General features: G+C 31.6%; 1 protein-coding gene across 1 annotated transcript; it reads right to left on the bottom strand.

The window, feature by feature from the left end:
* Window positions 1–12926: 12926 nt before the first annotated feature.
* Window positions 12927–51719, bottom strand: LOC124371676 (cytochrome P450 4c3-like). The gene is made up of 12 exons (XM_046830014.1): window positions 51600–51719; window positions 37571–37770; window positions 36011–36117; window positions 35113–35200; window positions 32423–32614; window positions 31127–31196; window positions 30027–30153; window positions 20971–21028; window positions 17579–17676; window positions 15920–16151; window positions 14328–14513; window positions 12927–13302 (listed from the first exon to the last, which is right to left on the bottom strand). Exons 2-12 carry the CDS (start codon window positions 37758–37760, stop codon window positions 13133–13135), a joined length of 1518 nt encoding a protein of 505 aa, XP_046685970.1. The 5' UTR covers window positions 37761–37770; window positions 51600–51719; the 3' UTR covers window positions 12927–13132.
* Window positions 51720–72089: the final 20370 nt, after the last annotated feature.

Here is a 72089-nt window from a genome sequence, read left to right as displayed (position 1 = left end):
TGAAAGTCTATTAAAAAAATGTACCAGTTCCAGAAATTAGAAATTATTAAATCACGTCTCAAAGAACAAACATTAAGGGAAATAACTTCCTGTGACATTAATTATGGAACTGTTAGAACTATGCAATCAATGCAATTATTTTCGACGATCAAATTTACCATCAAGATGAGGGGATGGCAATCGGTTCTCCACTGTCTCCTATTTTCAGCAATATACAGAGTCTCACATAGAGGTTTAAACGTTTGATTTTAATTACTTGCCCATTTATGCATCGAACATTTTCAAACTCTACACAAGTAATAAAGTAGGTTTTATAAATATTCTGTGCAAATTAAAGCTCCCTAACAATTGTAAAAACAAAATTGTGACATATTGAAAATTTGACCATTTTGCTTCCTATAAAAATTAATTTCTTGACTTACCTGATATGATTTTTGCGTTGCAGTTTTAAAGAACAGCTGTTTAACAATGCTCATTGTCGTTTTACGGTTCCAGAAATGGTTGAAGCAATCTTCCAACAAGATGTTTCTCCTCCTCATTTCGCAAATCCTGTCGATTACTAAATAACAACCTAAATGGCCATTGGATTTGTCGTGGAAGTGAATTTTTAGATTGGCCACCCCGATCCCCAGATTTAACTGTGTGTGATATTTTTCTATAGGATTACTTAAAGGAACAAGTTTATACTTGTAGCTTCAATAATGATGAGGAATTAAAACAATTGAAGAGGAACTTCTCCGGAAACCACAGAATTTCTTTGTAAGAGCTAACGATTCATTTGTTAAGCACTGTTATTAGTGTATCACTGTGGTTGGATAACAATTAGAATAATTGTTGACTGTGATTCTAGGTTTTTTAATAGGCTATGTTCTAATTTTTTGATTAGAATATGACAATAAATAATTTTACAAAACAAAAATACAGTTTTTTTCTACTGTTTTTAAAGTATAGTTTTTCAAAATATTAGCATTTCGTTTAAACAATTGCTAGAGAGCTAAAATTTTCACAGAATTTTTTTAATACCTATTTAATGAATTGTGTAGAGTTTGAATATGTTCAGTGCATAAATGGGCAAGTAATATAAAATCAAATGTTTAAACCTCTTCGAGGTACACCTGGTATTTATGGAGGTATTTGAGTAAAAAGCCTTGTCTTTATCTCAGTTCAACCAAGGATTTAGTGGATGTTTTTAAAAAACATTTTACAACATTTCAACAATATTTTAGAAAAATATTTAGCTGATATGAAGGTTTATAAGCCATCATCAGATTCAGTGCGTAGCCTTTTAAAAGTCAAACATTAAAACAACTAACAATATTTTTAAAATACCCATAACCAATAAATAAGTTGTTAACAGCAACATTTATCACAGTAGATTGTTTCAAAATTAGCCACTATACTGTGTGAGAATGTAGACTTTAAGGTGTTTCTCATTTATTGAACTATATAACTCACTTATATAATGAAATCTAAAACATAAATGTAGTGATTTGTTTGTATTATAAAACAATTACTAATAAATGTATGTGGATATACTTGGTATACAACGTTCCCTAAATGCAACTTAACATGAACGTAAAATTATAGTACAGTATACCAAAAGCTTGTAGTAGCCTCCACACTTGTAACTTTTATACTATACACCAAGAGGATATTATTTTCATCCCAATAGCTTTGTATAATGTTACACGGGTAAAAAATAAATACTCTTAACTACACTGTAAATATGACTAATTGTTATTTTCAAAACATGTATAATATGTAATAGCATAATATTCAATTGTTGTTTCTATAATCAAATCACTAAAGGATGTTTGTTACACATGGATCAAAATGAACATAAAAATGTACCAAATTGAGGATTTCGAGACTGAAAGTTGAGCAAGAAACCAGAAGTTGGTTTGTACATGAATAACAAATCAAGAGGTAAGTTGTTGAAATCTTGTTCAGCTGTAAACCTATACTTTGAAGTAAATTTGCCACAACGAACTTAACCACTACCCTGCCATACGCATAAGTTGAAAAAATACCTATTTTAATTAACTTTTAAAATAAGACATGGATGATGAAGAAGAATTTTTAAGGGTCTGTGTTAAATTGACTAGAAGAGAGAGAACAAGGAACGAAGCCATCAGAAAAAGAGTCGGAATGAATCAATATTAGAAAGGATCAGAAAGAGTAGCTGATATGGTCTGGAGAGGGTGGAGGACCTATACAGTAGGGTGATGCTCTACAACCAAACTCAAACCAACTCTCAAATATCACTTTATAAGGAATAAGCACCCTCTCATTTCGTTCTGTGACATAAATTACATTCCACAAAGATTTCAGATTTTTAAAACAACTTGTATGGGTCGCTCTCTTAGGTCAAACTTTAAAAAATACCTAATTATATTACCAAAAATCGAATTTGTATAATTTTTTCAAACGCATATTTTTAATGTTTATTATTCTTAAGTATACAAATATTCATTAAAAAAGAAATAAGAGCACCAAAGTTTCCAAACTGAAAACAATAGTTTTGTTCTGTATGTATGTATGTATGTGTGTGTTTGAGTGTATGACTGAGAGAAGCTTGTCACTGCTTGCTCTGTTCATGTTGGGACTTGCTGCCCCTCACTCCACACATTTACTGCACTGTCACTGCTAGTCTGCCAGTTAGAGATGGGAATTACTGTTATTTGTCAATAACCTATTACCAAAATAATGTGGTTAGTTGATATTATGTGCCAGTGACCTGTTACAGCTGTAACATGTTACCAGCCGACCCATGCTCGGTAATTAGCATCATGCTGTTACAGAACTGACTTTAATTAAGTTGCAAGTAAACTGAGTCAGACTAAATCTACATATGTGGGGCTATTTAGACGTAGTATACGAAAATTTAATTTAATCAGTACAATGCAATTTTAAACTGGTAGACTACTTTGAAATATATTAATTATAAACTGGTTATTTAAAAAATTTTCTGTACAATACAATTATTGTTTATTATACAAAACAACTAACTTACTACAATGTAATATTTAAATTAGTAGACTACTTTTTAATAGATTACGTATAATTAATGGTAACTGAGAACGAACAATTAAATAATGAATTAGTTGGATTTGTTTTAATTTTTTTCAGAAATAAGTCTGCATTTCTATTTGATAAATATTTATTTATAATTTATTTATTATTAATTATTTCAATCTGATATTTTATTCCCTATCCCTCCCGCACCATCCAATCCAGCTCACTCCACTATGTTATTGGTTTCTCAGTAACGTAATACCAGAAAAGCATCACCAGAACAGGTCTGTTCCTAGCCTCATTGCTTGCACGATAATAGTCTTGGCTGGTAATAGGTTACCACTGAATAACAATTTTACCGACACTATTACGTTATATATACTACCAGTTGAGTACAAATAGTGAAGCTGAGTGGTTTGGTTGTGTTTATCGTGTGAGCATTACTGTAAATTGTGTTTCATTGTTAGTAGTAACTTCCAACAAAAAAGAGGGGTATAAAGAAAATAATTGACGACAACCTTGCTGTTTGCCCTGATGGCTCAAAACTAAGTGACAGAAATTCTGACCTGCTGTTAACATCTACCCTCAAACAAGCAGGGTGTGATCAATCTCTTTATAACGTGGGTTATTCATCAATTGTCAAAACAGGATTGAAAAACAAGAGGCCTTAGCACAAAATTTGGAAATGGACTTTTCTCCTAATGGTCCTTTCTTTCACTGTGGACTGAGATGGAAAAATGCTTGAAGACATTAGTGGACAAGAGGTTGTGGATTGACTTCCAATACTTGTGTCTGGACAAAGTGTTGATCAACTCTGGGGGTTCCAAAGATTACGTCAGAATTGAAGAATTAATAGCTAGTGCTGTTTATGAAACAGTTTCCTCGTGGGGAGTAGTTGATCAAATTAAGTGTATGAGTTTTGACACAACTGCTGTAAACACAAGACCATCACAATGGTGCATGTGTTTTATAGAACAGAATATATATGTTTTGGTTGCCATATCGCCATCACATTTTAGAAATTATGTTAGAAGCAGTTGTCTTACAAGGAGTTGGAAAATCAACAGGGCTAGACATCTTATTGTTCAAGAGATTAAAAAACTTCTGGTCACAAATTAATTCCCAGCAATATGAACCTGTCATTACGGACCCTTTGGCTAATGATGTTGTAAAAGGGTTTGCTGAACGAATTATTCAATTTAGTAAAGATTAGCTGCAATAATTCCAATCTAGGGATGATTACAAGGAATTCCTGGAGCTGACTATCATTTTGCTAGGAGGAATGTTTGAAAAACAACTGTCATTCAAGTACCTGCTGGTGTTCATAGATCTAGGCCATTAATGCATTGAAATTTTACCTCTTTTACAGTCAATTTCAACTGACTAAAAGAGAGGCTGATATTCAAGACATTTTTATTTTTATGCAGTTATTTACATTAAGAACTGGTTCCAAGCGCCTTCACCTGCTTATGCTCCATTGAATGATCTGCAACTCTTAAAAGATTTGGTAGCTTTCAAAGCTGTTAAACCTCAAAGAGGTAGTAGAGAAAGCTTTAAACAAAAAAAAGATCACCTGTGGTATCTCTCTGAAACACTTGCGGCTCTATCACTGTTTGATGTTTAAGTAACAAACTAAACTAAAAAGAAAATCATAACAGCTCTACAAAATAACGGTTCTAATACTCCACCAGTGAAGGCATAAGTTAATAAAAAAGACGTTCAAATAAGAAACCTTAAAAATTTCATCTCCAACAATACAAAGAACTTCTTTAGAACGCTTGGTCTAGAGATGAAGTTCATGGACACTAATGTAAACAACTGGAATTGGGTAGAAAGTTTTGAAGTTCCTTAGAGTTGTGAATGATATAGCAGAACAAGGAGTAGCCCTTATAGAAGAATATAACAGACTCATAGTGAAGGTAAGGATGATGATGAACAAAATACTAATTATGGAGACCAGAAGTTTAAGGGGTTTTCTACAAAGTAAACATGACTTTTTAATTTTTAATTTGCTTCAAAGAAATAGGTTATCATTTTAGATGAATATTTTTTCTTTGTACTATCTCTTACTTAATACACTAATTAATTAAGTTACTAATGTTGATTAACTGCTGATTAATACTCGTATTCAGCTAGCTGTTTGCTGCAAGTGTGGGATTACAATGTTATTATTTTGTACACTTGTTATAAAATTTGTTTGGATGCAGTTCATGTTCTTTTGCCGAACGTAAGTGTATGAATCAGTAAGTTTACTTTTGAGTAGTCTAAAGTATTTGTTTAAGTAAGTTATCTATTTTTAATAGTGCCATGTTTTCTGTATCTTCTACATTTTCAAATCTAAAGACCTGAAACATTTCTGATTTAAATCTTAATAATAGATTTAATAGCAACAGGTTCACCGAAGTAAGACATGTAAGAAATAGCTCTCTAGGATGATGAGGGATATTGACAGTTACCTTTCTTCCTGGAAATTTATCCATTCTTAATCGTCTTCTAGTATTCCATGGGCAATTACTGATTCTTTATACAGGGTGAATATAAAGTCAGGGACCCCCCCCCCTCTACTTTTTTTCTCTAGGTAATATAAGGAGATATCCTTTGGGTAGTGGTGCAATATGGAAAGGAAGTTTCATTTTATGATATTGAAAATTTTTTTTTGTCCCCCAAAAGTGAAATTTTGGGGGGCAACCCAAAAATTTCAAATGTAAACCCCTATCAAGTGACCCCTCATTTTAAAGAGCATGAAAAAACTTAAATAGTAGTGAAAACCAGAGATTGCTATCTCTTTCCTAATCCGAAATAATAGCCAGTATTACCAAAACAATTTTAATAATCACCACGTCACGAAGTCAAATCAAATGTTCAAACTGAAGCCCTCCTACTATTTGGCAGTGAGACAAGCGTAGGGTGAACGCCTCTCTGACGTTTTGGAAAGTCTGAGGTTGTATTTGGTTGCAAGAATCAATAATCCTGTTTCTTAAATCTTCAATGTTTGCTAATGGTGTTTTGTAAATTGCGGATTTTATGTGACCCCTAAGAAAAAAGTCCATGGGTGTAAGGTCCGGAGACCGTGCAGGCCATTCTATTATTACAATACGCCTACCAATCCACTGACCACGTAGCTGAGTTCCCAGGAAATGTCGTACAGCACGATGATAATGTGATGGGGCACCATCTTGCTGGAAATGAACGAGTTCTTCTTCAAATTCATGTTGATTCTCCCTCATAACAGTATTTATTGCAGAAAAAATTGATTCTTGTAACATTTCCAAATACAGTTGACCATTGAGATTTTCCATTAATAAAAAATGGTCCTATAATGTGATTCCCAAATATCCCGGCCCAAACATTAACTTTTTCTGGGTACTGGGTGCGAGATTCACGGAAAAACATGGGGATTTTCTGTGTCGCAGTACCTGCAGTTTGTGTTTGTTCACATCTCCAATGACGAAAAAACTGCATTCATCACTAAACACAACGTTTCTAACAACCAATGGATGAGAAGAAATTAGTGCTTCCATTTCTTCACAAAATTGTAGACGACGGTCTGGATCGTCTTTCGTTTAACTCATGGAGAAGCTTAATTTTATAGGCGTGAAATTTATTTTTTTCAGTAACTTTATCACATCATAACATTTGGGAAACATCACAAAGATTTTGCTACTAATCTGGTGGACTGCTGCGGATCTTCAACAAATTGTGCAACAATTTCGAACTGTTTGTCACCACCTAAAGGAGGCCGACCTGAGCGTGGGGCATCTTTGATGGAACCAAATTCTCGGAACTTATTTACTAAAGTTCTTAAGTATTTCCTTGTCACAGGTCTATCAGGATGTGCCAAATTAAACCGCCTTTCTGGCTCATGATAATTTTTCATTCGAAGCCCCGAAAGTAAATATCATTTCTACTTTATCTTCGTGACTACGTGCCATTTTTACTCGAAATCAGTATTAATTAGATAATATTATTTAAAACTCAACAATGCGAAAGTGCATCTAAATAAATTATTGTAATAACACTAAAACACATACAACCTTCTCAAAATACTTCACGGGAAGAGTAACCACACAATACCACTGGATAATAATGATCTACTGAGATAATAACTACTCGCTACCTTGGCTTGACAAGGTTCCAACTAATATTTTTATGAAAATTGAGTTTATTTTGCAATTATTCTATTTAAAACACTCTCTATTTAATGCACTAACTCTCATTGTCGTATGTTTCATAATAATAAAGATAGGAGAGTGACAATGTTCCAACCGCATGATCAGCTGTTGGTGTCAGCTCTACTGTCTATTATAAATAATAATGCATCAGCTGACTCATACTGCTTATTGTGTTCTGACGATTTATTTACATTGAGGTTATGTATACTGATGATAGTCCAGTTGATTTTGATGTGAATATTTCTTAATTTTTGAAATTACAAAATGGCACAGAGTGACTTAGAAAGTAATTCATCCAGTGAATTATTTGGAGAAATAAAAAATTATTATAAAGAAAGTATTACTTTCTGACTTAGAGAATGTCATTACATGTCCCAGAGCATCTATAAGTGTTCATTTTTCTATACAAGAAAGTTGAATGTGTACAATATGACAGCTTACGGTGTAACCAAGCAAGTATATTGTGCTATATGGAATGAGACAATGGCTGGAAGAAGTGGGAAAAACATGCAAGCGCAAAAATATTCTTCTGGGAAAAAGTTTTTGTGCACAATATTTAAAATAAATAAAACATAGTCTTACATGGTTTCTGTTTACTTTACATCCTTCTGGAAATTCCTATCCCAAAAAGTTGAGAAATTATGGTTTGACAAGGTTCCAACTGCAAAATTGCATATCCAGAAATCATGAAATTACTTAAATAATTTTATTTTACTAGTGGACAGGTGTAGCTATTGACCTCAAGAACAAACCTACTCAAAAATACGCAATAATTACAATTAATGTAAGTTTTGTACAATATCAAAACTTTGAACGCGATTTTCTCAAAATAAGCAAAATGGACTAGTTTTTTCTAACTGTACTTCGAACCGGGGAAAGCCCAGTCACTCATTGACAATAAACTCCTTATCATGTGTTGACTTTCTAATATTGGATTCTTCATCCATTGCATGCCTCACTCATTGAGAACACAGACAACCAATAAACTTGTTTCGACGCAGACGGAAACTGTACCCAAACAAAATAAATTTAGGTGTAAAGACTTAATTACAATTTTTATTGGCTATGTTGTTGGAAAGAGATAGCGATCTCTGGTTTTCACCACTATTTAAGTTTTTTCATGCTCTTTAAAATGAGGGGTCACTTTATAGGGGTTTACATTTGAAATTTTTGGGTTGCCCCCAAAATTTCGCATTTTTGGGGGACAAAAAAAATTTTCAATATCATAAAATGAAACTTCCTTTCCATATTGCACCACTACCCAAAGGATATCTCCTTATATTACCTATAGAAGAAAATAGAGGGGGGGGTCCTGACTTTATATTCACCCTGTATATTACATTGTAATGTTGTAAGTTTCTGAAAGATTTTGCTTCTTTGACATGAAGAAGTAAAATTCTAATGTAGAACCGATGTACATCATTTGGAGCAATAGCAAACATACACCCTATAATTTTGTTTTCACCTCTTTGTTTATTCATTTGTTTCTTTTGAATGTATAATGATTAGAAATTTCTGAATTAATGAGCTTCTTTATATTATTGTTCAATTCAAACCATGCTATTAAAGTTATGTGTATTTGTTAGTGATGGAAATTTCAATAGCCCCATCCTCTTCTCCAGGTTTGAAATAAAACGTTATGCAATTGCTTTTCATGGGTGCAAAGTGGCGGGGTCTTCATACCCCCAACACATGAGCCAAGCCTCTACGTCCTCGTAGCACAATCACAGTTACATTCTTTCTTCATCTAGTGCTGTACTTTCTGTGCACCTGGGAAATGCCTGGTCCAATTCTTGTCTTCTAATCAAATCCGATCAGGCTTCTTTTTGCTACTTTGTATCACGCTCGCACTTCATTTCAGTCTATCCTCAGCTTTCGGGAGAATCTTTCCCAAATTCTAACTTCAATTATACTTTATACTTTCCTATAACTATATTTAGTTTTCTCTATCGTTCCAAGCCAAAGAGGAACAGCATATGCTGAGGGCTTCATGGTCAAGGGAGAGCTTGATCTTTAATAAGGTATGTGAACTCTGGATACTTGGCGACCCCCAGTTTAAACATAGCCTTCCCCAAGGAGAGCGAGCCACTGCTTGAGGTGACCTTTAGATCTCCCTAAAGGTAGGTAATCTCTATATCCTCACAACAAGGGGATAAAGAGGTGATTATTGCCTCAGCATACTTCCCACACCCTTCAATACACTTCCCTTCAGTAAAATACAAATGCTACTGCAGTACTGCGGAGAAAGAGGTGTAGCCCTTATTCTCGGGTGTGACTGCAACACGCACCTCACCTACTGGGGCAGCACCAATATTTACCTAAGAGGTGAGGAACTTCTGCAATTTTTATTTAGTAACAAACTTCTAGAAAATAGAGGATCTAGTTCCACTTTTATAACTAGAGTAACGCAAGAGTTCCGGATATGCACTGTCATTGAACTCAAGTTTCATACAAAATTTCAAGTCTTTAGGACAGTTCGTCTTTGAGATATCGTGCGATCAAACAGACAGAAATGAAATCCAGTCCCATGAGTTGAAGGCTTCGCTAACGCTCAGCTAAATGTGTACATAAATACTATTTTTATAGAACTAATACAACTGTGTGGGTAATGATTGCTTTCTATTGTGTTTTAAGTTTTTGTGAAGTAGAACAGATAACGGTGGTCAACTCAAGTCTGGACCTAATGGAAGTAAATACAGTCTATATGAATATTTCTTTACAAATTGACAGAAGTCTTAAAAGTTGCTATTTTGTTTTGTTTAGTATATATAAAATTATTAAATATTAATCTGGAATAAAATGTAATTCTAATATCAATGAGACGAAACTATGTAACCTAACTAATATCAATTTATCAGATTTATTACTGAGTAATGTACAATACATAATGTGATTATATTTATAAACAATACGCTAAACAGACCGGTACCGGTAGTTAATTCATTACGATTGTGGGGTCTTCCAAGGACCAATTCTCACGTGTAGGCTATCACCAAGTCTCCTTGAAAGCTAGAGCTTCTTCATATGAATGGCCAATGATGACTTTGCGCCATCAATGCAGGTTATAACATAAACGGAACTGTATCAAAAACTAAAGATACACCAGTGTGAACGGTGATGTTTTATACAACCATCTCCATGACATGGCCAGAATTTAGATTAGAGTAGATTTATAGCTGTCCCGACCGAAACACCAAACTGTGCCAAGGTCAGGTCTGTTATTGTCATGGTAGACCAAGCTGTAACTCTCACAAAGTGTGTAGCTACCTACTTCTTTATCAGATCCATATATGAGTAGTCTATTCACAGATAGAATATAATAAAGTAACTAATTCGCATCCAATCTAATACAGTCTATCAACTGAATATTTAAAACACCACTACTTTTAAGTACCATTAAATAACGTATACAGTCATTAGAATTAAAATAAAAACAAAAACACGTAATATGCACATCTACAAAAAGTAATTGAATCATATTTAGTAAAGACACTGTGGTATAGTTATTACGTATTTGCCTGGCAAGAGAATAATTCGGTTGGATTCCCGTCGGAGCAAGTAAGTACCATTTGTAAATTATCTTTATAGACATTACATTAGGCTGTTTCCATGTATAAAAACTTAGTTAAATATCTGTATGAGAAATTGTATAAACATGTGGTTTGTACCATACTTATACCTCCATTATGTTGTAATTAGTTAAAGTCTACATAAAATAAAGTAACATTGAAATCAACAAGAAGAAGTTGCAGCTAGTAGAAGTGATGCTATTAATTAGTGAATAATCTTATGTACAGGAGCGGCGTTAGGGTAGGGCGCGGTTGGGCGACCGCCCAGGGGCGCCGGACGAAAAGGGGCGCCGGACGAAAAGGGGCGCCGGACGAAAAGGGGCGCCGGTAGCCTTTTTTCGTATGTAATTGAATTGCAGTTAGGGGATGATGAAGAAATCTCACCCAGGGCGCTAGTAGTGCTAAAACTGGCACTGCTTATGTAAGGGTATACGAATACGCAGGCAGTGGCACGATGCGAAGCGAAACCATCAAACACAATGTTAACATGGAATAAAGCACACAGAGTGCGACACAATCTGTGTACGGTACTTTATTCCATACATACTATATTTGATAGTTTTACGTCTCATCTCGTCGCTATCTGTGTATTCGAACGCTAAGCCTGTGATACCATTAGATTTGCTTGTTGATATTATAATTGAAGTGGATTATTAAACAGTTCTTATGAAAAATTTGCAAACAATCTTTTTTATCTCAAATGAACAATTTTAAAGATCTTATTTATTATTTTATTTTATATAATCGTAGGCTAATCGTACATTTCCTGAGAAAAACAATGTATAACAATGTACAACTAGAAAAAATATTGATGCGTCTATCTCTTCTCATAGTCTAATCTTTTACACGAAGCCAGGGCCTAATTGAAGTACTGGCGAAATACATGTCAGAGCTGTGAGGGCATGGAAGGGTATAAGAGTATTACCCTACAAGTGGGATGTAGCACTGTCTCTTTGTACATGATCTTTCTCAAATTTTCAATAGCCTAGTCACATAAATTAATGTCTAATAACTTATTGTTTAAACACTTACTGTGAGCATTATATTCATAATTTCATGGATTCTACAAAAAGCAGTTCGAACAATTGCAAAACTGCAGCACATGGTAAAGTGGAAACTGTTGACACTAACCTGTCTCTATATTTTAGAGACATGTCTATTTTTTAAGGCAAAAGGCGTTATTTTTTAGGAAAACTACAAACATTCCTATGAAACGAGGGGCAGGGAGAACTATCGAACTGAAAGACACAGGACGGTAGTACATACACTTTGTCTTCACAGGCAGGAGTTCAGTTTGACAATAGATTCCTAAATACGATTAAAAGTATCCCAATGCTAGAGGCATTTAAAAATCACCTGAAAAACTCTAATTGCAAATGTATTTTACAGTACAGACGAGTTCATGGCACACCATTGGGAGACCGCTGAGTTGAGAGATTGGTCGGGTACAAGATTGGAAAAATTCAAATAGCTAATATGAATGCATATAGAAACTGTGTGTTTGAGAGTGATTTAGATGGACGGATGAATGGAAAATGTTATACTTAACAACAGTTGCAAATTTCTAACGCAATGAAACATTTATTATTATTACTAGTAGATTAGTGTTGAAACTTTAAATATTAAAAGAAAAAATATAGTCTTGCTGCTGAAAATACAAATTTTAATATGAGTAGTCTGTATAAAATAATATAAAAGTCTTGATGACCACTTTGCTAGTTTTCATATGTTAAAATGGAAATTAAAACACGTGGTCAATATTACTTATTAATAGTTGGAATCAAATTGTTCATTACACTTTTAGATGCGATTTAAATTGAGAGAATACCCATAAAATAACGACTTAAATAAAATATCCGCTAAATTAATAATTACTTGAGATTAAAAACACAATTTGTGATAAATAAAGATTGAGTTATTATTGAAGTTAGGTGAAATTTGAAGTAATATTGTCAGGATTGTCAGTGACTAAGTAAATAAAACATATGAAATATTGATTCGTGTAATATTGATATATTTAAATATAAAAAAACTTTTGAATGATAGCCTACACTATCGAGTAACAAATTGAGAAATGGGGAAATATTAAAACATTTTAACTGGTCACTGTGTTCTCTATTTATAGCTTAACGAGTGAAGGAAATAATAACTCTCGTTTATTTTCATAAACTATTTAATTTTTTTCTAAAAAGTGAACATAACATGTTTTCAGTAAATTTTGTCATTGTTTGATTAAGTAAAAATATTTGCAGTGACAATAAAGGCATTTATTTTTAATTTCTACTTAACTTCATATTGGAACGTCGTTACGTTTATGCCAATATATTGTATATAATTTTGAAAGAAAACGTATTAAAAGTAAATATGAAACATTAATCAAATTAAAAACTCTCTAGGTTGAAAGTTGAGCAGAAAACCATCAGTAGGCTTGTACATGAAGAACAAATCGAGAGGTAAATTGTTGAAGTCTTGTTTAGTTGTGAATGTGTACTTTCGTAGTAAAGTTGCCACAATGAACTTGACCACCACCAGACCGTATGCATAAGCTGAAACAAAAACCATTGTAATGTCAATAAAGTTGGATGATAAGACAAAAGGACGAGATTAGGTAAGATAAGATAAGAGACGAGTTTATGATAGGCAACGCTGGATTGACTAGACGAGGGGGAATGAGAATGGAGTCACTAGAAGGAGAGTCAGGAAAGAAAGACTGTTAGAAAGTCGAGAAAGGACAGCTGAGACGGTTTGGGAATAAGAAGAAAATATAAGAGAACATATGCTGACAAAATTATGAATACAAATTATAGAAGGAAGAGTGTTAATAAAAATATATAGAGTCGGTTGATTATACAAATAGAATCCAAAGGTAGAGAGAGAAGAGGAAATGAATGGAAGAGATGAGATTTGAAGATAAAAGGTGTTTGCAGAAGACTTTGTGCCAAATAAACCAAGCAATGCTAATAATAGTGAAAATGAACAAGGAAGTTTGAAAAAACTGTGTGAATTAAAACTTTGATTTATTTCCTGCAAAATACGTATGTAATTTTCCATTTGTGACAACTTATTTGAAAAATAGGTAGAAAATAAAAATTAATCAGTACATCCGAATATTTTGTATGCTATTTTTGTGATCTCCACAATGTATAACCTACTTTAATTACTAATTAATTTCGTTGCGCACATTATACTACCTATAGAATAGAAGAAAATTCACGTGTTTAAGAAAAACTATATTTTCAAACTGTGCTATGTAATTGTTGTACAAGATTTAGGTTTATAAATAACATTCACCTCCAGCACTGTAAAATTAAATATTAATACATATAATTTTTGTAGTGCAATTGTTATTAGGCAAAGGAATTGGATTGAAAAATAAAAGGAAGATAATAATATATGTGTAAAATTAGTATATTGGAAAAAAAATTCAAACAGTGTTTTAATTCGTACTTGTATGATTTATATTTGTAAATTTAGATTATTTACTGATGACAAGAATTTTTATGATAATATTTTAATAGTATTGTGTTCTATAATATTATATTTTATTATTACAACCTTATTATATCCATACCTGGGCACTTCCTAGGACCTCCACCAAATGGAAGGAAAGCATACTTCGGCCTGCCAGCAACCTTCTCTGGGAGGAAGTGGTCTGGATAGAACTGGTCCGGGTGGTCCCAGTAGCGGGCGTCTCGGTGTACCAAGCACATCGCTATAATGATCTCTGCCTCGGCTGGGAGTGTGTAATTTTTTATTTCTGCAATACAAACATATCCTATGATGTGAAAATAATTTGGAAAGAAATGTCGACGTGGTAAAACTTTTTAAACATTTTCCGTTATTTTTTTATGAGATGAATGGCAGTAGAATTAATAGACACAATATCTTTGTGTTATCATAAATTTAAAGTTCCATCCTCTCTGAAAATGTAAACAGTGTTGTTAAACAAACTAAAGGAAACTTAGTTCTTGTATGAAACAAAGATTTTTGTATGATGCAGACACGTGATACAGTCTCGAACATACTACGGCTGTCTGCAATAGATACAGACGTTACACATATGTAGCAGTAGACTCTGTTCACAGGAAAATTGTTATGTTTTCCAAAATGGTGGAATGCTTCCATAACTGGTTAGAATAGGCGCGCAAGTACAGGAGATTGACTTTATATAAAAACGACAAAATTTGCATAACAGAATGTACAGTAGGAATGTAGATGACAGAGGAAAAAGCTATAACTTTTAAAGGACAATATATTTAATATTCATCAAAAATCACAATCTAACTTACCGTTTAAATCTATAAAAATATTATCTTTGGAATAGGAATAAAAATTACATCAAATCAAATTTTATTTTAGAAATTAAATTTCTTCAATTTTGATCAAAAAACGTCTTTAATATTTCTTACCCTTAAAACAGCATCCTTTAATTCTATCGTTCTAAAGATATACGCATGCGTTTTACATCGTAACTGTAAGTTACCGAGTAATAAAGTCATAATCATCAAAGAATATTGCGAATACTCAATATGGACATGCAAAATAGACTTGAATTGCGAAGTAGGAAGAAGTCGTGCATTAGGTCCATAAACTCCATGAAATTTCGGCGTCTGCCAGAAGCACTAAATACCCGAAATCAATTCCTCTGAAGGCGGAAGCATATTGAACTAAGTAACAATTACCTAACCGGCACTGCTAACTCCATTCACCACCACATTGTGACACCGATAAGAACATTAGCCTTTTACAATTTTTCAATAAAACTTATACTACACATATGCTTTAACCTCGCGCTCTCTTATCTCACCATAACCCAAATTTTCTATGATTCGTTAGTCACAAAATGAAATCAAGATGGTGTCGCTACTTGTTAGACTTAATTCAGATGCCAAAAGTATTTGGCATGAATGTAGATGTCAGTAATGATTTCAGATGCCAATCAACCGAAATCGTTACTGAGGCATCTATAAAACTCAAAGTGTTGCAACTAGTTAAACAATGCTGTGGAAATGTCCTTGGGATTCCTTTACTAAGGGATATACAATGAAATTCATATACTCCTCAAGAGTATAATGTCTCTAAAAATAAACCTTTTTCCTAAAAAAGTTACTGAATATGTACTTTTCAATTATAAATATGTATGACCAAATATAATATTCTTACCAAGAGAAACATCACTTCCTAACCGCCTAATGACAACAGGTAAACCGAACAATCTTAGAGCTTCCTTGGTGACCATGTCCAGATATTGGCAACGTTGCAGGTCTGCCAGGCTGATATCTTCAGAGTCACCTAACACCTGATCTAGTTCATTGCGGACCTTTTCTTGATGTATAGGGAACATTGACAGCAGCAGCAGTACCCAACTCTGCGTCAGTGACATTGTCTCGAATCCCTACAAGAACAGTGCCAAACTAATTTAGAGTTTCCGTGGTAAGGTACATTAGTTGCTACTGCTATATTTTATCAGATCTTTCTGATGTAACCTATAATATTTTAACGTAGGTATCACTTTTGATATAAACACACAAGTATTTGCTACTTAAGTAAATCAAAATTAAGATCATTAAATGTATTACAATTATCTAAATTTTGATCTACATGAAAATTAAAGAAAACACGAAAAAGGTAGAACTATAGGGAATAAAGGATTAAACAATTAAAATTTTAATTGCTGGAATTTTATAGTAAAACTATCAAAAACTTATTAAAAATTACAAGACGATTTTTAACGTATGAAATTTTCTAAAAGTGTTCCATTAAATAACACATTTCAAAATTAGTAACATAATTAGATGAGGTTAAACGGATCTTGTCACTCATGGGGCTGATAAAGCCTGATTTCATCTGTCTATATGTTTTTATGTCCGCATAATATCTCGAAAATGAAATTTCCTGTACATTTGAAACTGCAGGAAGCTTCATTTCTATATGAGGAACACTGATTTATATGGTGGTGCATGTCAGTCGCTCAATGGGATTTGGCTGAGCGTTAGCAAATACTTTTACATTGGTCTTATGGGAACCGTGATGGCAACGAGAAAATAACAGATATACACTCATAAGAGATTTAAACATGCAACATATTTACATATGTAGCCTATTGCAACACTTACAACATCATGTTATAGTGACTTATTGTGTAGAATTTTGTTGTACAAACACACAAAACCATTTTAATGAACCAAAATGTGAATGCATCATGGGGCAAGCTAACTCGAAAAGATTTCATATGCAGAGTTAAAATTTTATTTTATATATCATTTATACAAGAATGAGTTCTATGATAGAACTTTCACTTTTGTGTCAACTTATTTTTTTGATTGTGTGCCTGTTTATCTGTTTGCAGGACTTGTCAAGAATGAAATGAGATATAGATGTGAAATGTTGCATGCAACCTCTGTGACGCGCGTACGATACATGATGCAGCGAACTCATACCTTGTAATATTGATACTAGTAATTTTAACAGGTGGTAAACACCACGTAAACATTGCTAAAATTATAGACTTTAAAGCTGAAAATAAATTAAATTTGAGTTTCCATAAACATTGAAGGTTTGTTTAGAAAATTTATCATTGGTGCCGTTTGTACCTTATTAAGAAAGAAATTCTGACCATTGATGAAAATTTTCCGACCCTTAATTTATTTGTGACACAACCCCCTTGTATGGGACACTTAAACTACTTGCTCTTGTATTTTCTTGTTGATCATATAATTAACGGACAATACATAGCACACGACTTTTCAAATGTTTTGGTAGTATAACCTCATAAATGTCAGTGCAAACAAATCTAATGGCTGATATTGTTTAAAAACTTACTGCAAGCATTATATCCATAATTTCGTGCACAATTTCTTCATCGCTGAGTCCATGTTGAAAGTAAACGTCCAGCAATTTTTTTGTCTTCTTATCAAACTCTACAACAGATCCATAAATATAAGTGCACAAAAAATTAAATATTTTTTAAATGTTTTGTAAAATAATACGAGTTGTTCAGTTATTGCCATCATTGGCAGTTCTTATAGCAAATTTATTTCAAATGATTATATGAACAATTTTGGTATAGTTTTTTATCAGTAAGTCACTGCTTTACAAAATTCATGTAGAAATTTCAAGTTTTTATATTTAATGTAGTTTCTGTGAAATAATTGATGAGTTTCTAATTAAAAATGTATTCAAACCCAGAACATTTTCAGAGTGTTTCTTTATCAAATTAATCCTTTACAATATTTAAATGTGTTACATTTCCTCAAGTAATTAAAATGCAACAAAGGATTACTCATCCATCAAATAACATTAGTTAATCGTTAAATTAAGGTATCATTTATATTTATTGTAGTAGTTAATATATTTATTGTAGTAGTGTATCTAATAAAAAGTTAAATACAAAAACTCGGCTTAGTTGTTTCATTTTGAGTGAATAAAATAAGATATATTTTTAAAGATGATAAAAAAAGATTGAATGACAGTAATCATGATAGTAAATTTTTTACTCATTGTATTCTTTTATCAAAGCGATATACTTTACAGTTATCTCCAAAAAAACTTTGTAATCTGATAAAAATCTAATTTTAACTGAAAAATTATTAATAATTTTTTACTATTATAATTTCATTTTAACTATTATTGAATTACTATGTAAACGCCTGTCATCCGTAATTGACCAGTCGCAATAATCATATGTTTGTTGGTAAGGATCTTTAATTACACTGAATAGATGATGTTTGTAAACCCCAAGGAATAAACGATGATTTACATTTTAAGTTAATGGGATCCACCACTATCTCTAACTGTTTTTGATGTAATTGTTTATGGTAATTTTGAATTAGATTGCTATAATACATTAATAGGACACTACATTGGAGGATTTAATGTAAAGCATACTTTAAACATATACTGTTCTATGTTTTTTAATGTTTAAATGATTTTTAAACGTTTACGACTTCTCGAAAATTTCATTTATCTTTATTCTTATAAATTATTAATTGTATACGAACAATATTACTAACTACCTAACCAAGTAACTACTACCAAGTAAAAAACAGATCTTTTGAAATCAAATGTTTGCTAATATTTTTGTATACTTTATTTATTTAAAAAAATCATGGTAGTAAGTTCGAGATACCGCAATATCATTATATTGCTATAAAAAAGTTGTAAAAATGTAAAAGGCATAGGTAAATTAGTTACAGTTGTATTCATCAAAATATATTAAATAATACAAATACTGGTAAACGGCAGAGTGTGCTCAAGATTAACAAAAGTCCCTTAGATGCCCCTTGGTTCATATGTAATCTCTTCACTGGATCTGTTTTACTCGTCCTCTTTTAGTTTAGCATATTTAAATAATTTTCTGTAGTTTTTATACTTCTCACTATAGCGAGCCTGCCGCAGCCACAGGCGATCGTAGTTTTTCTTTGTAATGTCGAAAGTTCTTCTTCCAAGTGAGATATCTGATTTTTCTAGCAATTATTTATAGTCATCATGGATCCTTAATTACTGATGCTGATTTCTTCTGCAATTTTAGCATCAATTCTAGCTTTGGCTGTGAAAATGGTTTTGGAGCGCTTGCTCCAAATCAGAATATGCAATGATACATTCGCATTTTGAGCATTTCCTCATGTACATCGTTCCAACAGTTCTTTAGATGTCAAACGGATGTACAAAGACATCGTGTGTCTTAAAAAAGCTCATTTAATGGAGTTTTGACGAAACCTTCATGCTTTCTTGGATTTGCATTGTTCGCTATGTCGCACTGATAAAAACTCGTCACAAAATGCTAGGATTTCTCTAATAATAACTGAGTTGAACGCTTTTTATTCCCCCCTCCACCATTTTAATAGCGTCAATCTCAAATAAAACCGTCATGTTAGCAGATTCAATCCTGAAAGAAGTCTACAGCATTAAATTCCTTGTAATGCACTTAGCTCGAGGGTTGACATGAAATTATAACATTAATTATATTTGCGTTAAATTATCTTTAGAATTTCGTGTTTTGAGACCATTAGCCAAGTATTGCCCCACTCAGGCTCTGATGACGGCTTATTATGGCTTTATTCACTCCCACCTTACCTATGGAGTGGTATTGTGGGGTGCCATTGCAAACAACGAGTTCATGAGAGTGTTCAAGTTGCTGAAGCGAGCGATTCGAATAATCACTCATTTGAATTTCAGAGTCTTCTACACATAACGTAGCTATGGTAGAAACGTTGATTCAATTTTAAAGTGGAATTTATAAACAGTTTTCCTCCCTCGTCTTGTAGAACTAGAGCTAAACTCAACATTAAAATTGAATCAACCCTTCCTACCATAGCTAAGTTATTTGTAAAAATCTTGATTGCCCTACCGTGCTTAGAAATCGTGCCAAAAACATCGCAGTGCACTCCATTGTGTACTACCTGATGAGACAATGAGACTTCCACTTTACCTAGATTACACTATATTATTGTATTTTGTAGTCTAGGCGCCTCTGATGGCGAAACGATGTATATATTCGTTTTTAATCTCTTCGTCGTCAACATTTTTGTATCTCTTTAGACAAATATGACTCCAGATTCCAGGAGTCAAATCTGATTCAGAGCCTTGTACAGAAACCTTTAACAATTGCAACTGTTGACTCTGCCAAGTTTCTATATTTTCGAAACAACTCTGTTCTGTATGTCTAGATTGTACCATGACAACTAGCCAAGACATTCATTCGTATGATAGGCAGGGGAAACTACCGAACTGATAGACGCAGAAAATAAACTGGTAGTTTACGAACATCTTTCCTCATAGGCAGGTGTTCACCTCATCAACAAGCTGGCCAATTAGATAAGGAATGTCGCAAACACCGTAGGTGCTCAAAACTAGTTTTAAACGCTATTTAGCACCACAAACATTTTATAATGTTAATGAGTTTTTTTACTTGTTTAGGAGATCGCCCTGCTTTGGCCAATGGATGAATTTTATGTCTGAGTGCCTGATGTAGTGACAATGCACAAAAGTTTAGCTCTGACCTTAGAAATTTATGGTTGCTATACATGTTTCTGCAATAAATATTGATTTATTGTTAAGAATATTTTATTCTTATTTATAACAGCGCAGAAATAATTAGCATACAAGCGTTTTTGTTTGGTTAGTTTAATATTCGGTTCATCACTTGGAGATGCATTTTCATCCATACAGCAAGAACACAAAACATAAAATCTCATAGTGTAATATATACGTACCAGTTTCTTCCTCATTGTGTTTCCCACACTGCAATATCTTTCGCCTTTCAGATATTATCTAGAAAGACAATTAGAACACATGAAACATGTTTTTTTTTTTAACAGAACATTGCTTGAAATTTAAATACTAAATTATATGTAGAGCTAAATTAAGCGTTCATATCTCTAATCTATATATATAAAAATGAATGTTTGTATGTTTGTCCTTTATGGAATCGTGAACTATTGGACCGATCATGATGAAAATTTGTACGTATATGTATTTTTCCACGGAGAAGGTTTATAAGCTATGCCCATCCCCTTTCCCGATTCAGGATTCCGCCCCACTGGTTACAGAAATACCCATAAGAATGCATTGCAGCAAACATATGTTTAACGTCTTTTCAAATTTTTAATCAGCTGTTCTTTGTAAACATATATTACACTTATAGTTTTAAAGCATGGAGTAAGCTTAAGAGAAACGACAATTTTTTTTTTTTTTTTTTTTTTTTTTTTTTTTTTTTTCTTTTTGCCTGTTGGCTGGCCTTTATAATCTTATAATGCGGCCACGTAGTACACTTGTTATGTCTTCTTTCTAGTTATTTGCCGTATTCACTTTTTAAATATGAACCTTGTGGTTGCCGGCCAAGCTATGAACAATTAGTTAGTCTTTGCATTTTCCAATTCATGTGTTTTTTTTTTTTCTTCTTTTTTTGTAATTTACTATATTGCTATTAGCTTATCAGATGTTTATTTTCATTTTGTTTGTTTTCTATGAAGGTTATGTAGAGTAAAATCCATACCCTAGAACCATAATTTCTAAACATGTTCTGTGTAATTTTTATGGTTAGTTAGGAGAAGGAAAAAAACTAAGGAAAATCTCTTTGATTGGATTATATGATAGTGATTTTTGATATTTTTCACTGCCACTGCATGTATTCTAAGTGTTCCACAACCTATTCAAATTTACATGGTTCTACTTACTATTTTTAAAAAATCATTAATTTCTTTATAAATTTGAGTGTCTGCTTTTCGCAGCAAATCGATTAATTATAATATTCGAATTCTGTTGATTGGCTTTGTATCTTGATTGATTTACTTTCTTGTAACTAAGTTGCCTGGCATAAGAGTACTTGGGACATTCCAGCAAAACATGTTCCATTGTCTCTATCTTTGCCATTGTTGCAGTTTAGGCATAGCGGAGTGAAGTATTTTTTTATTCTGTATAGACATGAATTTACATTGCCATGACCAAGCCTCAATCTACTGATATTAAATGATTTCCCACCTGCTAAAATTACATGATTTAAACCATGGGTAATTTTGTAAATTGGCTCTGTATCTGTTTAAACCACCCAGCTTTTGAGGATTGTTGTAAGAGGTTTGTAAATTGTAAACCATAAAATTTTTCTGGAAGGCTTTAAAATCATCAATAGGTACTGGCAGGTATTGTGTTTCCACTCCATCATTAGCTGCTTCCTTAGCTAATTTATCCACCCTTTCATTATAATGGATTCCTATATGTCCAGGTATCCACTGAATATATATTCTTTTCTGTGTTTCCACCAACAGTTTAAAAATCATCATGATAATACCATTTTCTTTGATGTCCCTTACTGCAGTTTTCCAATGCCATGATGGCTGATAAAGAGTCAGTGCATATAACTATGCTGACTTCATTTAATGGTAGAACAAACTCAACTGCTAAATAAAATTGCATATATTTCTGCAGAGTAGCTCGACATATACTGGCTTAGCTTAAATTTGTGTTCTATTTGTAGTGATGGAATATAAACAGCAGCTCCAACCTTTTCATTGCATTTTGAACCATCTGTGAAAACTGCCAAAAAATCTTTATATTTTGTTACAAACATTCTATTTATTCCCTGATGGATTACCGCCGCATTACAGGTCTTTTTAACTGTAACTTTCATTATCTATTATGTATTAAATACTACATTTGGATTAGTCAATAAAATTGGACAGTCCAAATCCCAGTGGTTTGGTATTTTAAGTTTATGGTCAAAGTAATTATGATCCACTTCACCAATCTTATGTATGGCTTTTATATACAGAGGGATTTTCCTATTCTTCCAATAACTTGACATGCTGATTAATAGATTGAGATAATTAATTTTATAGTGTGCTGGATGTTCTTCATCATATATTATTTTGTATATGACTCTTTCTGCAATGGCAGTACGCCTCATACTTAATGGTAATGTAGAGGTTTCGGTTTGTAAAAGCTATGATAGGTGTAGATTTAAATGCATCACATGGTTATCCCTCAAGGCTTGATTTTGTATAAACTTCAAGTTTATTCAGTAACTTTTGCAGATACATGACCAAACAAAAAAACTACAATAATCCAGTTTAGCCAGTATGAGACTTCTGTATACTTTAATTATGAAGTCCGGATGAGATCCCTGTCTTCCACATGCTAACAGTTTAAGGATATTTAAGTCTTTTTGACATTGGTTGCATAGGTTATTTTATATGATCTGAAAATGGACAGTTTATTATCTATTGTCACACCTAACAGTTTGATAGTATTTTTAGGTGTTACTTTGTGACCATTAACATAAAAATATCCGTACGGTTCATTATCATTATTTCTTTTTACTTGAAAATACTGTAATATTACTTTTGGTGGCATTAAGCTCAAGATATAGTTTATCAAAGCTTTTAAACAATGTTGTTGAGTGCAATTTGCATATTGTTGAATGCTGTGTCATAGTTCTTATGACAAGTGTAAAGAGATATATCATCAGCAAACTGTACTGTCTGTATTTCTTCAGGTAGGATGTTCTTTTAAATCAGAGACGTACAATGAAAAAAGAAGAGGACTTATTACACTTCCTTGAGGCAAACCTTTGTAGGCATGTCTGGTAATTGTTTCATTTGGAAGAATCAGATGTAGACTTCTTCCTATGAGCCATTTACTAAAATGATGTATAAAACTTTGTTGGTATACCTTGCATGTATAATTTTCTCAGTAGGAGTGGAATAGCTACATTATCATAAGCACCTGAAATGTCAAGTGCTGCAACAATAACATTTTCTCTTTGAGTTAGCGCAACCTGTATATCTGTGGTTAAGGTAAGTAAATAATCTGAGCAGCCACGCTTCTTCCGAAATCCCAAATTGATTTTCAGGAATTAATTTTTGTTTGTTAATTAGCCACTCAAACCTATTCTTGATCATTGTATTCATGATCTTCATTAGACAGGAGATTAATGAGATAGGCCTATATGACTGTTCATTACCTTTATTTTTATTAGGTTAAGAATAGCTATTATTTTAATTTCTTTCCATTGTTTAGGTAATTCCACTTTATAGTTCCATATATTATTGTAAACAATTTAGCAGAATACAGAGTGCACTCAATTGGGAGGTTCTTTATCATCATACTATATGTGACTCCATCTAATTCCTGGGGATGTATCCTTTTTCTAGAATAAATAGCATTATGAAGTTCTTTCATAATAAAACTATCTTCAAGAAAGCTTCCTTGACTGGTAATATTGATTATGGGGGTAGTTAATTTCATTGACTTGAGCTACATAATCTGGAACAATATGACTCATAAATTTTTCTGCCAATTCAGTATTATTATCAAATTCATGATTGTGGGCCATTGTGTTGTTCCTTAGTTTGTTAATAATTTTCCAAGCATAGGTTGATGACTTTCTGTCACTAATCTGATTGCATAGATTAGACCAACCCTGTTTTTTCGCTTGTTGAATTACTACCTGAGCTTTGTGTTGAGCAATTTGATAATTTCTATATGTAAGTGCAGTCATATTTTGTTTAAATATTTTAAAAAGACAGCCTTCCTCTGAGCAACTGCCAGAGAACACTGTTCAGTCCACACCAAGTTTTAGGAACAAAACCTAACTTTTCAGCAATGTTTGCCTTTCTTGCACAAGGAGTTGCCATATTTATTGCCTCCGTCATTAAGTTATAAAATTTATTTATATCTACCGATGAATGGTCAGGGATATCCGCTAACACCTGCTCTATGTAGTTTGTATACACTTCCCAATTAGCTCTCTTAACATTTCTAGTATAATTCTTGTTTAGATTTATGTTAGAATACAATTGACTAATTTGAAAGCTGATTGTAATTGGAAAATGATCACTCCCCATTGGATCATGCAATACATCCCAACTGAGCATCGTTGAGTATAACTTAGGTGAAACAAAATGTTAAATCTATTATAGACTGTTGATGGTATTAAAGCTGGAGCTGTGGTTGGATTATTTGAGTTTGCAAGTATGAATAGGGAGTTATTGTAATGGTTGTATATATCATTACCTCTACTGTTAGCTTTATTGCAACCCCAAAAAAAGGGTGGTGGCATTGAAGTCACCGCACACTAGAGTATACCCTTTATCATCAGAAATAAATTTTCAAAACCAAAATTCCGTGTTTATTTTCTTCTTGGTGCTATACAAGTTTATGATTTTATTGGGATACTTCAAAATTGGTGGTGGTAATACTAAGGAGTTGGGTAGATTTCTGTATTAATTTCTCTAACTACTTGAGTAGTTATGGCTTTGTGTTACTATTAGTGCTATGCCACATATCCATCCATCAAATCTGTCTAGTCTTAGTAGATAATAATTGTTGTCAAATCAACTTGTCATGATTGGTTAGCCAAGTTTCTTGTACCGCACCAATATGAATGCCCTGATTGGAAAAGAATTGCATTACCTCAGGCCATTTATGTTTCAATGACCTGGCATTCCACTGAAATACTTTTAAATTATGTATTTTCCATTGTTGCTAATATTGTTAGTTTTAATAATTTAGTTTCAGTGATCTCAAAATAGATTGATGAAGGTTAAGTAAGGATGACATTATTTATTTTTAGTAAAGCTATTGCCTTTACTATTTTATACCTAATTTGTTCGGTTTTTCAGGAGGTCTTACATTTTCACCTTTGCTTGTGTTATCTTTATTTATGCCTATAAGGTAAGAAGAAAAAGATCTCTTCAATTTGTTTTTTTGCTGTGTTAGTATTTGATAGGTTAATTTTAAGGCATTTACCCCTTAACTCGTAAATTTTATCCTGCAAAAGGGTTTTTAATTGCTCTCTATTACTTTCATTGTCTGTTGATAGCGTAGAGTATGTTTCTTCGATGTTGTCTGAACCTGTACTTGATTTGGCTTGTTTGTGTTACCAAATCTATTTGAAGGGATTTGTCTGGAGTTCATGTTACTACTGTAACTGAAGGTATTTACTTTAGATTTTAGGTTTTCTGTATGTGTAGGCACTATAACTAGCACTATTATCATTTTCAACTAAAATTACTCAGAAGTGAAAATCTATTATTAGGATGGTAGTAAGATGGTTTGTTATTGCCAGTTACAGGTAGTTCTGGATAATCCGAATCATTGTTTGTTTTAATTTTTTCTGCATAAGATTGTTTTATAAAACGGTTATCTTTGTTATTTTATAGGTTATAGGATAGTGTGCACTAGCAGTAAAATAATCTTCCTTATTGACGCTCATTCTGTTTTTAATAAGTTTCTGCCTTTTGAACTCCGGACAAAACTTCGATGAACTACTATGTGGACCATAACAATGTACACATTTCTTAGGTTGTGAACAAGGTTCAGATTCCGAATGGAATTTGTCTCCACAATCTCTGCATAATCTTTCATTTTTACATGGTGAATTAGCCACGTGTCCGTATGAAAGGCATCTGTAGCACTGTTTAACAGGAATAACAAAAGTTTCAACCTTCATACGAACATAATTAAGTTTAATAAAATCTGGAAGATTATCTGATTTCAAATGTTATTTTTACAAAGTTTGTATCAACCAAATTATTGTTTACCCTTCTTTTAATTCTATGAACTTGAATTAGAGGGTGTTCACTTACAGATTCATTTAGTATTTCAATCCTCGCTTACTTCAGGTTCTACATATACAACTCCTACAGAATAAAATTCTGATGGTGGGTACAAAAAAACATTGTTGTTCATTAATTGATGTGAATCAATTAAGTTATTTGCAGCAGTGTAATTTTTGCAAATGACTGATAGATTATTACCAGCACGTGTAATAAAATCTATATCATTGTGGTGTTGTTTGATTATTTTTCCCACTTGAAATGGATTTAGTTTGTGTTTTATCTTTATGTTGAATAATTATTTCATATGGTCCTTTATTTTTAGCTGTGTAGTACCTTTTGATAAAACTTTTTTTAGCATTAGTTTTGGCAGCTAACCCATTTTTATTAGAATTATACTCCTCATTGGCCTGATCTCTTTTCCGTTTTAACTCTTTACTGTCAATGTTAGCATTACTACAATAAGTGTGATCTAAATCCATATTAATGGGGTCATTTGGATTCATAATAGATTCCACGGCTTTTTCAAGCTCCAAATCATTAGTAGCCATTTGGCTTGGATTGGCTGGACCTGATTCGGACATCTCAGGTCCAGCCTAAACGTGCGCGGAATAAACTATTCTATAGGTTAAATTTGGCGTGGGACAGGATTAGATTATAACAATGTTTCTAAAATAATGAAAGAAGGTTAACGAAAGTAAACTATGGAAGAAGAAAGTTACAATGTAAACATAAAACTAAAATACTAGAAATATAAATATTTGGATAACGGTCTGTGAGGTTAGGTATGGATAACGATAGTTGGCAACCACAAGTAATCTCACTAACACAAACGTCGATCTTATATCTTACACATAACCCATATTATGCTAGTTCAACGATGAGCTATAATTTATTGTCTGAACAAAAATAATATTAATTTTTTAAATGAACACCACACGTCACCTGTTTCACTTTGTTTGTCTGATTCTGGTTTCTACGACAAATTTTGTTTAAACTGTTTTTTGCAATCACTGTTAAACATAGACTTTACTATCCAGATAATACAATTCAAATTTGACGTAAAAAATTCACCTTTAACTGCAATATTTATTTAATATTAAACCATGCTCATGCTTGATCAGAAGAGTAATGCAGATATCATAATTACTATCTTACGTTGGCTACAAATATAAAGAATGTTATAAAATCAAACCTTAGTTGTTTTTTTTTGACAGAAGTATGGTTCTCAAAACTCCGTGTGTACATATTCTCTCGATCGAGACAACAAAGCAAGCTCAATCGTGGCATCGGAGATATAACTAATTTAATCTAAAATTTATTATAGTAAAAAAAAAATTTACTAAGTAATATAAGGACTTCGGTTCTTAAGATTTGCGTGCGAAGCCGTGGGTAACAGCTAGATAGAGGCAGGAATATGGTACATACCTTCATAATACGCCCAAGAGGCTCACGATGGAACGACTATCAATTATCTCAGCGATGTTTAGAATGTGATAGAAAAAGAATAAGTGAATATAGTGTACTGTTTTCAAACGGGAAATTGCGTGCGAAGCCGCGGGCAACTTTTGCAAAAAATTTATTGAAATGCGCAGCAAAGCGCGCCGGGCCCGCTAGTAATTAAAATAAAAAATCACAAGTAAAAGACAGTTTGTATTGTATAAGCATACAACCTACTCTTTTCTTTAAATCGACAGAGAGGAGAATTTACGCAAGAAATTCAGTTGATCAATCACCAGTTTGGTGGTAGTAAAAATGGGAGTTTTCAAAAAGGCTAACATTTTTTAAACGATAATTTTGTCTGAAAATATACTTTTAGATTGATGTCTTTATAAATCCAACCATATAATTCAAGCTAAATCAATCGTCTGCCAGCTACTAGACAAACTGCTTGATTGAAAATACTGGATTTAAGTCTCTGTCTGACGGTGGTTCTCGTATTTAGTATACGGGAGCTACATGACCGATTTTGAATTTTGAACGAGATTCGATCAGGAAAAAAACTGTTTTTAACTCTAAAGTACTACTGCCTATATGTGAGACGAAAAAGAGCCTGATGTCATTTTAGTAATCTTTAAAGTAATTTTAAATAATAAAAGGGGGAAACGTTTATCTTACTTGCAGTTATGTAACACAATATCTATTTGTATTACTCACAAGTTAGTTGAAACCAGAAAGGGAGGGACTAGAGAGAGATGTCCATGAGTTCTTAGACTGCCCTTCTACGTAACATGTTTACCTTTATGTATAGTAGAGATACAGCTCCAGAGGGTCGAATGTAAGTAAGAATGGAGATGTAAGTTAGAGACGAAACAGACATACTTACAAAGTATGTAGTGCGGCCTTCCGTGTAAAAGGTTTACTTCTATGTATAGTAGAGATACAGCTCCAGAGGGTCGAATGTAAGTAAGAATGGAGATGTAAGTTAGAGACGAAACAGACATGCTTACAAAATATGTAGTGCGGCCTTCCGTGTAAAAGGTTTACTTCTATGTATAGTAGAGATACAGCTCCAGATGGTCGAATGTAAGTAAGAATGCAGATGTAAGTTAGAGACGAAACAGACATACTTACAAAGTATGTAGTGCGGCCTTCCGTGTAAAAGGTTTACTTCTATGTATAGTAGAGATACAGCTCCAGAGGGTCGAATGTAAGTAAGAATGGAGATGTAAGTTAGAGACGAAACAGACATACTTACAAAGTATGTAGTGCGGCCTTCCGTGTAAAAGGTTTACTTCTATGTATAGTAGAGCTACAGCTTTAGAGAGCCTACGGGAGAGATCACTCAATTGAGATAGTTCAGTGCTTCTCACTGCGAGGCGCTTCGAGTTCCGCTCTACTCCAGCGGGGTTGACGATATTGATATTGGTCAAATTTCGTGGTGGGAAATTCATATATAATTTACACCACTTTATTATTAATTCGTTAGTTTACTATTATTTATATGCACATAAAATTGCAAAATTTAATTCCTCTACATAACAAAAAGTTGGTGGGTAAAGCTAAAAAATATAATCTGAGAAAAAAATTATTGTTTTATATTTTAACCCTTTCGACCGAAACAAAAATGGCTGATGATCAACTTTCTTCATAGAAGGATTCCTCAATGGATACAATTAAAATAGATATATATTTATACAATGTATACAATGTATAGGCCCTTAGACTATAAATGCGTGAAAGAATAGATGTTATGACAAAACAAAACTTGTTACCTTTCTAGCTACACTCTGATTGTGGTTGACGTGTTTACTCAACATTTTTCCTTTGTCAGTTCTGAAGTAGATGAAATCCGGATACAACCACACTTTCATCATGCGTTCGTTTATGAGGGCAATGGATCTGAAAAATTGTAATACTTATAAATATAACTAAATGGGAGATTGATATTATGAGGGATTCGTGCACACACACACACACACACACACACACACACACACACACACACACACACACACACACACACACACACACACACACACACACACACACACACACACACACACACACACAACACACACACACACACACACACACACACACACACACACACACACACACACACACACACACACACACACACACACACACACACACACAGTTTTGAGCACATAATAACTCTTGTAGCATACAGTACGTATACCACTTAGAGGTTGTTCTGAACTATTTTCGAACGTTCCTCCTAATGTTTGAGAAACATTCTCAATAACTTTACCGGATTCCACTTTGATGTCTTTTTATGTCTTACTGATGTATGTTATCTGTACTAGTTGGATTTCACGTTTCTTAAAATAGAATGTTGCATTACTCGAAAGTAAAATTACTACCTGAAATTTATATTTTCAAAACATTTATTGCTTAAAATACTAGTTCTTGTTATACTAATACCCATTATCACGCCATTATCATGATTATCGGAGGACTGGTGTCAAACTGATACTGATTTCTCTGATACTAAATTGCTCTGGGATCTTTTTTTTGATCCCGGTTCCTAAGGATGGGTAGGGCGATGATCAGTTACTGGATTCACTTGGACTAATAAGGTTCTGACTAATACTCTATTTTCATCTGACTTGTGTTCAATATTAGTGTATAATATAATATTGTATTTGTATGATTAAACAGCCTGTAGTGAATCTGCAATGACGTGGATTCCAATACCCCAAAGCGTCGTCATTTTAAAACTTTGGAGGCCACCAAAGCCGTAACATAATGTGACGAATATAAGCGTTTTAGGTTAGTATGCAATACAAAATTAAGTCAATTTCAGGAATAACTAAGGAATAATTTAACAGAGCAAATAAAACAAACTTACTGTGCAACAGACTCTTGAGCACATAGTTCTAAATTGCGCTGAATGCCAAGTTTTACACCAAAATGTGATTCTGAAACATAATAAACCTTTAGCTTTATTTCTGATATAATGATTTTGATTGAAAAACCAATAGCGAGAAAGTTTTTCTATTTACAGTAAGATTATATTATATACCTATTATGTAAAATATTATTGTTTTTGATGTCTAGGGAGCATGCATTCTTTTTATTTGGTTGATCAATTAAAATTCTTCTCGAGTAAAACTATATGGGTAAGAGAAAAGGGGTCAGTTCAGGAAATGTCTCACTTGTCATCTTGGATTCAGAGGTTTAACAGTAATTATTAGAAGTTATAAAGTACTTTCTTATTTGTTAAACTAAATAAAAATAACCATCATTCATACTGTTATCATCTGTAAAATAAGTAACTTTACCAAATTATTTATCTGATACTTCCCCGATAAATAAAAATACTATAGAATACTCATATAGTTGAAGCATTAAAACAATTTTGTTTTGAACAATATATACTAAGTTATTTGAAATAAACATAGATATAAGAATTAATTTCCGTAAATATTAATATTATAGATTATTATATTATTGAAGTTTAGATTTTTATTTATTATCTATTTGACTATAAATTCAACCATTATATTAATATAATTGGTATTTACTCACTAACATTGCAATATGAGAACCTTTAAATGTGCTATAACATTGAACTGTGAATTGAAATATTTTGGTTTCTACATGTCTTGTATATTTGTAAGTAGCTCAGAAATAGAGACTACTTATCATCAGGCTTACGCCGCCGATGCCATTATTATCTACGTTTTCCGGTTTGTTGCTCCGCTAACGCAGTGTCAATGTTGATGTACACCTTTTTGTCAACAGACATCTTTTATCAACAGATGTTAAACCAAGACTGGCAGAACCGCAAGCACTTGAAAACATTTAGCATGAATTGTCCCTGTCTTTCACTTCAAAATATTTCTTGTGTACGTAACAAACCAAGTATTTCTTCATGTATAGTATTTGATACTGACTTTTCAAGTGAAGTTATTGTGTCAAAGTGGACTGAATGTGTCTCACACACTAACTGGTAACGAATAAGAGATATCATGGTAAAACCAGCTAGGTAAGTAAAGACTATTGGAACAAACTGACGTGTAGATTACCTAAATCATAATGTAGTTATTTAATATTTCTGCACTTTTTTATTCAAAGACAAAAATCACCACAGAATTTACAGATACTCTGTGTATAGCCCTAATCGCACTAGTGCATCACTGACCGTATGTTATGTCTTGACAACACCGAGACAGATAAGGGTAGATATCCGTGAAACTGTGTCCACCTTCCACAGTAGACAGGATCTGCAGCAGGACTCCAGCCTGCTGCTGGAAGACAGGCTGGAGACTGTCAATCATCTGTAGATTTGTCAGAGGGGTGCTGGCCAGTCGTCTCATCTTGTACCATCTCGGGGCTGTTACATTACAAAGTTGTATCATATTATTTTTCCTAACTCTGTAAATTGTTTAGTTCCAAAAACGTAAAATTTATTTACTTTAAGGAACCTATAGGTCCTTACATTATATCGTGTTAGGAATAAGATCGAGTTATCTGTCTATCTGCCTTTCTGTCCGTCGTGTGATACTCTTAATATAGAGGTCCTAGAGACTTGAAATTTAGTACATAGTTCCTTCTTGATCTCTGGGTGTACTTCAGTACTTCCTTCTTGATGTTTTGTAATTTTGGGTTCAAAATTACAAAATTAAAGGTATAAATTAAATTATAACTTTATTAAATTGGTCTTACGGGCAAGGAGACACTAATAAAATGTGAAAAAACTGCTTTGTTGGATTGGTTAGTAAGACATTTCTGTTAAGTGCTTTGATACTCCGTTTATTTTTCACGCAGTTTTATTATAAATCGACTCTCTATAATAACGTTTACCATTTCAAATTTTGATGTAAAGGTAGCATGGGTAGAATTTTACGTCCAAGTTTCAACCCTCTAAGTGAACGCATTTGAAAGTTATCGTCAATGTCATCAAATGGGGGGAGAGTCTCCGCTAAACGCTCAGTCAATTAAATTTTGTGGTGGCTTCTTTTAAATGTACGTAATAACAATAAGTTGTTTAAAGGACACAAATATATATTTTACAGTTAATACTTTGATTGTAAACTCCCTTATACATAATCTATAGTTAGTTCTATACACAAGTAGATGCAAAACTTGTATCTGCAAAATCATGTAAATAAATAAAAAATGCATAATCGAACGACAAATCTATTGATTTTACGTGAAAGAAGGTATGCCCTCTGTTTTAAAGGCATTATCCTACGCATATGTAGACACTCGTATGAGTATATGAATGTGTATATATAATTTCATATTATAGCAATTTTATTTCTTTCTGAGCTAAATTACAAATGTCAAAACTATATATTTTTTCAAAGTTAATGAAAAACGAAAAATATTTGCATTTACCATACAAGATTGTATAGGTTTAAATCTATACATGAGAGCCATGCTCCATCCACTCCAATTTACATAAGTAATTCCAGGAAACTTACAAACTAACATGACTGCGAATGAATATCTCAAAAGGATTTTCCAGAGTAACAATGCGTTTGTTTAGGTCAAGCTTAAACAACTTCATTTATACAATGTTTATAATAAATAAAGTATTTTTTCTCGTAAAGTTGTTTTAGTCCGTTTAATGTGTACATAGGATAGTAAAATTTCGTTAAATGCTACAAAATGTATAACAAAACGTTTCGAGGATTGAAATATATTCTCTTCGTCAGATGAAGAGTTAATTAGAGCATAAAAGTTAGGAAATGCATAAATTTGGTTAAAAATGACAGGAAGAAAGAAAATATTAAACATACCCAAAGTCCTGACAGGATAAAATTAACCCAGGCGTTGTCACTGCAGAGGATGCAAGTCACGAGCACAAATTACGAGCACGAGAAGTCCAGAGCACAAAACACACGTCACACGAGCGCAGGGGAACTCTGGCCGTATTATTTTATATATTTTTTATTTTCTTTCTGTTTTTCTTCCTTTTCTCTCCCCTTTCCTATCATTGTTAATACCACAGTTCAAACAAAGACTTTTACATATTACTATGTAAGCATGAGTAACATTCTAAGAAATAATATAATTTTAGAAATTACTTTTGCACACATTGTTTTCGGAGTACTTAACTTATTTATTATGTTAGTAATATTACCCACAAATCCGTTTATTTATCTTATTCATCCCTCACTGGGAACACAAACTTCATAGATACAATGAATATCTTTTGCAGAACACCTTCACTGTGCTATATAGAAATTTCAATATATTTCATAGTTTTACAAGCTTTAGGAAAGTTTTTTTTAAAGAGGAGATAATCTTTAGAGATATATAAACTTCGAATACATTCTGATACTGATAACGTGACATTAGTAATATAATGTGCTAACACTGTGGTGTTAAAGCTGCTGGCGTTATGTGATCTACATATACCAATGGAACAGTAGAGCAATATAAAATATACAAACATGTTCTTATTTAAGAATATTGTATTTGAAATAATTTACTACAATGGTTCTGTTAAGATGATAAATCAGTTTATTTGGAATACAAAACAAAAAGTAGATCAGTTACATTCACATGTAAAAACTATTACAGCAGGGACATTTTGGCTTAAATCCAATTATTTGTACGATGGCCATGTCAGTAGACCTCAGTATCCTCGGCATGGTAGAAATGTTTGTGCATGCCATCTCTTCTAACTTCAATTTTTGTGAGTAAAATAACGTAAGTGCTAGGGAAATCTAAAGGAGCTTGTAGTTCTTAAAAGTTGGCTGCAATTTTGAACCTCTCAATAAAGAGATGTTAGGTATAAATTACATTTGAGGAAAATAAAATTTAATACTTAATTTAACGTTATATAATAGGCTATGCAAAATAAATCGCAAAGATACTCACTTGTATTGGAGAGAAGCCCCACACTATGAGCCTGGTAAAAGTTGAACAGGTCTCCTTTGTTGAGAGCATCTTTTCGGTTCAGGACTTTCTGAAACCAAATATATATGAGGTTAGGCTGCTTTGAAAACAAAAAACAACTGCTTAAAACAGTTGCTTATATTTTAAAAATCTATAAATTAAAAAAATCTTCTCCTTCTAACAATTTATAGGAAAAAGAGATACAAATTTGAGCTATTTCGAGTGAATTCCTGTAATTAGTTTTCATTGCATCTGTCATAACTTCTAATCCAATGCCGTCATTATGTAAGCGTGCGTATGTACTAGGAAATGCCTTTCAATGAGTTTAATGGCAGGAAGGTAAAGGTCGTAATTGATGAGACGTATGATGTCATAGATTATTACACACTCAGTTGTAGAATAGACTCGTAGTGTTTTCATGCTCAGTACTTGGAAAATACCACAGCTAATTAATTAATTATACGAAGAAGCTAATGAAAGCAGCATTAATCCTGCCATATTCTCAGAGGTTGTCAGTATTCTGCCATTACTAAATCAAATTGAACATTTTCTACTGCTAACTCTGTATATACCTATCTATATCGCATTCTTAAGCATTTATATTCATTAATTTTTAACCAAAGTTCATATATCGGAAATACTATTTCAGGCTTGAACAATTCTTAGTTGCTCCAAGACTTTAGCAGTGATTAAAAGGAACACAAGATTGAAACAGTTCTTGTGCAAAGTAACCAGAGTGGTTTTCATAATGCAACACACTCGGACCATTGGTAACTTATTGGAAAGAAACAAAATCTATACATTACACGTTAGAAGTGTTAAATAATACTATCGAAAACATTTAATAAGGTAGTACTATGGTGTTGTATCGCGTACTGACCTGAATATCCGCGGGGTTAGAGATGTAGCCAGACAGCTTTGGTCCTGCCCAGATTTGAACAGAACCCTTGTTCTCAGACCGAGACTTTATCAGCATATCTATAAAACCTGAAACAAGCGTTAAGTTGACATCTAATGTTGAACTTGGATAACATAAAGGGCATAACAATGCCCTTTATGCCATTTTACAAATAAGTCTACTAATGTATCTGAATTTAGTTTTATTTAAATGAAGTTTCATTTTCATTTAGGAAAGACTCAGCAATGTACTCACTACACCAACCCCAAACCACCGTAAACAAATAGTCCTCCAAAATCATCCTCTTCAGAGTGAAAATAAAAATATTGATGTAAATGTAAATAATTCGTTTTGGTTACTTCAACCACATTCCAAGACGAGTCTTAAAAGCTTTGTGTTATCTGTTTAGTAGTGGGTTAAAATGCGTGTCAAGGGTTAGAAATCGTCGCTCTTGCCCTCTTGCCGTCTTAGAATTAATCTATTAATTATTTGGCCTATACCAATTAATTGATAAATCTTTCATCAATATATGAAATTAAATTTTTTTTCATACGAGTGTGTGTGTGTGTGTGTGTGTGTGTGTGTGTGTGTGTGTGTGTGTGTGTGTGTGTGTGTGTGTGTGTGTGTGTGTGTGTGTGTGTGTGTGTGTGTGTGTGTGTGTGTGTGTGTGTGTGTGTGTGTGTGTGTGTGTGTGTGTGAATAGAGCCCTCAGAGTTAAAGTTGTAACGTAATTATTGCGCGGATACACTGTCTCTTTAGTATTTTACCTTGTGCTCATTTAAAAGTCAGGTATTTGACTAACTACAACTACAACACTATTTATAATTATTTCCAAAAAAACCTAAATGTTATGCACCACAGAGAGTCTAAATACCCTGATTGATTTATGTCATCACAATACAAAAAATTGTGTGGTGGAGGAAACCATTATTGTTTGATTTATTAATCCATGTAATGTTTTGAGCTAAGGTCTGCTTTTTATCAACGTTCCATACATTTAATACATAGTATTAAAATTAATGGCTTTAGATTTATCTCAATCTACTTTAGTTGTGAAATATAACACGATGTGTTTGGGATGCATCAAACATAAATCTTGGATACTCTATTAGATATGAAGGGTGTATTAAAGTAGGTCTTCCTATATTCCATGACGTCCGTACTAATACACTGGATGACATACAGATACAAGGCGGTTTTCAGGTAACCTACAAGTGGTTTAGGGTTGTGATTTTGCATTTGGACAATGGATTTGTTTCAATATACGAGTATTAACACAACAAAGGTCAGAACTCTTGGGCAATGCTCTACATCAAATTGGAGATCTCCTTTTGTTTCCTTTGGTCACTGGCTGTTACTTGCTACACGTTCTTCTCAGCCTTGTAATAGAGTTTTATTATGCGAATACTTCTGAATTCTGATGAAATATCTATGGAACAACAAAATATTCAAATATTCAGTACTTCACACACAATCCCGTTGTGAATTATCACACCCAATCCTAATTTCCATACTAGGCTCAAATATGTCTTCACTACTGACCAGGGTACGTGAGATTGAATGCTAGGTGTGCATGTCCTATCAGAGGCAGATATCCCTTATAGCATGGCAGTTCACCCAGGATCTCTCTCTTCCTCTGGATGCTCAGGTTTATCCTTGCCAGGACTACAGTGACAGCGAACAGAATACAAGTCACCAGCCAATCTAGTATCAACCAGATCAATGGAGTCATCGTCCTAGAACTTAAGATGATTTTTCAAAATTAGATAATTTAAAACAATGTATGAGTACTAACACAGGTATTAGTAGTGTCATATATAAATTATTTAAATTAAATAACACCATGAGTATTTGTATCGGCACTCATCCTACGTATTAGTTATGTATGACGATATAAATATAAACTCTAATTTAAAGTTCCACCAAAATTTGAGGATTGTTGTATTTTAGTTTAAGAAATACTGCAAATCATTAGTTTTAACTCAGTGAGTAACAACTAGACAGAGGGTTTGATACAGATGCGTGAATAAATTACTTTAAAACGAAGAGCACACAGGAGATTTTCCTACACGCCGTCAGGGCGGGAAACCATATGATCCATCCAGATTCATGATAAATAATTTATGAGATAATTTATGAGATGAGTGATTCTTCTACTATAAACTTACTTAGCCGTCATCCTTATTTCTGACAAATAATACATTTTTATCTATCCTTAAATTTAACTAAACATGTATGCAACGAGCTATTTTATTTAAAACTTCAGAGGAATTAACTTTAATCTGTTCAACTTAAAGACATTTAACACAGAGAGAAATGTTTTTAAACGTCAGCTCAAATCATACACATTTTCAATGCTTTGTATAATTTCATTTATGTACTATATGATTTAATCCCTGAAGTATTTATGTTGTGATTGTGTTTAATAGTGCAATGACATTTCGTCGACAGTAAATAGTATCTTAACTAGAGCGATGAGTGATTTTTTCATCAATATTTCATGGTTGACGTATTCAAAGGCTTTCCGTAAGCCATCAAAGATGCTTATCACTTAGTACGAGAAAGTACGCTTAATAGCTCAACAGTGATGACCGTGATGATCATCAGTGATGATCAACAGTGATGAGCCAGCACTCAGATAAGACGGATCTAGTAGATAACGCTCCGGTCTCGCTCGCGAGTATTAATTTCGCGTCCATAAGTGCGTGCCAGATATAAAAAGTAAACATTTTGCCGGAGTTTTATTTTTGCAAATATATATTTTCACTGCAATTCGATATATTCGACTATTAGAGATGTCAAGCTGTGAAGTATGTCTAAAGTCAATAACTTCAAAGCAAGTAAAGTTACAGTGTCGTGATTGTGAGAAGGAATTTCACGGCAGTTGTCTCCGGATGAGTAAAGCGGACATCGAATGTATATCGGTCGATGGCTTGGTGTGGAGGTGTCAGGCTTGTGCTCAGACGAGACGTAAGAGCATGAGATTCGACTCTGAAATGACGGAAGGAAAACTTACACTGGAAGATGTAATGAAAAAGGTGACGGAAATTTTTGAAAATCAAAAACAAGCTGAAAAAAATGTTAATACATCATATGAAGCTTTGAGTGATAAACTGGAAGACAACACGAAAGCTGTCAAAGAGCAAACTGCTTCCCTTGAAAAGTGCCTCAGGATGATTGACGAGCTGGCTGCGGAAAACAGAAGCCTTCGAGAGAAAGTGAGCAGTCTGGAGATGCGTATTGACGACTTGGAACAATACTCTAGAGTCAATTCTGTGGAGATACATGGCATCCCTCAACAGAAGAACGAAGACGTAGTGGCGGTCGTAAAGGAAGTTGGAAAGGCGCTCGACTTGGAGATCACGGACTCGATGATTGACAACTGTCATCGCTTGGGAAGGAGACCTGGCCCGAACAGTCCGCAACCAGGAATTGTGGTCAAATTCGTTCGACGTCTGGACAAAGAGGAACTGCTGAGGAAGCGCCGTGTCAAGAGCAACTTCTCCACCAGACACATGAACCTCAGCATGGATCAGCCCATTTATATAAATGAGGCTTTATCACAGGCGAGAAGGCGTCTGCTAGCGGCGGCGCGACAAGTCAAGAAAGAAAAGAGCTTCAAGTATCTCTGGGTTCGAGGTGGAAAAATTTTTCTCAGAAAGGAAGAGAAGGCGCCAGTGTTTTCAGGTGACTTGCCAGGCGGACTTGGATAGGTTTTAGATATTATTAAAAATTGCATTATTAATCTTAATACAGCTTAATTATCATGTTAAAATAGTGTCCATTAGTGCTCAGATGTATAAACATAATACACCGTAGTAATTTTGAAACAGACAGATAATCATAAATATTTATATTTATCCGTGTGCATATGTGAATGCATATGAAAATATTCTTATATTGGTTAATCTCTTTTCAAAACACAAATATCTGAAATATTCTATAATACTGCCATTGGGAAAAATTAATTTACTCATTACTATTTTTTAAATATTTTAAACTAACGTTATTAAGTATTATAATATAATTCATCAAAACATTAGAAGTATAAGGAAAAATTTTGACCTATTCATTGTAGACTTGATTGCTAAAGGTAACATACCGGATATAATTATACTGTCTGAAATATGGATAAATTCTAATGAAATAAATTTATACGAAATTCCTGACTTTACAATGATAGCGAAATGCAATAATGATTATAGAGCGGGTGGTGTAGTTATTTATGTAAAGAATGGCATAAGTTTCAATACAACTGAGGTGCATTTCACGTCAGCTGATGCAGTAGGTATAGTTATAACACACTTCAATACAGATATCCATATTTTAGCGCTATATAGATTGCAATTTTTATCAGTGGACTCTTTTATTACTGATTTAACATATTATTTTAGGGATTGTAGTAAAACTAAGAACATGTTAATTGTAGGGGATTTAAATATTAATATTTTAGAGAACACAGTTGCAACAAACAGTTATAAAATGGTAATGGCGGTAAATGGTTTTGAATGTCTGTTAAATGATCCAACGAGAATAACAGCAGATACAGCAACATGCATCGATCATGTCTTTGCGAGGGTTTCACGTGTAGACATGATGTCTGTGGAGGCAGACGTTGAGCATGCAGGCATAACTGACCACTCTTTAGTACGCGTGTGTGTGGGAGTGTGTGAGGCTAGAGACGGTGGCGGTGGCCTTGCCTCCCCCACCCCCGCCCTGGCTTATAGAACTGATTACGATAAGCTCAATCGTCTGTTGGTCTGTGCGGACTGGGCTGATGTGTATCGCCAATCAGATGCGTCATCTGCTTTCGATTGTTTCTTTCACACTTTCGTTTGTTTTATTTCTCAATGTAAAATCCCTATACAGAATCAAACTAAGAATAAGAAACTTAAGCCTTGGATAAATGAATCACTCTGCTTCAAAATAAAGAGAAGGAATTTACTTTTTAAAATTTTAAAAAGACACCCGAGTAACGAAAAATTAAATAAATATTACTTAAGATTTAGGAATGATTTGCAAAAGGAAATTAGAAAAGTAAAAAACGAATATTATTTTAATAAATTTGATAAATGTAAGGGTAATTCTAGAGCTACTTGGAATATTGTTAATGAAGTGACTGGACAAAAGAAAGAAAATAATAGGATAGTGTGTTTAGAGGTGGGCGATAGGATTGAACAAGACTGTAGAATAGTGGCAAACGAATTTAATTCATATTTTCTCAATATAGTAGACAATCTCGATTTAGGCAATACTCCGCCTATTGGGTTCTCTTCGCTGATATTGAAAGACTATTTTCCGGTAACCAGCCAACTGAGTTCAATATTTATCTATCCCGTCTTACCACAGAATGTTGAAAGTGTAATAAAATCTCTAAAAAATAATACAGCTCCAGGAATGGATGGAATTAGTTCTTTTTTATTAAAACAGGTTTATTGTAATATATTACAAATTCTAACTTATTTAATTAATTTAAGTTTTCAGACTGGGGTTTTTCCTGAGCGTCTGAAAACTGCAGTAGTCATACCCATATACAAAACAGGCTCGAATAAAAAATGCAGTAACTTCAGGCCTATATCTTTGCTTTCATGTTTTTCTAAAGTATACGAAAAGATTATGAAGCAAAGATTGGTTAAGTTTTTAGAAAACAACAATTTCTTTAGCATGAATCAATTTGGTTTCAGGGAAGGGATGAATACTGAAAGTGCTGTGTCAAATTTTATAACTGATATCTATAATGGAATCAATGAAAACAAATGTGTCAGTGGGTTGTTTTTAGATATAAGAAAGGCTTTCGACACTGTTGATCATGGTATTCTGTTAGACAAATTGTATAAAAGTGGAATAAGGGGTGTTAGTCTTAAATGGTTTAGGAGTTATTTACTAGAAAGAAAACAGTGTGTTAAAATAAATTCGTACATCAGTGAAATGGGTATAATAAAGCAAGGGGTTCCTCAGGGCTCTGTTCTGGGAGCAACCCTTTTCATAATTTATATAAATGATCTATGTAATGCCAGATTTCAAGGAAAAGTTACATCATTTGCCGATGACACTGCCCTTTGCTATGTTGGTAGAAGTTGGGATCTGGTTCAATCGTCAATGCAAAACGATCTTAAGGCAATTCAATGGTGGTTTACCAATAATAATATGCTATTAAGTGCAGAGAAAACCAAGTACGTAAATTTTAATGTAAAGAAGAACATTATTTTTGATATTAATCTGGAATATAAGTGTGCTAACTGTCTTATTTACCAGGGAGTTTGTGGGACGGGTAAATGTGCTGTTGTGGAAAGAGCGGAATACATTAAGTATTTAGGAATTAATCTTGACGAAAGAATAAACTGGAAAATTCATATCAATAAATTAAAAAACAATTTAAACAATATTTTGAGATACTTTTATTTTTTACGAGAAATGTGTAATGAAACATTGTTACGAATGTTATATTTTGCTTTGGTCCAAAGTAGATTAGAATATGGAATAGTTTTTTGGGGAGGGACATATTTTTCAAACATTAAGCCATTATACATTCTGCAAAAACATTTCATAAGATTAATATCCTTTAAAAATAGAACTGAGTTTTCACGTCCTCTTTTTGAACATTTAAAAATACTTCCATTACAGTACTTGTTTGTCTACAATGTAATGAAACTTTTCTATAAAAAGAATGGTAGCATGCCTCGAGATAATAATACATACAAGCATAGACTTAGGAATAGGAATGCATTTTTTGTCCCAAAACCTTGTACAACCTTTTTTACGAAATCCTATATTTTCGTTGCCCCTAGGATTTATAATAAATTACTGGAGAGTATTAAAACTTCTAAAAATGTAAATATATTCGTAAAAAGACTTAAAAATTGGCTATTTAGTATAAAAGAGATTAAAACACTGCTAGAGATTCCTGGATGAGTAAATTAAAGTTGTAGTAGCAAAAATTGCAGCAGGGTATTGTTATTTAATTGTTCGATTTCTTATATTTCAATATTCGTAGTAGCTGTATTAATATTATTTTATTGTTATATGTATATATGTATGTATGTGTGTATGTATGTTTATATGGATATGTGTGTGAATGTATATTTTACAAGGAGTTATTTTATTTTACATTATATGGCACAATTTAACCATATTAAATAGATGCGTGTTTTGTTTTGATTGTTTATGAGTGAGAAGTTGAATTTTATGTTTTTGTAATTCTGAAGCTGGATAAACCATTTGTAAAAATACATTGATGGAACCTCCAAACAGGCTTAGCCTTGGAGGCCCTATTATTTCCTCATATATATTAATATCATATTTTTATTTTGTTTTAAAAACTATAAATTAAACTGGCGTTTAATTGAATTTAAGTTTATTTTTAAGTAGGACTTATGTAGCCTAAAAAACCTGGCAACAAGACATTTGAGTTTTAGTTTTGAATTTTTCTATGTAAAAATGAATAACTTGTAAATGTTTATTTTATTTTGAGGAAATAAATATATTCTATTCTATTCTATTCTAATAGAGTAGTCGTCCTTCACTACATTTAATTCTTTACTATATAATTTACACAAATTGCAATTAAGGTGTGAGGGTTGAAACTGCTGTGAAATGTCAAGTTTAAAAGTTTAAAATCTAAATTTCTTGGCAAGAGGATGTCGTGATTTTGTGACAAGCTTCTCATTACGCAGAAGACTCAACGGTATGCACGGTACAGGTACATCGCTCGTTACTCCAACAGAGTTGGTGACGTGTTATGTTTTATATATTGGTAGCACATCACCCGGCAAGTGAGATATCCGGGTTCGAGTCCCGGCGGAGCAAGTACTTTTTATGATTAAATTTTTATTGAAATTATATATATACATTACATATATATATACATACATTATATGTATATATATATATATATATATATATATATATATATTATATATATATATATATATATATATATATATATCGTACGTGGATCTTATCGACTTTGGTGTGAAGATACTACAAAATAATAAGACATAACGAGCAATATATACTATTATATAAAAGTCTAATGATGTCTGTCCGTGTTTACTGAACCACGTACAAACAACTGGACCGTTTGTTATGAAATTTTACATTCACATTTTTAGCGTCCCTGGTTAGCATAGGCCTATTCCTATTTCGAAAATCTCTCAGGGTTACACTCCACTGGTCTCTAAAGTTGCAAAAAATCCAATATTGTTCTCTAAAATAGAACTACACGAAGGAAATATCATTTACTGAAAGAGCCTGTTGCATGTGATTAACTGTTTTGAGTAAACATTGTTTTATGGCACCCCAAATGTATGTTCAATTAATTTAACCATTATTTTTCAATTCGTTTAAATTAATGTAAAACATAGAGTAAGATTGATAGTAGCAGCGCTTCTGGTTTAAACCTTTTCTGAAACCTCTGTTGAGCATAGAGTAAGAAAACATCCAGATAGTTAAAAGTTTTAGTGGAAATATACTTTTAACTGTATATTTTAGCAAATATTAAATACGCAGTGCTTGGTCAATACTGTAAAGCAGATATATAAGATAAAGTTATTATCTCACTTTTACTGAAAAGTTACTTTTACAACCTATATTAGTTGTCTTTTGACAAAAGTAGGCTTCTGAGACCTACTTACGCTTCAAACTCAATTGTGGTACCAGAAATATCGTGAACTTAAAGTAAATTACAATGGCCATTAATATACCCTTTTTGATATATTTTATAACTCAATATTGGCTTCGGAATATAATTCACTTTAACCAGAAGTGCTCATACATTTGCAAAGCCTACGAAATTGAGTGCGAAGCTGCGGATAACTGGTAGTTTATGCTAACAATGGCCATAACGCTGGTTTAATTTAGTTGATGGCAAAGGCTCCATATCAAGTGTATACAGTGTAATGTGAGATTATAAATTAAAAATAACTCGAATGCCTCGTGCTAGTATGCAATATACACCAGTACTAAATTTATTCAAATTATTAGTGCTGTAATTGACCGTTCTCTCAATGATTATCTCGCAATTAAAATCTGAACATCAAACTAAAACTGCCAGATATCATCAAAAATTGAAGCTTTCCAGGTGTTATTATTAATTATTTCCTTGGTTTGTACGATTCTATTATTGAAATCGCTGGTGTCCTTCGTTATCCAAAAAGATGCGGCGATAACATGAGGGCCAGCGTAACTAAACTATTAGAATCGTGAATAACCTTGAATGCAATGTAGACAGTTGCGTTACAAAGTAGTTTCTTTATTTTTATATTAAAATGTAATTTTATAAATATATTCAAAGTGAGTATATAACTGAATATACAGGGTGAGTCAGAAATATGGTAACATATTTTAAGACGTGATTTTAGAGCTAAAAATAAGAAAAAAATGTTATGTAAAGGTAGGTCCGGAAACGCTCCATTACTGAGTAATGGCTGGCGAAAGATTTTGCTTTGTTTTCAGTTCACCTGGTGAAATTAAGTGATTCTTAAAGGTTGTGTTCTTACTTTTTAACTCAAATAAGATGGATTTATAAGGAAAGTCACCTGAAAAATCAAATAAAACCACTCTAGAGGTTGTAGTGTGATCGGTTTTTGAGAAAAAGTATGAAATTTGCCAAAAATCTAATAACCTAAATACCATTTTAAATGTTTGAACTCGAATAACATTGTTAAATGACCAATAAACAAATTGTTTTTCCTAATACAGATTGTAGAGAATTTAATTCTGAAAACAACCATAATAAACAAAGTTAACTAAATGTGTAAAAAAGTTATGATATTGACTCCTCACTTATCACACTACACAGCAAACTTTTGAATGAGTATCTGATCGGTAACAGCTGGTGAAAAATAAACATTTTTAGTTCAAAATTTTATTTTTAAATACAATAAACATCTACAATCGCTTTTAGTCTGAAGATTACCAGAAGATTAAAAAGGATGCTCTAAATGACCTCCATTGTTCAAAATGCACGCGTTCAAACGTCTTCTCATCAAGTTTCGGACCCGTTCAAAAAAACCAGGTGTCTGCTTAATGGTTTCTATTCCATTAGACATGTTTAATCGGAGTTCTTCAATGGTATCTATAGGGGAAGAGTAAACTAATCTTTTTAAAAGTCCCCAAAGGTAAAAGAAGTCCAAAGGATTTAAGTCCGGTGATCTTGCTGGGCATGAAACTGGTCCACCTCGGCCTATTGATTGATTTGTGAAACTCTCATTTAGGTGTCCACGAACAGCCAGAGAGTAGTGCGCAGGTACCCCGTCATGCATAAAGCACATGTTTTGGCGCAAATGCAGAGGTACATCATCAAGCAGATTAGGTAGCTCGTCTCTTAAAAAGTTCAAGTACACCACGCCATTAAGCCTGGGAGGAAGCACGAATACGACAAAATCATCGGCTAAGATTCCAACCCAAACATTTCCTGAAAACCAATGTTGTGGGCGATTAGGTTTGATACCATGAGGATTTCTGTCTGCCCACATGTGGTTGTTATGGAAGTTAATGATAGCTGTTCTTGTAAAGTGAGCCTCGTTGGTAAACAAAATTGTATTCAAAAAGTTTGGATCAGCATATTTTAACAGAAGCCATCGACAAAAACAACATGGGGAGCGTAGTCTTGTGGCAAAAGAGTTGCTGGAACATGGAGTTGCTTGGACATGCTGGAAGTGGTATGGTTGTAACTGGTACTCGTGTAGTATTCTCCGAATACTAGATTGGCTGACATTGAACTATAGTGACAATTCTCTAGTGCTCTTTTCAGGATAATCAGAAATTTTATTAAGAACCAACTCTTCTAATTCAACAGTCCTACATGATCGTGCGATGCCTGCATTACTATGCTCCGAAGACTTCAAAGAACCTGTTTCAGATAGGCGTTGATGAACAGTGGCAAAAATCTTGCGCTATGACACCTGCGGTTAGGAAAGTTCTCTTGCTAGACAGACGTCTTGCTGAAGTACTATTGCAGCGTCCCAAACCATACATTAAAATGCATGTCTGCTAAATCAGAGTTTGAATACACATGAATATTACCTTCCATTTTTAATAAATGAAACACACAACACAAAATCACTAATAAAATGGAGGGAAATAACCGGTTAAAATACTTAACACAAGCACATAGTATCTTTACAGTTTGTTGTTTTGTTCAACAATGAGGTGACATATGTCATCTAATAATAAATGCCAAGCTGATTATTTATTATTTAAACATGTTTAAACAGTTGTTGTTTAAATAAATAATTATTACCAGCTGTTACCAATCAGATACTCATTCCTTATTATAAAACAGCAAAAAATTGCTGTGTAGTGTATTACGTGAGGAGTCAATTTCATAACTTTTTTACACATTTTGTTAACTTTGTTTATTATGGTTGTTTTCAGAATTAAATTCTCTACAATCTGTATTAGGAAAAACAATTTGTTTATTGATCATTTAACAATGTTATTCGAGTTCAAACATTTAAAATGGTATTTTGTTATTAGATTTTTTGCAAATTTCATACTGTTTCGCAAAAACTGATCACATTACAACCTCTAGAGTGGTTTTATTTGATTTTTCAGGTAACTTTCCTTATAAATCCATCTTATTTGAGATAAAAAGTAAGAACAAAACCTTTCAAAATCACTTAATTTCACCAGGTGAACTGAAAACAAAGCAAAATCTTTCGCCAGCCTTTGCTCAGTTATGGAGCGTTTCCGGACCTACCTTTATATAACATTTTTTTTCTTATTTTTAGCTCTACAATCACGTCTTAAAATATGTTACCATATTTCTGACTCACCCTGTATATGTAATTCGGAGGTTAAGGCGTTTTTAGACTTAAGTCCTTTTCTGGTTAATAACCACAGAGCCGTTTTGATTTAAAAATAATATAATAATGTTCGTGATGTTCATAATCTACTATAAAAGAGATATACCTATTTAAAAAAAATGCAATCATTAGGTAGCACCCTTTGAGTGCTGGTGTATCTAAATTTTTATAACCTATAGGTTATAAAATATTTCCATTATTTGTCGGTTATAACCGACAAACAGAATTGATAATGGAATTATTTCAAAATCTAAAGACACAAAAGTTCTATGAGACCAATATATTTATTGTTTATTTGAACTGAATTTATTTATCCTTCATACACATATTAATACATTGTTAGAAATTGTAGTATATGTAGAATGTCAATGTATCTAAAAAGTTACACAATACACAAAACAATTACTTTTGTAATGAAATATAATAAAAACACACTTTTAAATACAATTTGGCTCAAGAAAATGATTTTTTAATAAAAAAGTATCAGTTATTTCAGTAATTATTCATATAAAGTAAAAGATTATGTTGATATGATTGATCTTTGGGTTTTATCCCTCGTTAGATGTCTCAAAAACTCTGCTCCACAAGCCTTCCATTCTTCCATTGAATGATGAAGAAGATTTTCATTGTCCTGTTATCAGGCAACGAGTGCTAAATGGCTGTGACCCAAATTTTTATTAAAATAATAAAATATTTCATTACCAAAACGATTGAACCTTCTTAAGCTACCAAATTAAGAGCTGTTTCTTTGTCTTCGTTTGTCAGCACTGATGACTCCACCACTATAAGTATCACTGTCAAGTATCTATACAATATTTCAATGTCAGTTAGTAGAGGTCTTCATATGTCATATAAATCCAACAACGGCGTTTAAACCATGATACATCTCTAACTATATTATATGTTGCTAAAATAGAACTGTTAGGCAATAATTTATAATCAATTCTGAAGACAAACAGGTTAAGATAAAAATGTGTTTTACTATAGTAAATATATGACAACGCTTGGGAACGATATAATCTTTTAATTATGCATGATTTAGGAAAATTGATTAAGTTTAATGAAAGAGACTAATTATAAGATACCTTTAAAATAATACTTCAAATGTCAATAACATCTTTAGGAATGAGTAAAATGTTTTTATATTGTTCTTGTCCTCAGGAAAGATGTTACTAAAAAGCTTTAAAAATTTAAAACGTTAACTCAACTGAACACCAACTCTACCACCATAACATTTAAAATTGGAAAGAAAATGTATTTTAAATGGCATCTCTTTAATTGTAATACACATTTAAAAATTCTGCGAAACTACATGCAAAATTTGATGTTAAGGACTGTACGAGAATTTTAAATAAGTAGAAATATTACTTAAATAATTCATTAGGCTATTATTAGCTTTATATATTTGACAAGTCACTTATAATTAAACTAAGAGAAACACAGATTATTTTGTCCACGAAAGTATGGAAAAAACTCAAACATATATTGTGTAAACAAATTGAAGTAAATAATATTAAGGCACAATAACAAAAGCAGCAGTAGGGTTGTTTTTACTCCTAAAATATAGATGTATACATACATAGTTTTATTGTGTTTAAAATTATGTTTTCTAATTAATTATAAATAAATTTAGAATATTTCTAAATGTGTTTTAGTTTAAAATAGAGAAATATATTACCGACTTTATAAAACAGCTTGTAAAAATTGGAATCATTTGAAAAAAATTATAGAAGTAAGTCTTTTACATTTATACTATATACGTAAAAAGTACAATAAAAAAGAAGAACTTGTTAGCATTAGTAAAACATTAGTAATAAAAGTAGATAACAAAGATATAGTATCTTATAATTGTTGTGTTGTATACACATCTAAAAAGAATCTGTTAATATGTAAATCTGATATATGTATAATATCAGGTTATTTTATTACAATAGTATATTCGAAAGAATGAGGTAATTCTAGCAGTATTAAGCTAAAAAGTGGCAGAACTTTTAAAATACATAATACTATACAGGCAATTGATTATATGTTAATTATGATAACACTATCTACGCAAATGTCAGGTGGTTTATACCTTCACATTTTCACAAAATACAATATTTATCAAGCAATCAAGTTTTTATTATTTACTTTAAGAGCAATTTTAAAAAAAGAGTTAAAAATCATTAAAAACTAAATCATGAATGAAATCAGTAATAATTTTCCCTTGAAATATTTACAGGTTGTAAAATTGAAAACAAGATCTAATACTTATACGCTAAAAAGAAAGAAAAAATATAACTTAAGTTATTTTATTTAATAAAATAAAACAAATATGAATTATCATTTAAAACATTGTTAAACGCTTTTTTAAACTAATAGATGCTCTTATACAAATTTTTTATCGAAAAAAATTAACGACTGGGAATTAAAAACATTGTATTTAATGAAAACCGGTGAAAAAATAATACATAAATATCGATATGTTAGGTTAAAATTATAAAAAATAAATCTTTGAAATGGTTTTATCAGAATTTTTAAATTAGATATTCAAATCAAAACAAATTATTTTTACATTTAGATGAAACAAAAAATTAAAAAAACGAACTAGTAGAAATTGTGAATGAATAGACTGATTTTAATAGATAAGGATTTTCTAAAAAATAAAATCGGAGGAAGTATGTAAGACATAAAGATCCAAAGTATGTCAACGGTTTGAAAATTAATTTAAGTTTGTAATACTTTTTCTAATGTTTCAATGAGTTTTAAACAAAAAAATCTACAATATAATTAAGATATGTAAAAAAATGTAAATACATCTTTTGGAAATCACATTACATAGTTTTTAAAGATAAGTGTATCTAAAACTTTGAATAGAAGACAATCAAATCAAGTAACTCGACAATTAAAAACTCCAGATAAATGGAGTTTCCAGAATATTTGAACAGAAAAGGTGTATCTGGATATAATGAATATAAAAGCTCAACCAATTAATTAGATGAAATTAAGAAACATAAATTATGAGTCTATAATAATTTCAGAATTCTAGGAATTTTACCAACAGCTATAAAAATATTATTTCAATGAATAAAATACAATTAATCAGTCACGGTTAATAATTAATTATGTTGAATACTTGTTAAAAATCACCTTTCGATATTTCCTTTTCTAAAGGAATTGAATTTTAACACAATTGTTTTGAGTTTTATAAAATAAAAAGAGGACGAATTGTTTAATTTCGCAATTTGTCAAAAAAGGTATATTTCGGCGTTTTTAAAGGAAAATTATTTTGCCTAATGAAATAAAAGAATACACAAAAGTTAATTAAGCTAATTCCATCACCACTAAAAACACTTCTTTTATATATAACACTCGTATCAAATCTGTTTCCAATCTATTCTTTTATAATTTAAATTAAGTGTTACTAGAATTGATCCTTGCATCCTAAGTTTTGATGGATATTTAGGTATGATTTCCTGTTTCATAATTTCAAATGGTTCCTCTATTTAAGGGAGAAAAGGAACAAAATTAATTTTAATAACGACTCCGTTAGTCCAATGGGACGTCTTCTAAAGATTTATGTTTATTTATGAATACCATCTATGTTAAGAGATAAAGGAGGGAACTTTTTTCCAATTTTATAATTATTTGCCATTCTATAGTATAATTTTGGTCTTTCATGAAACATTGAAGCGCACATTGACATTAGTCTTCTTCCATGAATTTTATGTAAAAATTTTCATCTATATGAAAGGTTAATTTAATTAAAATATAAACATAAATACCTGGAGTCCTCTGCACGTGTACTGTGTTAGTCCCGAAAATCACATAGGGTGTAGGGTTGGTATGTGTCTCCTACAGAGTACAGAGTGCAACTACACCACCATACCAATCTTGAACGAGTAACAAGAATAAAGACCTTGGCTGCAAGCTTGCTTGGATAGCAAGTAAGACTTTCCTGGATATTCAAACGTAATTGAGGCAATTTAATGGATGAAGATTGTGTTCAGAGCCACTCCTGCAAGGAAGTGAGGAAACAAGGGTTATCATTAACATAATGCAACCTTGAAGTCCTAGGTTAAGTCTTTATGGGCTCCTTCAGATATTTGAAAAATAGTAAAGGTAAACATAATCATTGTGCTCTTTAAATATGATTGCATTTTTTTCATTTGAGAGAATTTTCTTTGAGTGCGTTTAGTTTCCATGGTGTCATTTACTTGCGGTCAAAAATTAAACTATTTTGAATAAATCTAATAGCACATGACATAGTTCTCAGTTAAACAATCTAGAATGCTTACACATTACGACGGTGCCTATAGGGTTTTGATTGTTTGTTTTTTTTTTTAATTTCAGAGCTACAGTCCTCAAGACAAAAGTATAATTTGTTCATACCTCCATAAAGTGTTCTAAATTATAAGTATTTACGGTAATAATGTTTAACATGTTTATAACCAGACCCTAATAAAAATTGCTGAAGATTAAAATATTAAGGTTTACAGTATATATTCAGTAGTAAATATTAATATGGCGCTCGTGGACCACTCCTGAGACAACAGAAAATCAATGTATAGTCTCTGGCTGATCTCCATAAATGAATTTACAAAAAATCTTATTAGACACATACAACAACAAACACCTCACAATATTGCTGTTCAAAAATTCCATAAATGAATCTACAAAAACTTTAACAGACATTACAATCTCTTTTGCTGTATAAATAACAAAAATAAAACTATATATAAAATACATTTATAGTGTTAAAAACATTATTTAAAATATAAGATTGTAAATTTTAAACAGATTCAGTTTACATCTGTTGGGAATCAATGTAAAATCTGTCAAAGATAAATGTAAAATTGAGATTCAGATTTAATCTGTTTACATTGTTGACTAATAAAAAAAATATTGTCAAATTTTATGCTAATAAAGTGTTGTCAAAATACGTTTAAAAATATAATTAGAGTTCTAGAGGTGGTAACAGAATTGGGTTAGAAAATAAAGTTAAAACAGTGCCACTTATGGCATAACCTTAGTTATAAACAACTTTTTCTTTAATCCTCTTTTTATATATTTTTGATTCTTCTTTATTTGATATTGGACATAATATAAATCAAAATCGTTGTTATAAACAGAGTTTCTGTAGTATTTTTGTGAGTTACTTAAAGACCCACAATTACTTTTATTGAACCCACATTGAACTTTATTCTTTTCTCAAGTCTTACATAAAAAGTAGTTTTACTTTCCTATTAAATAAAGATACTTATGGCTCATTTAATAATTTATTTAAGAAGTAAATACTTTAAATTCCAATTACATCGCGTAAACGTGAAATTACCAAAAATTTGTAGATTACAATACAAAAACAATGGAAGGAATTAAACAAATTATAAACAAACATTTTAAAACTACACAAAACAAATATAAGAAACCTGTTGCAATATAATATAAAATATAACTAGAATATGTAAAATTATTAACATTATTAGAACTACCAGAATATTAGAACAATTATCTATAGAACATAATTACATATTAAATTTAGATATGGCGCAAGATTGTTCTGGTATTTGTAATAAAGAACTGTTGTAAACAACAAGAAATTTAACTAAATTTAAAATAAAACGTAGATAAAGACCGAACTTTTGGAAAAGATTGTTTGACTTAGTTAAGTTTTAGTTTATTATATAAATAAATTACTAGCAGTTGCCCGTGGCTTCGCAGGCAATTTCGTAGACTTTGCACGTGTACGAACACTTCACATTTCCGATGCCAACGTTGAATTTGCCTTGCTGTCACGATCAAGAACATATGTCAATAAGTGTATATTTGTGGCCATTGTAATTTATTCCTGTGTATGTGTTTTAGTGCCACCGTTGACAGTCTTATTTCCCCGATCAAGGAAAATGTACATATATATTCGAGATATATTTGTACACAAGTATGAGAAGCCTACTTCTGACAAAAGGCAACTAAGATGTGTTTTATAACAGTCTTTAAATATATAAATATATATTATTAGATGTTAGATAGTAACTTTGTCTTTGATATCTGCATTACAGTACTGATCATACATTTCACTTAAAATTTGCTAAAATGTTAAAAGTATATTTGTAATGAAAACTTTTAATTTTCACTTCTGGAAATATTTCTGTGATTGCAACAGTGATTGCAGAAAAGGTTGAAATAAGAAATGATGTTACTAACAAACTTACTTTATGCTGTTAAGACTGTAATTTTACCAAATTGAAAATAATGTTTTAAATTAATTAAAAATATAGTTGTGCTGTCATAAAACATTTATACAGAACAGTTGATAAAATTTAACAGGATCTTTTAAATAATAATGTTTATTTGCTGTAATACAATTTAGTGACCAGTACGGCGTAGCCTGGAGGGATTTTAGTAACAAGAGTAGGCCAACATGTTAACCAGGGATCCTAAGAATGTCCATGTTTCAGTACTCTCGATCCAATAGTTTTTACGTGATCACACACATACACGTACAAACGTGCGCGCTCACAAACACACAGACAGACATCATTATATTATTACATAATAGTATAGAATACATCTGCAAATAAAAATTTAGGTAATCATATAGTCAATTTTTTAAATGTCCTGATGAAAGTTACTAAAAAACATATAGTTCTAATTTAGTAAAAACATAATAGAATTACAATATTAGAGGCAATTATTTATAACAGTTTAACCAAAATCTCCAAAACAGATAATGAACTTGATCCACCAAACGATAGTATAGATTTATCAAAATGAAATATGCTATATTTTCTTCTGTATATTTATAGAAAATGCAGACAACACTTATAGACAAATTTAAAAAGTTGTATAGATTTTAAAGATGTTATACAAGTTTATTGGGGGATTGAAAATACAAACAATTAACAAGAAACAAACAAATATGTTTAAGAAAATAATTATTTTGTTTCTTTATTACTTATTTATTTGTAGTAAGACGAAAAGGTGCTATACAGGTTGTTATAATATACAGAGGTGTATTAATTTCATAACTTAATTTAAAACCGAGTTTTAATACTCGATTTTCAGCACCGGGTTTCAAATTTTACAATTTTGTCTTCTCCGCGTTTAGTCCAGAAGTTGATAGTTATCTATTGCAATAAATACAAGTAAAGGTGCGATAGACACTATCAGATTACGTATCCTACAATATATGTACACTTACAAGTTTTAAGTCGTACACAACATTGTAAACGACTGCCCTTTGCGATTGTTTTCTGGTGGTCTGGCTGGTCTGAGTGTTTTAGAGGATGGGTCTCTAAACTGGCTCAGTAATTTAGATTTAGCTTTGTGACGGGAGATTTTAATATTATTTTTAATTTATGACTCAAGAACTTTGTTCTTACGTACTTTTTAATAATTGTAATTTTTAATTTATTTATTTATGGATAGCTGCCTTTGTCCCCCATACGATATATATATATATATATATATATATATATATATATATATATATATATATATATACTTACAAGTAGGTAAAAGCTATAAAAAGATAGAAAAAATCAGTGTTAATGTTTTAATTTTCGGGTTAAATGACCCTAACATCAGATTAATAAACATGCTGATTAATAAAAGAAACAAACAGAATCATAATTTAAAAAAATTAATACCATAAACAACAAGTTTTTAATCAGCTGTAAGTGGAATATTTGTAAATGTTTACAAAGAACTAAACATGTACACAAAAGAAAAAACAGACATTTTACGTTCAACCCATCTGGTTAACTTGATTTTAAAATTAATTAATGTGCGATTTTAACATTTCTTAAGTTAATCAGATTAGTACTTTGGATGGGATTTGGCTAAATATATTTAGATGCTAAATTCCTTTAAGTTGAAGCAATTTTCTAGTTTGTTTTGATTGTGTTGAATTGCATGTGCACATAATGGTCTTTCATAATTTTGACGAACAACATCAAACCGATAATTAGTCATTCTCACTCTTAATGGAGTTATGGTTTTTTCCAAAATCATTGGGACAGAATTTGCAGGTTAATTGTTAAATTATGTTTATTGTGTTACATCTATGTATATACTTGTATTGTAATATATATAGGTTTATATATCTTCATCTGCAACACTCAAACCTTGGGCTCTGAGACAGCCCAATCTTTATTATCATTCTCCACAACAGCAAATAGCCTACTGTTTTGCTCTAAGCCTTGCGCTGATATTCTCCCACAGGTATCCAAACACACACAAAACTAATTTAACAACATAACCGATTATTATGTTGGTTTCGGTTTGCAAGTTTGTGGTTCGAAAGATTGCGTAATCTAGAAACATTAAGTTCCAACCAGGTTTGTGGTCAGTAGCTACAGAGATTCTTTTGATCTTGAAATTTGTGTGTGTGTGTATGTATATATTGTAAATATTGAACCTCTAATTACTGCGATTCGGGTACAGGTATTTGATGGCGTCTGTAGTCTTGAATAAAGCACCCCCATACTTTGTGACAGGTGCTTTATTTTGTATGTACTTTGTAAAGTGATCGTACTTGCTAGTTACACTGGGTTTCTTCTTGTATTGAGTAGCTCTGTTAATTCCCACCCTTGAGTTTTCAGACACTCTAAACGATACGTGACACAATATTATGGAAGCATGTTCCAAGTACCGTAATAATAAACTGCTGTACAGTAGCTGTCTCGCTTATATATATATAGTTAATGGTTTCCAGAATGGAATTAACTTGTCAGTCACTTGCACTATCCCTTGTTAAACTTACATAATTTTTTATTCATTCTCCTATTGCAATATACTATGAATGAAGAAATTAATTCTTTTTTATCTGAATTTGTTTATACATTTTTCAAGTAAAATATTCAGTTCTCTTATCTGAGTAAATGCTGTACACAATGATAATTACATTATAGGTTGAAATAAGAAATGTTCTTATCTGCAGAGATTTTAATGCAAACAAATGTTTCATCCTTTCTTACCATTTTTAAACACCAATTTCATGCATTTAAATAGTGAACTAATGTGTGTGAACGTAAATATTGCTACATGTTATCCATCGTTAAGTGATGACAAACTCCTGACAGATGTAAATACTTAAAAGTGTAAAGGTATTAAAATGTCTGAAGAAAAGCCAGCTATGGTCACGATATCTGATTCCAATGTACAATTTTATTTTCATTTTTTGTTCTGATTTGTTAAATGGTACACATGCTAGATGGTTTAAACAGAATCATTCTATAACAACCATGATTTAAAAAAACAAATTAAGAGTCACCTGTGGACGAGAAAAGGACGTTTTTGGCCTGATGACCCATCGTGATAGTTTATATATGTATATAAAAAAGCAAGGGTTCTCAAAATCAAATACTTATATGGATCAATATCGTTTACTTAGAAACATATTGGTACAGCTTCTTCTGCGCAATTTTCAGGTTGACATACGAGCATTGGTAATAATAGCATTGTTTCTATTTAGTTTTATTGCAATAGAGTTTAATATTTTTAAATCTTTAATTGACTTTTGTAATATTTTTTAATTTGTTTATTTTATATCAGTTTTATTTAGCTCTTGTATGAAATTGTGGTGATGAGAATCTACCATTTCTCAGCCTTTGTTCCTAATAAATTATATAATTATGGAAGAAAACGTGGCAATTATTGTATTTCAGAAAAAGGTAGAAACATTATATTACAAAGAAGAACTACATATTTATTTAAATTATAAAAGAGATACGATTTACATGTTAAAATACAATAAAATTAAGAAAGTATTCCTGAACGTAAACTTTACTTAAAGGGGTTTATAGTTTATTATATATTATCATTACCATATCTATTATTATTTGTTGTGTTGTTATTCTTTCAAGTTACTGCGATCATGGTACAGTTGCCGAAACACGTTACAAGAAATCAAAAAAACGAAATGGTACTATATTGCATGTTTTCTTAATACATTTGTTATTGTATAGTAGCGGTATACAGTAAATTTCAATGTATATATTATTATATATATTATATATATATATATATATATATATATATATATATATATATAATGTATACAGTACGTAGGTAATATTAACAGTTAATAAATATCTGAGAAATTGATAAAATCTTCATGGCATTAACTACATGCCTTGTTTACAACTACAAAACAAGGACACAAAGTTGTTCTGTTTACTGTTGCCAAATAAATAAAGCTATCAAATATAAATTTTACAAGTACTTCGTTATTATGAGGAGGAGGAGTAATAGTTGGAGGAGTAATGCATAGTAGGACGAGTAAAGGAAGTGATTAGGAGTTATTTAGACATCAAGGTTACAAATAATGTAACGGTTGGTGAGTTTTGAATTTAACTATCTACCTCAAAAATCATTAAATTAATTCTGCCATTATTATATCTATTGCAGAATCAGCACTATAACAAATATTTATTTATGTACACAGTTCTTACGTATAAATATTTATATATAATGCTATATATATTTTTGCAGTAATCTTACAAATTTGAAAGATTGGGTGGATGTAGATAACGACATTTGTCCTTCCATTGCGGAAAAAATACTGAATCGATTGAGTTAAAATGTTATTGATTCATATTTTAATTGATTTAAAGCTCCGTTGCTCCGAGGCTGCATTGTTTGCATTCCTTCAACAGCCGTTACACGTAGGAGGTGGTTTTCCTCATTTACAGACTGATTACTCGAGAGAAGAGCCTCCACTATTCCGCTCTTCGGGGTTTTCTCAAATTAAGCGGCATAGTTAAGTGTGTTTTGCTTACTTGTTGTCGTATTTTAGTTTTGTTTAAGTAAGTTATGCAAAACATATTTCATGTGACAATGAAGAAATAAAAAACATTCTATTCTATCAATTACCTAATCTAACAAGTTACACCCTTTTATATAATCTGTATCAAGACTAAATGTCTGAATCGTGCGGGTTATTTTACAGAATGTGTATGTATTAACAGAGGTTTAAACAAAAATATCATAACACAAGTAACTAATTATGTACATTGATGTAGTTGTATGACTAAGTTCCTCTATGGAAATCTTTATTACATTTCATCAATACAGTACTTTTAACATAAAATTATTTTATAAAATCCGTTTTATTATAAAGAAAATAACAGTTTTTACTTTTTAGTTGATTTACATGATAGCAGGTAATGGTACCAGTAATAAAACTACATAGGATTATAAACTGTTGAGTATCTAATGTCTAATAAATGTGCAGAACTTTACGTACGAGCTTTATAAATAAAAACTAGCAGTTACCTGCGGCTTTGCACACAGTTTTAAAAATCGAAAGAAGGTAGTATTCTTAGTCTAAGCATTCATGGAGTAATATGATGAAGTCAGAATTTTCAAACAGAAGTAGGGACAAATCTGACACTTAATTCAGTATCTCTGGCTAATGGATTTAATAGTTTAATATAATGTTAATTGGTTCGTATTTTAGAATTCTCTCGTGTAGGATCATGCAATGCTAATTCGAATAAATTACATTTCTGACCCACCTTTTTGCTATCCATAATGCCCCTATCAAGAAAATAAATACATGTAAATGACACGGAAACCTACTTTAGTCAAAAAAACGTCATATATATATATATATATATATATATATATATATATAAAACGTCATATATTTATAGTATATATATATATATATATATATATATATATATATATATACTATAAATATATGACGTTTTTATCAATCCTTTATTATCAGCATGAACTTCCGCTGGTGATTTAGTCTGCAAAATTCATGGAATGCCGACATTACACACTAAGTGTTTTGCTAAGAAACGAATTGATTTCATTCCAGTAGTTGGTACCGTTGTGAAGAGATATTTTACCATTGTTTTTAAGAACCTTACAACTTGCAAGACTCGATGAAAACGTGATACAGTTTCTGTGCATTTTTAAAGTAGATTTTGATACTAGTTTCCATTGTCCACACCGATTTAAGGTATGAGTATAGCAAGGCGTGAATGCTTGTGGAGTTTTTTTTTACAATTCTTTTTTTTACACCTTTAATCTTACCAGACGTTTTAGAAACTGCAGTAGCCTTGTCCTCTATACAAGTTCAAATCCTTTTGGAATTCACTAATAACACTTTTTATTTTATCAGTTATTCCGGGACCTGTTTAACTTTTAAAGTCAATCAGTTTTTAAAATATTTCCTAAATTTCCTAGAATTTATACTTTCCTTATTGACAAAAAATATACCGAAAATATAGACTAACACACTTTGTGGGACACATCTTCAATTATACTGCAGTATAACGAGATAATATAATTTTGTTAATATAATATAATAATGTAATTACCTTAGTATTTTATTAGTAAACACCTTTAATAACATATTTTTACTTCTCGAATACGAGTCTGAAGTCTTCTACTTGATTCTCTATTTCTTTTTATATTTTACATATGCTGACCTATATCAATATTGTATCCTCTGACTAACTGTCTGTTTGCCAGGTCACTGTCATCGTAGTCGATATTATAATGTGCTCCTCTTAAAGGGACGTTTATGTTAGAAATAAAATAATAATGTTGATTCGTGACTACTGTTTTCTTCCTCACTAATACTTTCTATAAATTCTACATCGATAAGTACTTTGACTTTCAGTAGAAATCAAAGGTCCTTTCTTGTGATGTAATTTTTTAATAAGTGGCTCATTTGTAGTGACTCCCTCATAATATTAACGTTTTACTTGATTATCACATTAAATTGCAAGAGCAATTGCTTCTCCACTAAAAAAGTCACATCTTTTTAATAATTTGTTATTACTTTGAAGTTTGGTAAAAATTCTTTTAGGAAGAGATATATTTGATTGAATATTTATCTCTTGATACTGATAGGGGGATAGTGGGAGGTTCTGTTTAAACAATCAGGTTTCTCCCATATTTAATTATTTACCTTTAGCTTATTTTCATTATGGTTTTGCCCCTCGCCACAATTTATATTTATTTAGGCTACTTCAACTGGAGTTTCGACGAATACTTGGATTTTGAGGCTCATGACAGATAGAGACGATTGAATATGAAGATAGTGGCAGGCGGATGTTTGGAGTTTAAGAAAGATTGAGTAGAATTTTCCTGTAAAAAAGTTATGAGTCATTCCATTTCCACTCAGAAGGTAAGAAATACGGTAAAACAACTGCAGGGGCCACAGTCACAAGACAAATCACTGATAGAGCTGTATACACTACGCATTACCGGGTATCCTGATGTTGTAGTTTGGGGCAACTTGCCTCTTTTGCCCCCTCCCTCTGTGTACGGCCCTGGTTAGCGTGACCTGCGTGCTGATAACTGAAACAAGTTTTGTGGTATTCCATTTTGGTTATTGGTATTTATAAAGTAATCATTGGTAAATTGTAAATACTTCTTGGGGGTTCTTGTTTGTAATGACACATCTAGAACCCATTCTAGTGTTATATTTTCTTGTTGTGAAATTGCTTTTGTTTTTTTGTTTTGTTCCATAAAACTTTTTAATGTTTGTTAATTTTTAATAAACCAGTATTTAATTATTCTAGTTTGTTGAGTTTGGTTTGTAATTTTTAGTACTTTCGACATTATTAGATTTTCTATATCATTTTGAGATTTAGTCGGATAGTGTAGATTTTGCTTACGTATACATTGTTTTACAAACAAGGTGTGAGTATTACAACCACATGATCCATCGCGTTATAGGCTTCACTGTGGCTGCATGCGAAATTGAAGGCTATAACTCATTTAACTCATTCTTGAGATGTCCTGCGGATAGACAGATAGACAAGTAGATGTTCACACAGAAAAGAACTAGTTACATCCTCCCAACAAACAAAAAAGAAATTGTGCCAGCCATATCTTTCTAGATACATCTTGCGGATAGGTAGAACACATGTTTAGGTACTAAGTCACGTGTTAAAATATCATATTATTATATATTTGTATTTAATTTTCTGTTTGTTTACAAATTTATTTATTCTGTGATTTTCTCGTGGCCGTCATGATTACCCATAAGACCAACGAAAAATGTGCGCTAACATTAAAGCCAAACCTCACACCGTGACATACACCATCATAGAACTCGATAGAAATGAAGCTTCATGAAAAATGTCAAGTCTAATAGTTTTTGTTCTTGAGAAACAAAACGGATCTTAGTGCGATGATCAGCCTGAAAACATATATATATATATATATATATATATATATTATATATATATATATATTATATATATATGTTTATATGATATATTATGATATATGATATATTATATTGCACGGACGGGCAAACAAACAGACTGACATAAATAACATTTTCAATCTCATCGGATGATAAAGCTTCACTATGGTTTACTAAATTTGAGAAATTTTCATTATTTTACTCGTAATTCATACTGGATATCAAAATAACTACCTGGACGTTACGTGTCATAATAAACCGGCAAATATACACAGTATATTCTAATATATCAGCTAATATACGCTAAGAAATAACAGTGCTTTACAATTTGTGACATATAAAGTAGTACATTAACTTGGTATGCCTAAAACAGATAAAAGACCTAATGGATGTTCAATGTTGTTTTATATGTATACATGTTTAGCTCATGTCCGTAATGAACAGGTAAAGATAAAAGTAATGAATTAACAACAAGCTGAAATCAAGCAATATTTATAAAGATGAAAACAGCAAGGTTAAATAGAGTTTGTAATATTGCTTTATAATAATATATCACATTACAAGACAAGTAAAAACTAAATGAAATATACTTTTATCGTTAGTTTTTGTCATAAGCAGAGATTTGTAGTGTTCTTAAACAAGAAAACTGCTTGATAAACACAAGCTGATGTGTAATTCGCATATATACGTTCGTAAAATGGACTCAAGCCAAGACCAGTACTAACGTTAATATTAAATTAAACAATGAATGAATAAAACAACAGCCGTAAATCAAGCAATGTTTATGGAGATGACACAGCAAGATTTAATAGAGTTTGTAATTGCCATATAATAATATAGCACGTTACAAGACAATTAAAAACTAAATGACAATCGTTTTTATACTTTTATAATTAGTTTTTATCATACGCAAATATTTGGAGTGTTCTCCAACAAGAAAATTGTTTGATAACCACAAAGTTGATGTGTAATTCGCATACATAAGTCCAGTAGTAACGTTATAATAAACTACACGAGGTTGCCATGACGTAAGACGTACTTTGTTATTGTAATGTTTACAATAATTATTTGTCTATGTTCTGTAGATACCATACTACATTGAAATACCAATAATACATTGGTACTGCCATTTATAGTGAAAATATAAAATCATCTTCTTACGGATTATATATTAAACCAAAAAATATATACAAACGTTGATGTATCAGTCGGAGGTATGAATACATATTTTTGTATACAATAAATCATTGTGGGCTGCTATTTAAATATTGTATGTGCTATACTCTCATCATTCATAAAGTGCCGAAATAAATTTTTGTCACATAATATGAAATTTATTGTTTTATAACTTGGAATGATTATTACATATTTGAATGAGTTAATAGTAATTTCAAACACTAAGTTTATGAACAACTAAGTTCCATACACAATGAAAATACAGGCACAGTGGGTCTATTAAAGTCTTAGTCTAGAAGAAGCCACTCTAGTTATATTGTTCTTGATTGTGATATGAATATCACAGACCGATTGATAAGAAAACATTCGAATACTCACAAATAAGTATCTTTAAAAAAAATCTCTGAGAAAAGTAACTGATGTTCTATGTTGTTTTGAAAATGTTTAAACTCTAGTTTGTGATCATATTATATCACACACACAAAACACAATCACATTATGTCAAACAAAACACAACAAAGAAAATAAGCCCAAACACAACACACTTACGTATACACCAAACAGTTAGAACTTTACACAATTTTTTTTATTATTATCGAAGAACAAAAAAGAAAATCTTAAGAATAATTTAGACAACAATTTGAATAAATAATCTGATATGAATAAATCAAAATGAGTGGAACCTATTATAAAAGAAACTACAACGATCGCTCATTGTTACATTGATCTCTGATTGGTTGAACTTCGGCAAATCTAAATATAGCACCGTTCCCTCCACTCATCTTGTAAGCTCATGCATTTTACTAGCTCTGTTAGTTTTGGTTTAACATGCGTTGAGTAAAGGTGATAATCCACATCTGTGCTAAAATACCTTAATAATTGAATTATATTAGCAACGTTTCGACTAGGCTTGAACCGTAAAATTACCGTAACTTTTTAAAAGAGAAAATCGGTCTCCTTTAAGTTCTATCTAACTTGTTTTCATGGAATACTCTCTAAAGTGTTGTTTAAGCTTTATAAAACAAAAAAGGAGAGCTTATATGGTAAAATGTGGGTAAAACTGTCCCAGTCAATGTTTGGATTCCGACTTAAACGACCTATAACCAAAGACCGAAGCCTCGTGCTCTGTAGCCTTCGGCTATCCTATACTAATTTCAACTGCGACTTCATGACGCATATACAGTATATTATATGCAATAATATATATATATATATATATATATATATATATGCGTCATGAAGTCGCAGTTAACATTATAATAGGATAGCCGGATAGATCCATCATTGGGAAACCAGAGTCGCTCGTTGTAATCCTAAAGCTGCGACGCAGTAGCTTAATTTCTTTACTTATTGTGCAGTCAGTTGCGGTATTTTAATGTCAAACCTCATCCAATACTGGTAATATAAGGCCTACCTTGATAAAAGATTACCTTCAAATAATGGTCTACGAACAGTCTTTCCCTGTTGTGTTTTGGTAAGGTGATTTAAGAGGAATCAGACACCCAAATTGCGGTTTTCTGGCAGATTGTTTTCCTTATCCGTCCTTGGCTATCAAACGTAGTTATGAGCCAGATAGTTGAACTTAAACTTAATTTTAATTATCATAACCATATTACCGTATATTTGTATAATTATGTAATATTTATACACAGTGAAAATATAAAGGTATATAAGATAAAATATATGGAAAAGGCGTCTCTAATTCAATAACAGAATAATCAAGAATAATGTTACTAAATTAATCAATAAGTAACAAATTGAATGTATAAATTTGTGTCACATTGTCTAAAAACGAAGCATAAAGATCTTGTAAAATTAACTTACTGTTATAAATATTTTCGTTTTGACTTTTTCCACAAAGAAAAATTGTACATAATTTGAAATTATTCACACGTTTATGCAGTAATTGTTGCATAATATATGTTTATATATATTATATATATATATTTATGATGCCTATTATTATGTATATTGATATATAAAAATGATATATATATATATATACATATCATTTTTAGCCAAGAGCTAGATCTTAGTGCGATGATCAGCCTTAAAACATCCCCACTAACTGTCTTAAGTAACAAAACTGAAAACATTCTTAAGTTACTGTCTGCACTCAATTACTTAAGAGTCGGCCGGATATACGGGCACATTGATTTCGGCCCTGTAATAACGATGTTAAACCTCAAACATTTCGACAGTTATAGCAACTGTCTCACTTTAAAGATGTGTAATTAAACACGTTATAAGTTATTGAAATTTAAGTAGTTAGTGGATTTTCTGCGTTTTCTGGTTTTTACGGCAGGAAAGAAGTTAAATATTGATGTAACCAGTCCTTGAGGCTGACTTTATATAGTGCTGTGTACAAGGTATGCCGCAGGTCATCCAGACATTTGTACAATAAACGTCTGCACGTGTATCCATCTTGACCATTTTCATGCAATTTTTTATATTATTCTGTACTAATAGTTAGTTTAAATTACATACACTAACTAGTTAATAAATAATTACACGTGTTGGCGTGGAAATGTAATTCATGGTTCACATAAGGACTTAACTTAAGTAAATTACAAAGTGATTGACGGAATGATGTAATGTATAAATTTGGAAAACTTTTTATAATACACTAAACAAAATTCTAGTAAAGCAGTTTCTGATCTTATATTTACAGGTGACGAGAATCTTTAGTAAGTATTAAGAAGACATGTATTTAATAAAAACTGAATAGTCAACTGGAATGGATGAGTTTTTCTTTCGCATTATGAAGTAAAACTCTTTTTATAGTGTATTTGAAGAGTCAATAAAGAGGCGCCATTCATTAGGAATATGATATATTCCAAGCTGTTCTACCAAACCCTCTATATCAGTACAACATAACACTTCCTTCCAGTGTATAAAATACGGAGAATGCAGCATTTCTCCCACCCTAAAAGATCTTATGCTTTTATTTTTTGCTTGAAGGTTCCTCTCTTATAATTTTGAACCCAGAAGCTCAGCTGTTCTAAGCAACAGTAGGACTAGGTCTAAAACCAATTCATTTAGTTAATTTTGCCTATTAAGATGAGATTCCCTACTACATGAGATTGTAGGTAGGATCGCATGTGTCATTGACCAGATCTTCAGTTTCATCATCGACAACAAGTTCAAAGTCATTCCATTTCAATGGTGGAGTGAGTATCAGTGATAGCAGATGTCACAATTTGGTATATAATTGGAGTTTTGTTTCATTGTTGAACACTCTTGTATTAGTCAGACAGAAAGGGCAGTTATTAAAGTGATTACTCGGTTTTACACCAAACTATAGGAATAACAAATGGCATTGGGCTTTTGGTACCTTTCATCGACTGAAACAAGAGTGACGATGGAGCTGACACAATACACATGATAGGCACAAAATTTATCTTATATTTCCTATCTTACATCCAAAATACATGATATATGCTTTTTTACATCTTTTGCAATTAGTATGTGTTTACCTTTCACAAATAACCGTTGACAAAAATAACAAAATTGATTGATCTGATGGTTACAAGTTTTTTGCTCTGCCATCAATCAATTATATAGGAAAAAACAGGGTCCAATCTTCCAATGGCTGACCAATGATACCAATGCTGATATTGATACTACAAAATAATAATATAAACTAAAAGCGATGTAACTAACAGGTGGGACGTGCATGAAAATTTCTTGTTATTTAACTATTTTATATAAACCCAAACTAACATCAAATTATAGAATGATTATGTAATGTATGTTACAAAACACATTGTTGACCTGTGTTATTTTCGATGCTAGAATATTATACATAAGTTATGATACATGTTATCTTATTAAAATGTATGTAAGGATCCTAAAACACTTTTGCTAGGAAACAATCTAATATGAAATAGTACATTTAATGACTGGTTTCAAAAGTGACCTATTTGCGGAGCGATTGCAATTACGCGCGAGCTAAAGCAGAGTTTGAGAAATGTTATCAACCCCCTTATAGTCCAGTCGTATTACCTGATTGAAAAAATAAATGTTTTCTTACAGCAAACTAATGGCACAATTTAGTCAAATACATCATAAATAAATAAAAAAAACCATTCCGAACCAAAATCGTCTATTAGGGGGTATAGGAGGGGTGGTTTTTAGGGGGTGAAAATGGTTTTTTTTGCAATTTGTGAGTAAACAATGCATCCTATTGAAAAAAATCAAATGTAAAAGTTGTTGGAAATGAAAACATCTACAACTTATGTAGTAATCATTTTTGCCCTAACCTCAAAAATTTCCTCAAAAAATTCAAAAAAACCGTTTTTTTTTTTTTGGTTTTTAATTTTTTTCTTTTACAAAAAATTGCTTTGATTGAGCTGAAAGTTTGATCAAATATACTTTGTTCTATTCTAAAAATACTGTATTTTTTTCATTAAGAAATATTCAGCCGTTATAATAAAATTTCACTTTAAAAAAATATTTTGATAATTTTCAATCTCCATTTTGAAACATTTTTTTAATCAAAAAAGGTTCTCTGACGACTCATTATTTTTTTTTTTTTGACTATATTGAAGAAATGAAATAAAAAATATGTAGTTTATTTGAAAAAAACTGCAGAAACATTAAAAATAAACAAAATATTGACATTTTTCATTATACATTGTATTATTTACGTGGAAAAATTGTTATTATTTATTTAAATTATAATTTTTTTTATGTTGAAGAATTTTCGAATATTTTGAAAGTTTAGAAACATTGTTGAATGTGAAAGTTGGATTACAGGTATATATAGTACAGGTATATAATAGTGTCCTTGAAGCAAAAGGGCGGGGTCAATCCTATTCTTCTATTATACGGGTCTCAGTATGTTTCTAAGCATTCAATAATCAGCTGCTTTGTCGTCAGTCAATTGGAGTAGTGTCGTGAAATAAGCCTCGTGATTAGCACTTTACAAGATTTTTGTCCATATAAAATACAAATCGTAAGTAAAACTTTACAATTTTGCGAAACAAAATTTTATACAAGTTATTCAATAAAAATTATTAAAAATAATACAGATCATAAATCTTTGTCTCTGTACATACAATTTTACGCATGCTATTTATCTAGTAATTTTTACGTATTTTCAGTATACTAATTTTATCGTGCTTTCTGCATTTTATAGATTCATGTAAATGGTGGAAAAGGTACCTTCTTGTATCATTTGTAAAAGCCGCGATGGAGATTTGGTGAAAATAAAAAGTCGAGGGATAGATACTCTTATTTCGTCAAGTAAACAAAGCAATGATCAGCGGTACAAAACATTTCAGAAATTGACTGAAGCACACATTCATGATGGTTGTCAATCGGCATACAATAGACCTCGATCAATTGTTACAGCTTCCAAAGAACAAACAAGAAAAAAAATCTATTGGGAAGAAGATTATGAAAGAAGCATGTGATTTTGATTTTGAGCATCATTGTGTTTTTTTGTGAAGAACCTTGTAACCAAAATAGAGCATTTCGCGGCATGCAGAAGGTTGAGACTAAAGAAAAATTTTATAAACTTTAAAGGGAAGAGATGTTTCAGAATCATTTAACAAAAGTATGTTAGTTAGACTGAATTTTCTCAAAGAATCAGATGAAGTTCAAGCTTATTATCATAATAGGTGCATGTCATCTTTTTATGATTGGACAAGCTCAACATCTTGTAGACATACATCGAGTGTAGATTCTAAAGATTTCATAAGTTACTGCGTGTATTATCTAAAAAAAAATTCATCCGAGTGCCAATTTTCCCTTAACGAAATTAAAGAAGATTTTGATGGTGATATCCCAACATTAAATACATTTACAAAAAAATTGAGTGATAGTTTTGATAACGATCTTGTGTTTACTTCAATGAAAGAAGATACAATCATTAAATTTAAAAAAGCAGGAAAAGAAATCTAGTAGAATATGGTAGGAATCACGATCAGATGACGTAGAATATGAAAAAAAGATATTTATATTTTTAAGTTCACTGAAAAAAATACATAAATATTAAAAAAAAACTTTTGGAAAGAAATAATGGTTTCTTGATTCAATTTCAATAAGAATTGTAAAAATATTGTAAAAAAATAAAAAATATATGCAAAAAATACAAATTAAAAAAAATTACTAAGACTCGAATTCTGTTTTTTGATTTATTTAAAAATTTCCACGTAATTGTTAAATATGCATGATTCATTATTATTTTGCTTAATACTTATAAATAGCACTGGTATAAAAGAATGGTATAAAACGACACTACTCCAATATAACTTGTTTGACGACAAAGCAGCTGATTATTGAATGCTTAGAAACATACTGAGACCCGTATAATAGAAGAATAGGATTGACCCCGCCCTTTTGCTTCAAGGACACTATTATATACCTGTACTATAATTATATACCTGTAATCCAACTTTCATATTCAACAATGTTTCTAAACTTTTCAAAATATTCGAAAATTCTTCAACATAAAAAAAATTATAATTTAAATAAATAATAACAATTTTTCCACGTAAATAATACAATGTATAATGAAAAATGTCAATATTTTGTTTATTTTCAATTTTTCTGCAGTTTTTTCAATTAAACTACATATTTTTTTTTTTAATTTCTTCAAAATAGACAAAAAAAACGAAAATAATGAGCCGTCAAAGAACCTTTTTTGATTAAAAAAAATGTTTCAAAATGGTGATTGAAAATTATCAAAATATTTTTTTTTAAAGTAAAATTTATATTTATAAAGGCTGCTGAATATTTCTTAATGAAAAAATACAGTATTTTTAGAATAGAACAAAGTATATTTGATCAAAACTTTCAGCTCAATCAAAGCATTTTTGTAAAAGAAAAAAATTAAAAACCAAAAAAAAAACAGTTTTTTTGAATTTTTTGGGGAAATTTTTTTTTGAGGTTAGGGCAAAAATGATTACTACATAAGTTTGTAGATGTTTTTATTTCCAACCACTTTTACATTTGAATTTTGTCAATAGGATGCATTGTTTACTCACAAATTGCAAAAAAACCATTTTCACCCCTAAAAACCACCCCTCCTATACACCTAATAGACGATTTTGGTTCGGAATGGTTTTTTTTATTTATTTATGTTGTATTTGACTAAATTGTGCCATTAGTTTGCTGTAAGAAAACATTTATTTATTTAACTATTTTTAACTTCTATTTCTCCTGGTCTATTAGTAAACCTGTCGAGAACAATTTTAAATGATACGTTTCATCATGATTAAAAAAACATACAAAATATTATCCGACATTTTATTAGTCTAATAATTATTCTTCAATAACGGAACATAATTCTATTTGATTGAAAACAACTATATGAACATAGGGCTGTAAAAACAAATAACTCAATTACACTGATTTTTTAAACAGAATAAGATATATGTCTCCATAGGAAAAGTAATGTTTGCGACGAGAGAAAAATCAGCTAACACATCAACGAGGGAAACGATGTATTTGTCAGATTTTCTCCTTTTTCCCGTGTGTACTCCAAGGGGCTGGAAAAATTTTAATTTCTGTCTGTCTGTCTATCTGCTCGGAATCTCGAAAAATAACTTGACTTTAAACTGTGCATCACGCGCGCGCGCGCGCGCACGCACACACACACACACACACACACACACACACACACACACACACACACACACACAATGGGTGTTTCTCAGTGTTTCTATATGAGAAACTCTGAGTTGAATGATGGCAAATGTTACTCCATGGGGATTTGGCTGATCGTTAACGAATATTTTTACATTTGGTATTATGGGTAACTATGTTAGCAAGCAGAATAAATACATTTTTAAACAAACAAAGAACACTTACAAACATGATTTTAAACATGTGCCTAATTATCTTAACATACACAACTTCATGTTATGGCGACTTAGTGTTGAATTTCATCAACTAAACACGACATCCAATTTAATTACCAAAATGTGAATGTATCATGTGGAAAAAATATTCTTGAGAAATTTCACCTGCAGACTTGAAATTTTGAATGAAACTAAATTTCTACACGTGCAGTAAGTTCTAGGATGGCACATGTCCAACCACCGAATTTGGCTAAACATCGTTGAAGCCTATCAAACATTAGGCTGAAACAATTTCTCTTTTGTTTGACGGTTTGGGGGGGGGGGGTGTATATAAAGTCTTTCTCCATATGAGTGTGTGTTGTCCTGTCTGTGTCAATAACGAAATGAACTATAGGCTTGACATTGTTCATTAAACCTCAGCGAAGCTGCGACAGGAGAGGTGGCTTACTCTTACCTTGTTAAAAAATTGCTTCAAATGGATCAAACCCTCTGTTTCAGATGGAAGAAAAGCATTATAGTGGTTAACATTTATACACCTCTGAACTCCTCCTTACTAAACTTAATAAAAGAATTGGAATCATACTTCTTAGGTTAAAAGAAGCAATACGTGTAGTACTGAAAACTTTATTTATATTACTATACTAAAGTGTAATGTACAATATTTTAGTAGGTACCTGATCTTTTGTCACTTGATGACACTTATATTCTGGCGTAGGGTGTTTTAAATTTAAAACTAAGCTAAAACGAAAAATAATGATCCAAAATATTCTAAAATTAAAATATTACTAATATCGTGATATGGATAGTGTGCGGTCTACGTGCTTCTCTCCCATTGCTTACGTTGTCGGCATTTCATCATTAGTAACAAATATACGGTAAAATCAAACTGAACTTTTAGAAATTCCATTTTTCAAGAAAAAGCAAACAATATTCAGTTGATAATGCAATAACATCTAATTTATTACCAAAAGTCTCAAGTAAAATGTAATTGCTCATATAGGCTAAATCAAATAAATAAAACTATTATAATACACGAGGCAAAGTTTAAGTCAAAAAAACTGTTGCTTGAACTGATATATAATACAAAATACATTACGAATGAAGTACAC

The sequence above is a fragment of the Homalodisca vitripennis genome, unplaced genomic scaffold (assembly GCF_021130785.1).
Source record: "Homalodisca vitripennis isolate AUS2020 unplaced genomic scaffold, UT_GWSS_2.1 ScUCBcl_1807;HRSCAF=5892, whole genome shotgun sequence".
Lineage (NCBI taxonomy): Eukaryota > Metazoa > Arthropoda > Insecta > Hemiptera > Cicadellidae > Homalodisca > Homalodisca vitripennis.
The sequence above is the reverse complement of the archived record's forward strand: the minus strand, read 5'-3'. Positions and strand labels throughout refer to the sequence as shown.

Bases quoted from the DNA above. Each gene is read 5' to 3' on its own strand.
- LOC124371676 (XM_046830014.1), bottom strand. From the start codon at position 37,760: ATGACTCCATTGATCTGGTTGATACTAGATTGGCTGGTGACTTGTATT. The intron at 16,152-17,578 runs GTAAGTTTTTAA...CTGTTCTTGTAG, and splicing joins TTATGGATATAATGCTTGCA to GGATTCGAGACAATGTCACT. The intron at 13,303-14,327 runs GTATGGATATAA...TTTTTGTTTCAG, and splicing joins AGGTCCTAGGAAGTGCCCAG to CTTATGCATACGGTCTGGTG.